At 43.5% G+C, this 72,089-nt stretch overlaps 2 protein-coding genes across 5 annotated transcripts; both read right to left on the reverse strand.

Moving 5' to 3' along the window:
- Positions 1 to 11,709: 11,709 nt before the first annotated feature.
- Positions 11,710 to 33,749, reverse strand: LOC124009620 (5'-3' exoribonuclease 1-like). Of its 3 annotated transcripts, none has more exons than XM_046321606.1 (37): positions 33,350 to 33,749; positions 32,360 to 32,592; positions 32,137 to 32,234; positions 31,877 to 31,986; positions 31,637 to 31,747; positions 30,953 to 31,038; positions 30,775 to 30,862; positions 30,409 to 30,577; positions 30,228 to 30,295; positions 29,908 to 30,045; positions 29,536 to 29,693; positions 29,254 to 29,343; positions 28,982 to 29,138; positions 28,194 to 28,313; positions 27,930 to 28,099; positions 27,689 to 27,806; positions 26,464 to 26,556; positions 26,252 to 26,355; positions 25,909 to 26,040; positions 25,579 to 25,741; positions 25,143 to 25,256; positions 24,711 to 24,809; positions 24,488 to 24,603; positions 24,234 to 24,380; positions 24,027 to 24,116; positions 23,455 to 23,590; positions 21,815 to 21,871; positions 21,531 to 21,663; positions 18,490 to 18,559; positions 18,113 to 18,305; positions 17,826 to 17,912; positions 15,254 to 15,343; positions 15,044 to 15,151; positions 14,193 to 14,273; positions 13,935 to 14,063; positions 13,652 to 13,764; positions 11,710 to 11,870 (listed from the first exon to the last, which is right to left on the reverse strand). In XM_046321606.1, exons 1-37 carry the CDS (start codon positions 33,422 to 33,424, stop codon positions 11,855 to 11,857), a joined length of 4,260 nt encoding a protein of 1,419 aa, XP_046177562.1. In that variant the 5' UTR covers positions 33,425 to 33,749; the 3' UTR covers positions 11,710 to 11,854. The 3 variants fall into 3 exon arrangements, with proteins under 3 accessions (XP_046177562.1, XP_046177561.1, XP_046177560.1); XM_046321605.1 differs by having other exon boundaries at positions 13,935 to 14,060; positions 17,826 to 17,915; XM_046321604.1 differs by having other exon boundaries at positions 17,826 to 17,915.
- Positions 33,750 to 37,346: 3,597 nt separating this feature from the next.
- LOC124010124 lies at positions 37,347 to 50,807 on the reverse strand. Of its 2 annotated transcripts, none has more exons than XM_046322487.1 (6): positions 50,537 to 50,807; positions 50,196 to 50,390; positions 45,784 to 45,936; positions 45,399 to 45,491; positions 43,532 to 43,558; positions 37,347 to 37,547 (listed from the first exon to the last, which is right to left on the reverse strand). In XM_046322487.1, exons 1-6 carry the CDS (start codon positions 50,592 to 50,594, stop codon positions 37,471 to 37,473), a joined length of 603 nt encoding a protein of 200 aa, XP_046178443.1. In that variant the 5' UTR covers positions 50,595 to 50,807; the 3' UTR covers positions 37,347 to 37,470. The 2 variants fall into 2 exon arrangements, with proteins under 2 accessions (XP_046178443.1, XP_046178442.1); XM_046322486.1 differs by having other exon boundaries at positions 45,784 to 46,059; positions 50,537 to 50,806.
- Positions 50,808 to 72,089: the final 21,282 nt, after the last annotated feature.

The following is a 72,089-nucleotide window of genomic DNA, read 5'->3' on the forward strand; positions in this document are numbered from 1 at the left end:
AAATAAAACTGGCCTTGACAGCAGCCTGGCCTTGTGATTTGGCTTTTTTGAACAGAGCCTGTCGAGATTTGAGGCCTCGTTTTAATTCCTCTGCCTTTTGTAGCCTTTGTTCCATGTCCATATTCTTGTTTTTGTCCGCGTGTTTCGTTTCATAATGTCGTCTCAGATTATACTCTTTCAGTACCGCCACACTTTCTCCACACAGAAGACACACAGGTTTTCCAGCTACCTCCGTGAACAAATACTCCGACTCCCACCTTGTTTGAAACCCCCGGTTCTCAGTGTCCACCTTCCGTTTTGCCATTTTTGATGGGTATCTGAAAGTTAATTTTACTGTGATGCTGACAACTGCTGTGCCAATAAATATTGAAATGAAGCAGCCTACTGCTCGGTGCGTCACCGTTGCATTGTGGGAAATGTAGTATTGGTGCGTGTAAAAGATCTGCGGGCTGCCGGCTTGCTGCGGTCTGCGGGCCGGTTCTAATAACAAATCAAGATCATCCCAGGGGCCGTAAAAAACCTTCTCGCGGGCCGGATGTGGCCCGCGGGCCTTGACTCTGACATATGTGCCCTACAAGGTCCGGGGCCTGCTAGTTTTCTGTTCTGCCTGATAATTATTTGCACACACCTGTTGTCCCAGGTCTAAATCTGTCCCTGATTAGAAGGGAATATTTTTTAAAAGGCAGTGGAACTGGCTTCGAGTTCCAGAGTTGAGTTGAAGGGATATAATACATTACATATCCATTTCTGGGGGTCGTGGTATTGGTGGGGGTGAGACTGGCCTGATCCGTGAAACAGGAGACTTGGGCCCTACCATGGAGGCCCTGGGACTTTTTGACCTCACCTGGGAGCATCGTTGTAACTCTGGAGGAAGAGAGAGGTTGATCAAAGAAAATGAACAAAAAATAAAGTATAGAATAAATAACACCAGTACTGAGCTATATTGTGATTTTCCAACATGGGAAATATATTTTACTTGATTAATTACCCAATGGAATCAACCAAAAAGAATGAAATAAAAAAATTCTGAAAAAAATGTTCAAAAAACAATATAATTTTTGGCACCCCTGTTTTTAATACCCACCCCTTGTGAGGATAATGTTACTGAGCCATTTCTATCATGTTTAATGAGATAGGAGAACAATATCATATTGGAGAACATTGGGAGGGATCTTAGATAATTTCTCCATACAGAATATTTCCAGATCCTTAACATCCTTTTGTCTGCTCCTATCGACTGCCCTCTTCAATTCAAACCACGGGTTTTCAATGGGGTTCAAGTCCGGATACTGAGAAGGCAATTCCAAAATGTAGATTTGATGGTCAATTATCAATTTCTTGTTTATTTTGATGTGTGCTTGGCATCATTGTCTTGCTGGAAGATCCACTTATGGCCAAGTTTCAGCCTCCTGGCATAAGCAACCAGGTCTTTGGCTAAAATGTCCTGGTACTCGGTAGAGTCCATGATGCCGTAGGACTTTATCAAGGGCCACAGGACCAGTGGAAGAAAAACAACCCTATAATACATAACGATCCACCACCTTTTCTTACAGCAGGTATGAGGTTCTTTTCTGCTTATGCATCCTTCTTTCGGCGTCAAACCCACTGGTGGTGTGTGGCCAAAGAGCTCTATTGTCATCTCATCTGACCATAGCACCTGGTGTCAATGCCATTTAGAAAACTCCAGCCGTTTCAGTTGTTGGTTGCTCTCAATAAAGTTTTTTTTCTGGCAACCCTTGCAAAGAGTTTATTGGCATTAAAGTGGTGTCAAATTGTAGATTTGGAGACCTGGGGCCTGATTCTGAATTAGGAAATGACGCCTTTCTTACTCACGCCTTTCCTACGCACTTCTCAGTATTTGGTATTCAGACTTACCTTATGAAGTTGCGTAACGGACTTTGCAGGCGTGGTTCCTTTGCGTGTGCTGAATAAATGTAATTAAACTGTTGAAAACCCTTCCACTTTTCCACTTTTTCAGTACGTTTATCTTAAGCTATGCCTTTAAATAGAGTATACCTGTCATTCAAACTTGTCGATGGATCTGGCAGTGTGGTGCCAGGACAACAACCTCTCCCTCAACGTGAGCAAGGCAAAGGAGATACCTGTGGACTACGGGAAAAGGAGGACCGAGCACGCCCCTATTCACAACGGCGGGGCTGTAGTGGAGCGGGTCGAGAGTTTTAAGTTCCTAGGTGACAACATCACCAACAAACTAGCATGGTCCAAACACACCAAGAAAATCATGAAGAGGGTACAACAACGCCTTTTTCCCCTCAGGAGACTGAAAAGATTTGGCATGGGCCCCCAGATCCTCAAAAATGTCTACAGCTGCACCATCGAGAGCATCCTGACCAGTTGTTTCACCGTCTTGTATGACAACTGCTCGGTATCCGACCGTAAAGGCGCTACGGAGGGTAGTGCGTACAGCCCAGTACATCACTGGGGCCAAGCTTCCCACCATCCAGGACCTATATACTATATACTACAGAAGGTAACAAAACATTGTCAAAGACTCCAGTCACCCAAGTCATAGACTGTTCTCTATTTTTATTTTTTTGCTTTTTACTTTGTCCGCTTTTCCACCCCAATTTCGTGGTGTCCAATTGGTAGTTACAGTCTTGTCCTCATAGCTGCAGCTCCCGTACAGACTCGGGAGAGGTGAAGGTTGAGAGCCGCGCGTCCTCCGAAACACAACCCAACCAATCCGCACTGCTTCTTGACACAATGCCCACTTAACCCTGAAGCCAGCCGCATCAATGTGTCGGAGGAAACACCGTGGACGTGGTGACCGTGCCAGCGTGCACTGCGCTGGGACAAGAACATCGCTGCCAGCCAAATCCTCCACCAACCCGGACAACACTGGGCCAATTGTGCGCCACCCCATGGGTCTCTAGGTCTGCGACAGAGCCTGGACTCAAACTCAGAATCTCTAATGGCACAGCAAGCACTGCGATGTAGTGCCTCAGACCACTTCTCCACTCGGGAGGCCCCAGACTGTTCTCTCTGTTACCGCACGGCAAGCGGTACCGGAGCGCCAAGTCCAGGTCCAAAAGGCTTAACAGTTTCTACCCCCAAACCATAAGACTGCTGAACAATTAATAAAATGTCCACCCAGACAATTTGCATTGTTACTTCCGGCACCGACATACAGTGGGACAAAAAAGTATTTAGTCAGCCTACAATTGTGCAAGTTCTCCCACTTAAAAAGATGAGAGAGGCCTGTAAGTTTCATCATAGGTACACTTCAACTATGACAGACAAAATGGGAGAAAAAAAATCCAGAAAATTACATTGTAGGATTTTTTATGAATTTATTTGCAAATTTTGGTGGAAAATAAGTATTTGTTCAATAACAAAAGTTTATCTCAATACTTTGTTATATACCCTTTGTTGGCAATGACAGAGGTCAAACGTTTTCTGTAAGTCTTCACAAGGAAGAACACACTGTTGCTGGTATTTTGGCCCATTCCTCCATGCAGATCTCCTCTAGAGCAGTGATGTTTTGGGGCTGTTGCTGGGCAACACAGACTTTCAACTCCCTCCAAAGATTTTCTATGGGGTTGAGATCTGGAGACTGGCTAGGCCACTCCAGGACCTTGAAATGCTTCTTACGAAGCCACTCCTTCGTTGCCCGGGCGGTGTGTTTGGGATCATTGTCATGCTGAAAGATCCAGCCAAGTTTCATCTTCAATGCCATTGCTAATGGAAGGAGGTTTTCACTCAAAATCTCACGATACATGGCCCATTCATTCTTTCCTTTACACGGATCAGCCATCCTGGTCCCTTTGCAGAAAAACAGCCCCAAAGCATGATGTTTCCACCCCCATGCTTCACAGTAGGTATGGTGTTCTTTGGATGCAACTCAGTATTCTTTGTCCTCCAAACACGACAAGTTTTTACCAAAAAGTTCTATTTTGGTTTCATCTGACCATATGACATTCTCCCAATCTTCTTCTGGATCATCCAAATGCTCTCTAGCAAACTTCAGACGGGCCTGGACATGTACTGGCTTAAGCAGGGGGAAACACGTCTGGCACTGCAGGATTTGAGTGCCTGGCAGCGTAGTGTGTTACTGATGGTAGGCTTTGTTACTTTGGTCCCAGCTCTCTGCAGGTCATTCACTAGGTCCCCCTGTGTGGTTCTGGGATTTTTGCTCACCGTTCTTGTGATAATTTTGACCCCACGTGGTGAGATCTTGCATGGAGCCCCAGATTGAGGGAGTTTATCAGTAGTCTTGTATGTCGTCCATTTCCTAATAATTGCTCCCACAGTTGATTTCTTCAAACCAAGCTGCTTACCTATTGCAGATTCAGTCTTCCCAGCCTGGTGCAGGTCTACAATTTTGTTTCTGGTGTCCTTTGACAGCTCTTTGGTCTTGGCCATAGTGGAGTTTGGAGTTTGACTGTTTGAGGTTGTGGACAGGTGTCTTTTATTTTGATAACAAGTTCAAACAGGTGCCATTAATACAGGTAACGAGTGGAGGACAGAGGAGCCTCTTAAAGAAGAAGTTACAGGTCTGTGAGAGCCAGAAATCTTGCTTGTTTGTAGGTGACGAAATACTTATTTTCCACCATAATTTGCAAATTAATTAATTAAAAATCCTACAATGTGATTTTCTGGATTTTTTCTTCTCATTTTGTCTGTCATAGTTGAAGTGTACCTATGAGGAAAATTACAGGCCTCTCTCATCTTTTTAGGTGGGAGAACTTGCACGATTGGTGGCTGACCAAATACATTTTTGCCCCACAGTAGATGGCCGCCTCACTTTGCGTTCCTAGGAAACTATGCAGTATTTTGTTTTTTTAGGTGTTATTTCTTACATTCGTAAACCAGGTAATATTAGGGTTTATTACATACAGTCGGGAGGAACTACTGGATATAAGAGCAGGGGGTATGCCTTATGATTAATGAGATATGGTGTGCTCACAACAACATACAGGAACTCAAGTCCTTCTGTTCACCTGACTTAGAATTCCTCACAATCAAATGTTGACCGCATTATCTACCAAGAGAATTATCATCGATTATAATCACAGCCGCATATATTCCCCCCCCCAAGCAGACACACCGATGGCCCTGAACAAACTTGATTTGACTCTATCTAAACTGGAAACCACTTATCCTGAGGCTGTATTTATTGTAGCTGGGGATTTTAACAATGCTAATCTGAAAACAAGACTCCCTAAATTCTATCAGCATATCGATTGTGTTACCAGGGCTGGTAAAACCCTGTATCTTTGTTATTCTAACTTCCATGACGCATATAAGGCCCTCCCCCGCCCTCCTTTTGGAAAAGCTGACCACGACTCCATTTTGTTGCTCCCTGCCTATCGACAGAGACTAAAACAGGAAGCTCCCGCACTCAGGTCTGTTCAACACTGGTCCGACAAATCTGATTCCACGCTTCAAGATTGCTTCGATCACATGGATTGGGATATGTTCCGCATTGCGTCAAACAACAACATTGACAAATACGCTGATTCGGTGAACGAGTTTATTAGCAAGTGCATCGGTGATGTCGTACCCACAGCAACTATCAAAACATTCCCAAACCAGAAACCGTGGATTGATGGCAGCATTCGCGCAAAACTGAATGCGCGAACCACTGCGTTTAACCAGGGCAAGGTGACTGGAAACATGACCGAATACAAACAGTGTAGCTATTCCCTCCGCAAGGCAATCAAACAAGCTAAGCGTCAGTATAGAGACAAAGTAGAGTCGCAATTCAATGGCTTAGACACAAGAGGTATGTGGCAGGGTCTACAGTCAATCACGGATTACAAAAAGAAAACCAGCCCCGTAACTGACCAGGATGTCTTGCTCCCAGACAGACTAAACAACTTCTTTGCTCGCTTTGAGGACAATACAGTGCCACTGACACGGCCCACTAACAAAACCTGCGGACTCTCCTTCACTGCAGCCGACATGAGTAAAACATTTAAACATGTTAACCCTCACAAGGCTGCAGGCCCAGACGGCATCCCCAGCCGCGTCCTCAGAGCATGCGCAGACCAGCTGGCTGGTGTGTTTACGGACATATTCAATCAATCCTTATCCCAGTCTGCTGTTGCCACATGCTTCAAGAGGGCCACCATTGTTCCTGTTCCCAAGAAAGCTAAGATAACAAAGCTAAACGACTACCGCCCCGTAGCACTCACTTCCATCATCTTGAAGTGCTTTGAGAGACTAGTCAAGGACCATATCACCTCCACCCTAAATAACCTCACACTCAACGTCAACAAAACAAAGGAGATGATTGTGGACTTCAGGAAACAGCAGAGGGAGCACCCCCCTATCCACATTGACAGGACAGTGGTGGAGAGGGTAGTAAGTTTTAAGTTCCTCGGCATACACATCACGGACAAACTGAATTGGTCCACCCACACAGGCAACGTGGTGAAGAAGGCGCAGCAGCGCCTCTTCAACCTCAGGAGGCTGAAGAAATTTGGCTTGTCATCAAAAGCACTCACTAACTTTTACAGTTGTAAAATCGAGAGCATCCTGTCGGGCTGTATCATCTCACTGCCTGGTACGGCAACTGCTCAGCCCACAACCGTAAGGCTCTCCAGAGGGTAGTGAGGTCTGTACAACGCATCACCGGGGGCAAACTACCTGCCCTTCAGGACACCTACACCACCCGATGTCACAGGAAGGCCATAAAGATCATCAAGGACAACAACTACCCGAGCCACTGCCTGTTCACCCCGCTATCATCCAGAAGGCGAGGTCAGTACAGGTGCATCAAAGCAGGGATCGAGAGACTGAAAAACAGCTTCTATCCCAAGGCCATCAGACTGTTAAACAGCCACCACTAACATTGAGTGGCTGCTGCCAACACACTGACTCAACTTCAGCCACTTTAATAATGGAAAAATGGATGTAAAAAATGTATCACTAGCCACTTTAAACAATGCAACTTAATATAATGTTTACATACCCTACATTACTTACCCTACATTACTTACTTACATCTTGCCATCTTTATGTAATACATGTGTCACTAGCCACTTTAAACAATGCCACTTTTATATGTTTACATACCCTACATTACTCATCTCATATGTACAGTATATACTGTACTCGATACCATCTACTGCATTTTGCCTATGCCGTTCTGTACCATCACTCATTCATATATTTTTATGTACATATTCTTCATCCCTTTACACTTGTGTGTATAAGGTAGATGTTGTGAAATTTTGACACCCTCTTGTTTTTACACTGCATATTCACTTTATCCCTATCTACATGTACAAATGACCTTGACTGACCTGTACCTGTACCCCTGTATATAGCCTCATTGTTGTTATTTTATTGTGTTACTTATTTTTTAATTTTATTTTTTTACTTTAGTTTATTTAGTAAATATTTTCTTAACTGTATTTTCTTAAATCTGTGTTGTTGGTTAAAGGCTTGTAAGTAAGCATTTCACGGTAAGGTCTACCTGTTGTATTCAGCGCATGTGACAAATACAATGTGATTTGATTTGATTTGATACATCGAGAGAACAGGCTCAGAAAATAGGGATCAGAGAATGCCATCTATGCATCCTCATCTCCATTTCAGCACCAACTGGTAGATTTAAAAATACTCTGATCTTGTAGAATATTCAGGAAGATTTTATTGAAAAAAAAACAGGTTGGGAGAGCCTTTGGAGCGCCTTTACACATCCTGAATGTTCATCCTGGGGGGGGGGGTGTACAACAGGATGGAACAATAAACTCAACCATATTGTACAAGTTACACGGACGTGACAGCGGAAATAATTGTAAATGGAATGATGCAAAATGGAAGAAAACTAACACTAATGTGAGAGTTAAAAATGTATGTGGGTATTACTGAAAGTGGCTCTCAATAGTGGCTCATATTTAACATGATACAAACTGTAAGATAAAACCGAGAAAAGCCCGGACATAGTCTATAATTAAAACATGAGAAAACGCATACATCAACTCCGCAGGTTCAGCCCTACAGAAGCCTATAGCTCGGGTGTCCAAATTTCATCCAAGCAAATAATGAGGGCTCACAATTAAAATTCTGAACAGCGGCACAACTATTTATAGCCTATTTCACTGTGGTGAAGGGGCGGCAATACTTGTCATGTTGATATGATTTTCAGTTTGCTTCCATATGAGTGGTTTCACATTCGTCTCCAGGGATCATAAGGAAAGATCATATAAAACAATTGCTGTGTATTTACAATCCCCTTCTCCAAGCAGGATGCACATTTACCAAGCTCTTATCAATAGCTCCTATCATTTATAAAATACCGTGTGTGGCGAATGTGGTCTCTATCGAAAAAAAGATTATTTTCCCACTTTGAACAGGCAGGTTTGCTCGACTTTATTCATGGATTCCCAGAGTTTAAAAATGGTGGAATTATGGTGGAATATTGAAGGAATTCAAGGTCAGAATATGGTTAATCTGCAGACATACCGCCACACCTTCATTTTTTAGTACTTCATTTCAAGGTCCTGGAGTGGCCTAGCCAGTCTCCAGATAGCAACCCCATAGAAAATCTTTGGAGGGAGTTGAAAGTCCGTGTTGCCCAGCAACAGCCCCAAAACATCACTGCTCTAGGGAGATCTGCATGGAGGAATGGGCCAAAATACCAGCAACAGTGTGTGAAAACCTTGTGACGACTTACAGAAAACATTTGACCTCCGTCATTGCCAAAGGTTATATAACAAAGTATTGAGATAAACTTTTGTTATTGACCAAATACTTATTTTCCACAATCATTTGCAAATAAATTCATTAAAAATCATATTTTCTGGATTTTTGTAATTTTGTCTGTCATAATTGAAGTGTACCTATGATGAAAATTACAGGCCTCTCATCTTTAAGTGGGAGAACTTGTGGCTGACTAAATACTTTTTTGCACCACTGTATATATTCTTAATTCCATTCCTTTACTTAGATGTGTGTATTTGGTATGTTGTGAAATTGTTAGATATTACTGCAGTCGGAGCTCAAAACAAGCATTTCGCTAAACCCGCAATAACATCTGCTAAAACACGTGTATGTGACCAATACAATTTGATTTGTAGCCGTTTGGTCATGTTCACTTTATACTCAGACATCATGCCTAATGGAAAGCATTATGAGTTATACATCTCTACCACTCACACAAATTCCAAATCCCATGACAAAATAATCAAATAAGCTGACAAATACATAAATGTATCGATGGTAACAAAAGATGTCTTTATTCATTGGATACGTACAGCACCTTTCCTGCATCAAAAGAGCAAGCTACATTTCCTTAGTTATGGTTTTTGAAAGTTTTTTTTTGGGGGGGGTAGAGGTTTTTCTTGTTAAAACTCTCAAATTAATTTAGAAAAAAAAACAATAGGACATACAACAGGTGTGCTTTGGTTCAGATGTTTAAAATACCCACAGAGCCAGAACCCAGTAGCTCAGACCACGTGTTGAAAGAGGCAAAAGGTACAAATTCAAAAACAAAGCGAGACCCAAAAATATGCTTGTAAAACTCGAGACTGTACATGTGGGTTAAAAGTTAATGAATAATGACTCAGCCATGGTACTGTCAGCAACAAAAAACAATGTGTGTCATATTTAAAAAGGTACCAAGGCATAAAATCCATAGACTGAAATATGGTGGACAAAAAAATATATATATAAAAAATAAACAGAAACATCCCTCTATTAAGGCTTGGATCAACCAGCTAACAGAGGTCCTGGTGATGTCCCAAAGGAGATGATTGGAATTCGATTTCAAAATGATTTTCTACTGGAAGAAATGTGTTGTTATTCCAGAATTTAGTCATAGTGATGTGTTTGTATGCTGTCCGTCAGTATACTGTATTTGAGACCTAATTGCTGGTAAACACGTGTGAAGTTAATTTCACATGACTATTTTGGAGGTTGATTTAGTATTAGCAATTACAAACGACTGACATTAAAACACAGAATTGTGACAAAATACTTGGATCAGAATAAAAATACATTTGGTAAAATAGAGACTTGAAACAAACAAAGGGAAAGTTTAAAAGGGATTAAGCCCTTGATTACTGGCTCCAATCATAAACCGACCAACTAGAAGGACACCATGTACCACAAGGTCTGGCGAGATTAGTGAGAATAGAAATCCATCTCACAAACATGATGCAAACGCAACATAAAAACAACGGCATTCTGATTTATCAAACCTTATTGCCTCCCATTATCTTGAACAATGTCTACATCTCAAATGGCACACTTATGACACCCTATTCCTATGTAGGACAACTACATAGGGCTCTGGTTAAAAGTAGTGCACCACAGGGAATAGGGTGCTATTGAGACCCAACCGATTAGAACACCATCCTAAAAACCAACACCTGAGAGGAAGGGGAGGGGATTATTCTTGGACTTTGGCTGCCTCGAAGTTCACCGCCAGTTTCCTGTGTTTCCTCTTGGAGGCGGAGGTGGGGGTGTGGCCTTGGCCCGAGGGGTTCTGGCGTGGCGCTTGGGGCGTGGATGGGGTCCCCGCTGCCTGGGTGGTCTTTGGGGGTGTGGAGGGGGTCGGGGATAGGGAGGGTTGGGAGTGAGACGGGAATTCGCCGCCCAGGGCTTGGTTCCTCGCCTTGTGAGCCGCGTTGCAGAACTCCTGGGGCTTCTTGACCGAGGACACGCGCTTCTTAGTGACCTGACAATAAACGTAGGTTAGTCAGAGGCTAAGATGGTGTGTTACCATGGGAGCACACAAACAAACACAAGAGTTAATCATGGTCATTTCTCTGTGGTGAAATCCCAAAATACTATTAATATGCATCTTTTGGCCATATAAATGCACGCATAACTCTTTTGTTGTGGTGATTTAATGTGAACTATAGAAAAAGGTCCTGGAGTTCCTACCTGCAGGGGGACAAACTGGTTGTGTGAGCCGATGGGGACGGAGGGTGCCTGGGGCCTGGTGCCAGGGAAGGTGCCCCCATAGAAGGGCTGGCCCTGGTGAGGCGGGAGGGGCATGCCCCAGTGTAGGGGACCATACCCCTGAGGAGGCATCAACAGACCACCTGGAGGGAGGGAGCGAGAGAGAGAGAAAGAGAGTGAAACAGTGAAAGCGTTTGGTTCACATCCAGAATTAGTGTCTAAAACCTATCAAGGTGAATGGGCATTACTGCACCCAGAGGTCATACAGTATCAATATAGACACCCCCCACATGACACCAGGGCTCACCCGATTGACCGAATATGTTAGGGATGGGTCCCATGGGCGGCCCCCTTATCTGTCCGACCCCAGAGAACAGAGGCGGTGGCAGGGGGAACCCAGAACCCACTGAATTCTGAAGGAGACAGCGAGAGAGGGGTTAGAAAACCTACAAATATGGAGACACTGGTCAAATATAGACGTAACAAAAGAAAAAGAAAAGGGGGAAACACACAGAGATACAGGAAGGACACACACACCACACTCACAAGGCGCTGCAGGGCGAAAAGAGCTGCTTTCTCTTTGGCTTCGTTTTCAGACTGACACTGGGGACCTTGGACCACCAGACCACTGGAGAGCTTCACCTGATACACCAGCAGACCCTGGGAGAGAGTGGGATTGTGCTTGAATACCTGCGTGTGTGTCTTGTATGCAAGATTGTGTGTGTGTGTGTGTGTGTGTGTGTGTGTGTGTGTGTGTGTGTGTGTGTGTGTGTGTGTGTGTGTGTGTGTGTGTGTGTGTGTGTGTGTGTGTGTGTGTCTCACCTGTCTGCTGCGCATGAAGGTGAAGTCAGGCGGGGCCATACCCAGGCCCATACAGATCCTGGTCAGCTCTGAGGCCACACTGGGAACCATGGCGGAGGGCTGGAGGGACGGCAGGTGAGGGACTGCTGCTGCTGGGGACGCGGGTAACACAGAGTCACCCATCGTCGCCGCTGATGGGGAAGGGAGAAAAGGGGAGGTTTAAGGGTGTAAGGAGGAGAAAGGGAATGAAGAACGACTGGTTTAATATCTGTTGTACAGTAACTCCACTAAGTGCCACAATAGCTCCACCTGCAGATAAAACAGAGCATGACCGATACATCGGTTCACCGACATTATCAGCAGATATTGGATAACAAATACTTAATGAATAGGTGAAAAACGGAAATGTCATGCTGATCTGAACACTTGCAGACATTCTCCTGATTTCATTATATTATATTATTATATATTATTAACGTCACGTATGAAATCCTGCTTCAGAGCGCTCAGGACCACAGACTGGGGGGGCGAAGGTTCACCTTCCAACAGGACAACAACCCTAAGCACACTGCCAAGACAACCATGGAATGGCTTCAGGACAGATCTCAATGTCCTTGAGTGGCCCAGCCAGAGCCTGGACTTGAACCCGATCGAACATCTCTGGAGACCTGAAAAAAGCTGTGCAGCGACACTCCCCATCAAACCTAACAGAGCTTGAGACAATCTGCAGAGAAGAATGGGAGAAAATCCCAAATACAGGTGTGCCAAGCTTGTAGCGCCATACCCAAGACGGCTCGAGGCTGTAATCGCTGCAAAAGGTGCTTCAACAAAGTACTAAGTAAAGGGTTTGAATACTTAAGTAAATGTGATGAAATGTTTTTTAATTTGAATACATTTGCAAAAAATTCTAAAAGTGTAATTTGCTTTGTCATTATGGAGTCTTGTGTGTAGATTGATGAGGGGGAAAAACAAGGGGTTGAATACTTTCCGAAAGCACTGTATAATACAAAAGAATGTGGACACCCCTTCAAATGAGTGGATTCGGCTATTTCAGCCACACCCGTTCACGACAGGTGTATAAAATAAAGCACACTGCCATGCAATCTCCATAGACAAACATTGGCAATAGAATGGCCTTACTGATGAGCTCAGTGACTTTCAACATGGTCTCATCATAGGATGCCACCTTTCCAACAAGCCCTGCTAGAGCTGCCCCGGTCAGCTGTAAGTGCTGTTATTGTGAAGAAGAAACGTCTAGGAGTAACAACAGTGGTGGTAGGCCACACAAGCTCACAGAACGGGACCGCCAAGTGCTGAAGTGTGTAGCATGTAAAAATACACAACAACAAACCCCCCCCCCCCCCTGTGTGAACTCGGGAGAGTTGACGGTCGAGAGCCATGCGTCCTCCAAAACACGACCCGGCCAAGCCGCACTGCTTCTGAATACGCTAACGCTACAGAATACGACATACTAGACGATTCTGTGCTTCCAACTTTGTGGAAGGCCCTTTCCTGTTTCAGCATGAAAATGCCCCAGTGCACAAAGCAAGATCCATATAGAAATGGTTTGTCGAGATTGGTGTGGAAGAACTTGACTGGCCTGCACAGAGCCCCAACCTCAACCCCATCAAACACCTTTGAGATGAATTGGAACACCGAATGCGAGCCAGACTTAATCGTCCAACATCAGTGCCCGACCTCACTAATGCTCTTGTGGCTGAATGGAAGCCAGTTCCCGCAGCAATGTTCCAACATCTGGTTGGAAGCCTTCCCAGAAGAGTGGAGGCTGTTATCGAGGCAAAGCGGGACCAACTCCATATTAATGTCCCTGATTTTGGAAGGAGACGTTTGACGAGCAGGACATACATTTGGTCATGTAGTGTAAATCTGTATCCGTAAGTGTCCCCCCCCCCAAAAAAACATATCAGTCAGGCTCTACTAAACATGTAGCATTGCACATAGTTGAACTCACCCAGTTTCTTGGTGGGTCGTCTCTTGTTCTGCTGCTGTGTGTTGGAGGCGGGACCAGTGGAGTCCGGGGGCGGCGCCAATGTTCAGCATCTCCTTCAGGGCCAGAGTTCCCTTCTACGCACAGGAGAACCAACCAATCACAATTAACCAACTGACCATATCTAACCAAATCACAACAGGACTACTACAACCAACCACAAGGGAAGGAGCAGATCATTCTAATTGAAAAGAGTTTGAAGTGGGCCACTATAGCGTAACACCAACCAGTGAGTACTAGTACCCACCATAGCAAACGACTGCGGAGAAAGCGGCTCCTCCGTTTGGCTCGTGGGCTCTTTGGCTGGAGGGGGTGGAGCTGACTCGTTGCCCTTGGTGATCTTCAGGTTGGCAATCAACTCCTCGAACTCTGTCTGCTGGAGACAAGTGGGTAAGAAAATATATATATATTCACACACCCACATGTGTATGTGTGTGTGTGGTATATATACACATACACACGTGTGTGTGTGTGTGGTGTGGTGTGCGCGTCTGTCTGTGTGTACCTTCTTTGTAGCATTCTGAGCCGGAAACAGAGAATCTACATCTTCGTTTCTCTTGAGAAGTCTGATACTTCCTGCAGGACCCTATAAAACATGACGTTTAACACACCTCATTCTCCCACACAGAAGTCATACTTGCACATTGAGATCTTACAACAAAAAGAAGAATTCATTATACATCTTCACTGACTTGAATTACACTCACAGCCTTCCACTGGTGATAACCAACCCTACACTGAAAGCTGCTTTTGCAGAATGCATTTTATTGACTCGTTTCAATTAATTTGTAGTCCTGATTCCTGGCTATGCTGTTGGCTGAGGATGAGGCCTCTTGCCTGCCATTGGTCTACAGCTTTGGGTGACGATTGGAGTTGTAGTTCTCCACTTCCTGAGCTGCTGGGATCTGTAGTCTCCTGATGGTGGCCTGACAGGGTAACAGCCTCAGAGGTGTCACATGCTTGAAAGAACAGATGTGTAAGGTAGTTTATGTAATGACTGTTGCGCTAAAAAACTTTTACTGAAGACTTTTGACTTGGACCACTAGGTTTACACAAGCCACTATACTGCAACTACTTTGGTAATACAGTCTGCAAAACTGCATTCTTCTCAAGAAAGACTGGATGCAGATACTGAGTGGCCTAGTTAAAGAGATAAGGGTACCTTTGCATGGCAGGTTAGAGATAAAATATTGTAGTCTGCTGTCCAGACCAATACTGATCTGAGGTCAGACTCTAAAGTCAGCATCAAAAGAGCTGTGACTCAATGTTTAGGGGTGTAAAGTTCAATGGTTAGGGATGAAGGGACAGAGGTTTTTCAAGTTCAAAAGGTTAGGGTTAGATAAAGTGGGGACTCACAGGTTTGGGAGGTTGCGGTTGTTGACTCTGGGGTTGGTTCCTGCCTTGTTGCCCTTGGAACTGCCCTTCTTGTCCGGGAGACCCTGTACCCCAGGCAGACTTACCCGGCTGGGGACGGACACACACAGAGATGGTCAAGTGACACAGCCAGGAACGAGGTTGATCGCAATGCGAGTATGGTGACTGGTACAACATTATGAATGGACTCACATTGTCTTGTTGCCAGTGAGCTGGTGGTTTCTGGGGCATTCCAGAGCTCTGCAGAGACTGCCACACGTTGCTGAACTCCTCATCTTTACCCTGCAGTCGTCACACAGACCGAGAGAGACAAAATGTCAAAAATAGAAAACAATTAGTGTCATTTCCCCAAATTGGAAACCCTTAAAAGGTTTCAAAAACTTCTGATGAGAACAGGCTACCCGTCCTGTTGGTGGAGGATGCAGAGAGCTGTGGGTTGGCAGCGCACTACATTGGAGAGAAAGGTAGCCTAGTGGTTAGAGCGTTGGACTAGTAACCGAAAGGTTGCAAGATCGAATCCCCGAGCTGACAAGATACAAATCTGTCTTTCTGCCCCTGAACAAGGCAGTTAAGCCACTGTTCCTAGACCAGTTAAGCCACTGTTCCTAGACCAGTTAAGCCACTGTTCCTAGACCAGTTAAGCCACTGTTCCTAGACCAGTTAAGCCACTGTTCCTAGGCCATCATTGTAAATAACAATTAGTTCTTAACTGATTTGCCTAGTTAAATAAAGGTTAAATAAAACATTTCTGTCTACCATAAGATGAGTATCTGACAGACCAACCAGTCAGTGTCTTCTGTTATTGTTCAATGTCATTTTACCCTTGATTACTTTTGTTGCTGTGTCAATATTGATTATTAATAGTACTGTAGTATAGTAAATCTCCAAAGTAACCGTTGGCAATACGTACATTGTTACGTCAAGCCAATAAAGCAAATTGAATTCAGAGAGAGCGAGAAAGCCACACAAAGAGCGAGAGCGAGAAAGCCACACAAAGAGCGAGAGCGAGAAAGCCACACAAAGAGCGAGAGCGAGAAAGCCACACAAAGAGCGAGAGCGAGAAAGCCACACAAAGAGCGAGAGCGAGAAAGCCACACAAAGAGCGAGAGCGAGAAAGCCACACAAAGAGCGAGAGCGAGAAAGCCACACAAAGAGCGAGCGAGAAAGCCACACAAAGAGCGAGCGAGAAAGCCACACAAAGAGCGAGCGAGAAAGCCACACAAAGAGCGAGAGCGAGAAAGCCACACAAAGAGCGAGCGAGAAAGCCACACAAAGAGCGAGCGAGAAAGCCACACAAAGAGCGAGCGAGAAAGCCACACAAAGAGCGAGCGAGAGAGCCACACAAAGAGCGAGCGAGAGAGCCACACAAAGAGCGAGCGAGAGAGCCACACAAAGAGCGAGCGAGAGAGCCACACAAAGAGCGAGCGAGAGAGCCACACAAAGAGCGAGCGAGAGAGCCACACAAAGAGCGAGCGAGAGAGCCACACAAAGAGCGAGCGAGAGCCACACAAAGAGCGAGCGAGAGCCACACAAAGAGCGAGCGAGAGCCACAAAAGAGCGAGCCACACGAGAGCCACACAAAGAGCGAGCGAGAGCCACACAAAGAGCGAGCGAGAGCCACACAAAAAGAGCGAGCGAGAGCCACACAAAGAGCGAGCGAGAGCCACACAAAGAGCGAGCGAGAGCCACACAAAGAGCGAGCGAGAGCCACACAAAGAGCGAGCGAGAGCCACACAAAGAGCGAGCGAGAGCCACACAAAGAGCGAGCGAGAGCCACACAAAGAGCGAGCGAGAGCCACACAAAGAGCGAGCGAGAGCCACACAAAGAGCGAGCGAGAGCCACACAAGCCACACAAAGAGCGAGAGAGCGAGAGCCACACAAAGAGCGAGCGAGAGCCACACAAAGAGCGAGCGAGAGCCACACAAAGAGCGAGCGAGAGCCACACAAAGAGCGAGCGAGAGCCACACAAAGAGCGAGCGAGAGCCACACAAAGAGCGAGCGAGAGCCACACAAAGAGAGAGCGAGAGCCACACACAGAGAGAGAGCCACACAAAGAGAGAGAGAGAGCCACAGAAAGAAAGAGAGAGAGAGCCACAGAAAGAAAGAGAGAGAGCCACAGAAAGAAAAGAGAGAGCCACAGAAAGAAAGAGAGAGCCACAGAAAGAAAGAGAGAGCCACAGAAAGAAAGAGAGAGAGCCACAGAAAGAAAGAGAGAGCCACAGAAAGAGAGAGAGAGAGCCACAGAAAGAAAGAGAGAGAGCCACAGAAAGAAAGAGAGAGAGCCACAGAAAGAAAGAGAGAGAGCCACAGAAAGAAAGAGAGAGAGCCACAGAAAGAGAGAGACACAGAAAGAGAGAGACACAGAAAGAGAGAGACACAGAAAGAGAGAGACACAGAAAGAGAGAGACACAGAAAGAGAGAGACACAGAAAGAGAAAGAGAGAGACACAGAAAGAGAGAGACACAGAAAGAGAGAGACACAGAAAGAGAGACACAGAAAGAGAGAGACACAGAAAGAGAGAGACACAGAAAGAGAGAGACACAGAAAGAGAGAGACACAGAAAGAGAGAGACACAGAAAGAGAGAGACACAGAAAGAGAGAGACACAGAAAGAGAGAGACACAGAAAGAGAGAGACACAGAAAGAGAGAGACACAGAAAGAGAGAGACACAGAAAGAGAGAGACACAGAAAGAGAGAGACACAGAAAGAGAGAGACACAGAAAGAGAGAGACACAGAAAGAGAGAGACACAGAAAGAGCTTACCTTAGGTTTCAGTTTCTGGCTTGCTTTGTGTGCAGAGTTTTTGTTGCCCTGAGTGTCTGCCCTGAGAATGTTCTGTCTGCCGTTCTGCTGCTGAGAGACACAGAGGGAAAGAGAGAGAGGGAAAGGTTGACATCAAGACATACAGAGGAAGGGACAGAGAGAAAAGGTAGGCAAATGTGAGGAACAGAGGTAAAAAGTTAGAGGCTATTCATCTTGATCTATGCTGGTGACTCAGAGAGAGGTTAGGCTAGTTGTTTTATGAGGACATGCTCTACTCCAGTCCCAACCTGTGTGGATATGAAGGGTGATCGCGGTGAATGGTTCAGCCCGACCAGCTGTTCTTTTCTGTGCTGGTGGGAGGAGGCGGGCTGGGGCTTGACGACGGCGGTCAGTTTATGGAAGCCCTGCTCTACACGGCCCCCGTGGCTCAGGTTGATTAAGGCACAGGGAGGCAGCCTGTAGCCACGGCCCGCCGCACACCTAGAGTAGGAAACACACCAGAGTCAGGCGGGCGACAGTCACCCAGATATAGGGTCACAACCACACAATAGCCCGTCACAAAAACTCGTAAAAAATAAATAAACGATGTAATAGGAAATGCGATTGATCAAGGCTTGAAACACTTGACATAGGCCTATATGAAAACACAGACACGAGGCTGTACCTGATCGTAAGTCCACCAGCAAACTCTTCATCGAAAACAACCTCATACAACACCTCGGCCTCCCGATCAGCTGCCACGGGAGAGAGGTTAAACATCAGTTTAGAGACTGTTCAAAGATGAGGCTGACCGCATGTGTGTTACACAGTGCATTCGGAAAGTATTCCACCCCTTGACTTTTTCCACATTTTGTTACAGCCCTAATCTAATATGGATTACACTACACATAATACCCCATAATGACAAAGCAAAAACAGGTTCAGAATGATTTGCAAATGTAATAAAACTTAATAACATTTACATAACTATTCAGACCCTTTACTCAGTACTTTGTTGAAGCGCCTTTGGCAGCTCCGTTCATCTTACCCTCGATCCTGACTAGACTCCCAGCCCCTGAAAAACATCCTCACAGCATACTACTGCCGTCACCATGCTTCACCATAGGGATGGTGCCAGGTTTCCTCCAGAAGTGACGCTTGGCTTTCAGGCCAAAGAGCTCAATCTTGGTTTCATCAGACCAGTGAATCTTGTTTATCATGGTCTGGTAGTCCATTAGGTGCCTTTTGGTAAACTCCAAGCAGGCTGAAGAGGCTTAAACCAAGGCCTTATACCTTTTAAAGGGTTAATAAATTGTTACGATAAACTGTAAGGTCTCCTCTTCAGGAGACCTCCGTGTGTGTTAAAACCGGTTTTAAAATGGATGGCCCCAACAGTCTCCTGTGACAAACCAGGCGTGGTTCCCACTGCAGAATAATCAACAATAGGGATGACCTGACCCCCTTTTCCAGTGTCACCAGTACATTTTTCCGGATGGTACCAAAGAACCAATCATTACTCAGAAGGTCAACGATCAAGAGTTACCATTTTTAATAGACACTGGAGCTCACACCTCCAGCATTGGATCTACAGGCCAACACCTCGGTTGTTCAAAATCTTTTAAGCTGTTACTGCCCAGGCGTAGCCTGGCATTAGACTACATCCTAAATAAAGAGGGGGTTATTGAAGGGCCCTAAATTCTATTACCCCCACGGAATGTGTTAGGCTTCTCCCTGACTCTGATATGACAGAGATTTTGAAATAATTAACACAGTTGGCTGACACCTACACCCCCACAGGAGAAGAATCCTGGTTCCCGTTTGGGTGGTTGAAAGATAAACTAGGCCAGTTTGGATTTAAGTTGTTTTCCATTTTAGTCCCATTATTGGCCCCTGTGCTTGTTCTGCTGATTTTCATTTGTGCATTCTGTGCAGCTGGCAAATGGCTATGCCAGGCATGTTTATGCTTTATGTTCCTCATCCCTCAGACCCGTATTTCTATCCTCAATCTCCTGAGGATTTGCTTGAAATCTAATGCACCGTTTATGGGTGATTATTATAATTACTATGCTTGAGTTGCTTTGCTTTCGTTGAGGCCAGATGGCCTCAAAGGGGTGGAATGAAGAGGGTTAAACTACGGCCTTAAACCCTTTAAAGGGTTAATAAGTGATGCTGTGATAAGCTGTAAGGTCTCCTCGTGTGTGTGTTAACTTTTTATGGCTGGGGGGCAGTATTGAGTAGCTTGGATGAATAAGGTGCCTAAAGTAAAACGGCCAGTCTCAGTTTCTAATATATGCATTTTATTAGTAGTATTGGATAGAAAACACTCAAGTTTCTAAAACTGTTTGAATGATGTCTGTGAGTATAACAGAACTCATATTGGCAGGCAAAATCCTGAGTTGAAATCAAAACAGGAAGTCAGAAATCTGAGCTTTGTCTGTATTCACCAGAGTCCCCAATGAGAACTCCTTGAGATATTAATGATGTTGCACTGCCTAGGGGTTCCACTAGATGTCAACCATCAATAGAAATTATAATGACACTTTTATGATGTTGGGGGAGTGAATGATAGCAGAATCAGTCAGGTGTCTGGCAGTCAGCCATTTTCTGATCACGCACATTCCTCATGGTATCCACTTGCGTTCCGTTGCTCATCAAGACACAAAGGAATACTCCGGTTGGAACTTTGAAGCGATATGTTAAAAACATCCTAATGATTGATTCTGTACTTAGTTTGAAATGTTTCTTCGACCTGTAATATAACTTTTTGAAGTTTTTGTCTGAAGTCATGCTGGACCTGCACAAGCGTTTGCATATGTGTACCTAACGCTCTAACATAAGTACCTACTTGGACATAAATAATGGACATTATCGAACAAATCAAACATTTATTGTGGAACTTGGATTCCTGGGAGTGCATGCTGATGAAGATCATCAAAGCGTAAGGGAATATTTATAATGTGATTTCTGGTTTCTGTTGACTCCAACATGGCGGATAATTTTATTTATTTTCTGAGCACCGTCTCAGATTATTGCATGGTTTGCTTTTTCCGTAAAGTTTTTAAAAAATCTGACATAATGGTTGCATTAAGGAGAGTGTCTAGTTTGAGAAACAGACGCATCAAGTCCTCAACTGGCAGCTTCATTAAATATTACCCACAAAACACCAGTCTCAATGTCAACAGTGAAGAGGTGACTCCGGGATGCTGGCCTTCTAAGCAGTGTTCCTCTGTCCAGTGTCTGTGTTTTTTGCCCATCTTAATCTTTTCTTTTTATTGGCTAGTCTGAGATATGGCTTTTTCTTTGCAACTCTGCCTAGAAGGCCAGCATCCCGGGGTCGCTTCTTCACTGTTGCCGTTGAGACTGGTGCTTTGCGGGTACTACTTAATGAAGCTGCCAGTTAAGGACTTGTGAGGCGTCTGTTTCTCAAACTAGACACTAATGTACTTGTCCTCTTGCTCAATGCTTTTCATTCAAAAACAATGACATTTCTAAGTGACCTCATACTTTTAATAAGGTAGCTTTTTAAAATTTGTAATAAATTAGCAAACATTTTAAAAATAAAATATTTTCGCTATGTCATCATGGGGTATTGTGTGTAGAATAATCAGGGGGGGAGGATAATTTAATCCATTTTAGAATAAGGCTGTAACATAACAAAATGTGGAAAAAGTCAAGGGGTCTGAATACTTTCCGAGTGTACGTTTGGGTGCGCGTGCGACCACTCACCTGCCTTGATGCCGATGATGGTTCCCCTGAGGCCGAGGGGGACAGAGAAGCTCTCTCTGACGTTGACCACTCGGTCAAACAGGTGGTACTCTGCATCCGGGTCAGGGACCACACCGTGCTGCTGCTCTAAGGGCTGGAGGGAGGGACACACACACAGGTTAAAGAGGTGTGGAGTTGGAATTGTTGAAACTCTGAACCCTTGCGCTGTTTGGAGCCAATGCCATTTTCACTCACTCTCTAGAAAAATACACGCAACAACAAAAACCGGAAAGTGACGAACTCACCCTGAAGAGCAAACGTGGCTTCACAGTAACACGTACTTTCTCGCTGCTCTTCTTCACCTGAGAAACAGACAGAGGTAAGAGTCACTACATGAACATTAAAAAAGGAAAGTAGATTAGTCACTGACAGTAAAGGAAGGGCTTGTTGAGTAGTAGTCTGCATATGCATCCATCTATATTATTGATTGACATAAAAACGAGATTAGAGGGGATTTCCTGATAGAAAAGAAAGCGAGTAGGAGTAAATAAATGATCGACAGAGATGATTGACGGACAGAACAGCTAAATGATAAATGATGACACTGGGGCAGATATGTTTTACAAATGGGACAGAAAATCTATAAAGACCATTACAGACAACCCTTTAATCATACATTCTGTCCTGGCATGGTGCAAACTGCATGAGCTGTTCGGACGAGGGGGATTCCTTTCCCCTAAAACCCCTTTATGGAACAATAGATTGATCCCTATGTTTTTCCAGAATATGGTCTGGTAAGGGGATCACTCTTCTGGAACATTGTTACGAGGAGGGAGTTCTTATGTCTTTTGATCAGCTGAAACAGAAATACCACTTGCCTAACAGGGACTTCTTTAGCTACCTACAACTACGAAACTTTATTAGGGTGACTCTCAAGGGACAATGGAACCTACCTAAGATGTCACCTATTGAACAACTCTGCCACGCAGACCAACCACTGTTCAAGACCATTTCCCGTGTTTACAATGCTCTTATGTCAGGACTAACACTGCCTGGGCTAGATAAACCCCGACTTAGATGAGAGAACGATCTGGGTATTGATCTTGATGAGGATCTATGGAGTGACCTATGCAGGGATGGGGTTACATCCACATTGAACTCCAGATACAGACTGATCCAGTTTAATTTCCTCCATCAGCTCTATATCACCCCATCTAGACTGCACAAGTTCAGTGGAACATTCCTTCATTCCACTTGGCAGTGTTCAAAACTACACGGTTTCTGGCAGGGGGTATGCGACACCATATCCTCAATTCAAGGGGTTGCATTCCCTTTCGACCCAGAGGTCTGTCTACTGGGTAATTTTACTAACACCAATCTTAGGCAAAGCCATACTATAAAGCTAACAGAAATATTGCTAGCGATTGCCAAGAAATGTATTGCCTTGAAATGGAAATTGGATTCCTCCCTGCCAGTTGCAACGTGGCTTTCAGAAGTTAATAGTTGTATCCCTTTGGAGAAAATCACTTACTGCTTGAGGAATAAGTTAAAGACATTTTACAGAATTTGGCAACCTTTTGACTATATGGAGAATCTCCCCCCACATCTCATTGATTGAATCTATATAAAAAATCCTCACATAATGTTTCACACATAATGTATAATATGTAGCCTACTGCAGGTGATCCAATGTCTCGTTATTTTATTTTTTTAAATGTTTTATTATTTTTTATTATTGTATGTTTGTTTATATAACTATAATTATCATTTATTTTTGTTACGTTCGTCTGTTACTGTCACTTTGTCCTATCGTTGTCTAATATCTTTTCACTTTTGGTTTGAATGTTCTTAATTGGAAAATGCAAAAATAAAATATTTAAAAAAACATTTTTTAAAGAACAGCTAAATGATTGACTTGACGACCCCCCCCCCCCCACCGAGTTACCTTAGCCTTCACCACCTCCTCCTCGATCCGCTCCACGATGGCCTTGTCCAGGATCTGCAGGTCACATGACGTGCGGGCGACGTCGGCGACTGGGTGGGTCTTCAACCAGGAAGTGATCTCCTTCACCTTCTCCGCGCTGCCCGTAAAACCATCCCCATCACAACTACCATCACCACCATCTTCAGTATTCCTACAACTGTTATGATCTACCTCTGCCTTGTTACATATATTAAAACGTCCTCCAAGTGTTTTACATGAGCGTTTAAAGGCCCAATGCAGCAGTTTTCATCTCAATATCAAACCATTTCTAGGTAACATTTCAGTACCTTATGGTAATAGATTTCCATTTTTTTTTTTAAATGGTCAAAAAGAAACAAACATTTCTCAAGCAAGTATTTTGGTAGGACAGTCGGAGTGGTCAGACAGGGGAAAAAAAGAAGTCCTTGTGACTGCACTGGGCCTTCGAGAACTTGAGTAAGTGTTACAAGCATACAGGTTTAACTGTTATGAGTGTATGAATGTAAATTATGATTGTCGAGTGCAAATCTTAAATGTGAGTGCATGAATGTTACCCGTTCTCGTACTCCGCAGGCCAGATGTCGTCCTCGTAGAAGACATCGTCGTGACTGTTCCTGGACACCAGGCCAAACACTTCGGAGAACCTACAGGAGGAGACAATGCAGGTTACACACGCACACATGCACACGTTCGCAGTTTCACACATACAGACAACACAGTTTCATAAATGCAGAAAAAAACACACAAGGACACACACACACCTATCCAGGTACTCAGACATCAGCTCCTCCACAGCGTCAGAGTAGAGCCACTCCTTCTCGGTTCTCTTGGTGTAACCTGGCACCTCCTCATTCTTCTTATTGAACTTCAGGTTCAGACCAACGTTAGCCTTCTGCTCCCCATGGGGACTGAGAGAGGGAGAGCGCGTCACATGGTTTATTCAACCTACACGGCTCTGGTCAAAAGTAGTACACTAAATGGGAAATAGACATCCATTCGAAAGGTGTTCACTCACTTCTTCTTGGATCCTCTGCCGACGAAGATGCTGCCGGAGAATCTGGAGACGAGGTAGCTGGTGATGCCGAGGCGAGAGGCCAGAACGTAGCCGGGACTGTACTTCACACAGTATTTCTACCAGGGAAGGGAGGGAGTAAGCTTAGCAACGGCGCACACGTTTGGTCATGTGGTGCGGCAGGGCGAGGAGGAGTGTGAGACGTGTCGTTTTGAGATTGACTTACATGCTGGTTCTGTATTAAGGCTTCCATCGGTGGTTCACAGGGCACCGTGAACACTACCCACACTCGTCCCTCTTCGATGACGTCACTAGACTCCTGCACCTGTGTGTCCAAGAGCAAATCATGTTATTGAAAAGGCAAAGATATGCAATTCAAAAGATTAAGCCCCCCAAAAATGTCCAATAAATCACATTAAATATTATTTCTCTATATCACATCTAAAAGTGCATACATTTTACGTTTTGTTTTGACAAATATTTATTTGCAAGACTAGATATTAAAATTCAAGGTCACAAAAAGCAGCAAGCCTAAACCAGTACTCTTCAGCAGCAAGTGTACCAGTACTCTTCAAGAGTCCCCATTACTGATGATTCCAAGTCAATAAGGAAGTGTGTAAGGCTCAAACAGGAAGTAGAGACCGGAAGCGGTACAGACCTCTCCCATGGCTCCGTAGTAGGGGTTCCCCACCATGAACACTGTGGTCGTCGGGGGAAACAGCTCCTCCAGGGTCTGGAAGCGAGTCGACGACGAGTCAAAGGCCTTGATATCCTGAGAGAGAGAGAGAGAGAGAGAGAGAGAGAGAGAGAGAGAGAGAGAGAGAGAGAGAGAGAGAGAGAGAGAGAGAGAGAGAGAGAGAGAGAGAGAGAGAGAGAGAGAGAGAGAGAGAGAGAGAGAGAGCAAAGGAGGAAAGAGCGCAGGAGAGAAGAGGGAGCGAGCGAAGCAGGAGAGAAGAGGGCGAGCGAAGGAGGAGAGAAGAGAGCGAGCGAAGGAGGAGAGAAGAGAGCGAGCGAAGGAGGAGAGAGAGGAATGTGAGGTATGCATGTGTAGTATGTGTCTCTTCCTATGTACATCTCTGTATGCGTGTGCCTACCTTGACAATGGTCTGGTAGGCGAAGGGCATTATCTGCTTGGACCACTGTTTCTCCAGGTGCACCTGTCCGCTCTGCCCAGGTACATACTTCCTGCCTGTCAGCAGCTGGGCATACAACACCACCGCCGTCTCATTCACCACGATGCCCTTGCGCTTACTGAAACTGAGAGGAGAAGAGATTGAGATGTATTTAAGTAAGGAGGAGAGAGGTCTGCCAAAGTCCCCCACGGCCAAGTGGTCTTATCAGCTCTGACCACAATGGGACATCTTGGTTAAATAAATCTTACCCGTTGATAACAAAACGTAGGTTTTTAACAAACTGATCCTTACTGCTCAGTGATGCCCTGGACATCCTTCACCCAGTCCTTCTGCTCCTTGTCACTGAGGTAGGTGACCTTGGTGGGGGGGGGTGAGTCCCGGTCATACAGCTTCTGCACTCCCGCCGGCTCCTCCAGGAAGAACCTGAGCGGGAGGGGTGTGATGTAGAAGAAATAAGGGAAAGGAGTGTTTGAGGTAGACCGATGAATATCAACGACTCGGTGTCCTTCAAAGTAACGGTCAAAAGAGAAGTGAATGAACGGCAGAGCCAGAGGCATAAAGAGTTTTGAGTGACGGTCCAGGTATAATACTGCCATCTACTTTAGGCACGAGTAGAACTCAGCGTGATTCTTACCTTCTCTCCCCGTCAGACACCGCTGTCACCCTGGCCTCCTCTAGGTGGGGCCAGTTGACAAACAGAGAGCAACCCAGGACCAGGGCCGCCACATCGCCACACACCTGAGAGAGAGAAAGAAACAACATCTACCGTTTCTGCTCCAGACATAGACCCAACACAGTCGTCGGCTCTTCATAGAAACAAGACCGTGTGCACCCATCTACACTCACGGGTTCCTCTTTGCTACGTGTGATCTCCAGCATCATGTTCTCTCCTCGGCTGCTCTGCTGGAACACCACCACTCCGTGCTTCTTCTTATAGAACTATATAGACGGGGGGGGAGCAAATCTACATATGAAACACACACAGAAGTATTCCGATGCCAAGACGGCCAATACAGTCAATACTGGGGGGTGTAAATGCAGCCACGTTTAAAAATAAAAAAACGAATCTCCTGGTTTCAATGAGACCTCAGTTCAGAGGGGTTTGTACTACGGCGTGAAATTGAAGAGCGAGCTAAACGTTGGTCGACTCTCGTGGTTCAAATCGAGATAGCCGTTGACAGGACCTGGGCTCACCTTTTTAGCCGTTGACATGACCTGGGCTCACCTTTTTAGCCGTTGACATGACCGGGGCTCACCTTTTTAGCCGTTGACATGACCTATGGCAACGAACCCTTCAGAGCTAACCTGCTCTGTGGCAGGCTATTTATTCTGAATGAAGTGTTTGGGCCGCGAGGCGAGGACCAATCAAATTAGGCTCCCTCTTGCAACGAGTACGTCATTGTTCCGTCATTCTCCGGACCATATCGTTCTACACATTTAGTAACGAATGGGATTCATTTGAAACTCCACGCGATAAGTGTGTTGGAGGGGGGTATAAAAGGCCCGTACATTGATAAACACAGTGAAGACCATAAACAATACCATAAACAATAGCCCATTTCCCAACATAGCCTGCTTAATTTGCAGGGTAACTTCTCTTTCATTGTGATTTTCAGGCAAAATGAAAATGTGACACCGACTCGCCAACGGATTGACGTTCTAGCCTCGTCTCAATAAAGAGTTCATCGTTCGACTAGCCGCGTGCGACATAATGGAACGTGAAGCTAACTGAAGCTGGCTAGCTTTAGAAAATCCTCAAAACAGATCTAGCTTGTATACCTCTCCGGCCACACTTCAAGGGCCTGGATTATTGAGTGACCGTTTACGTAACTAGATCTTGAGCTTGCAGCATCTTTATTGACAAATCATCTTGGGACTGTTGGCCACCTGTGCCTTGTGTGAAGACTGACTGTTGGGTGTGAGTAGTGGCAGAATGCTGTCAGCGTGTTTCTTGAACAGAGACAGCACATGATATTATAGTGTTTATTTTATTATACGTTTTGTGTTGCTCTCAGATCACCTGTTCCGGATTCACACTCCGTCTCATTGTCTGTCGGCCCGTCTATTGTACCTTGTGTCTGATGTGCTGCAGGGTGGGGAAGCCGAGGAAGTAGAGCTGGCTGCTGTTGTCGCTGCGCCCCACGTGGCTCAACGACACGTGCCACGCGTCCATGGGAACCGATGTCACCCTGGAAACCACCAATCACGTTACAGTATCAGCCTCGTGGAAGTAGTGTGTTCAGTGTGTGTGTGTGTGTGTGTGTGTGTGTGTGTGTGTGTGTGTGTGTGTGTACGTTCAGCGTGTGTCTCACCTGACATGGCAGTGCATGATGCTGGGGAACAGGTCAGGCAGGGTGGAGGTGTAAGGGTAGTCTAGCTCAGCGTGGTAGCTGTACACAGCACACTCGGTGTGGCGGTTACGGGCCTTCTCAGCCTTGGTCATGTGATCGTTATAAGGCTCCATCGCAGCGAGCAAACATCTCTGGAAAGGAAAACACGCAAATAAATAAGTAAGGTCAGAATTTTTAAAAGACACACGGAGATGAAGTAGGTCACCGAATGACGTCTGTGTGCACCTCGTCGATGAAGGGGATGAGCACCACAGCCTCCCACTCCTGCTGTTTCCCGTTGAGGTCCGTCTTGAAGTCCAGAGGGTAATACTCAATGATGCTAGAATTCTCTGATGTCATCAGGTGCTGTGGACAGAACAAAACGGAGGTATCGGAATGCGGGTGTGTTATAAGAAAGTGTACATGTCATAGGTCGCCACAATGCTGCTAAGCAGGTCTGCATGTGTGCGTTACCCTGTAGCTCTGGGGAAGCAGGTCTGTATGTGTGCGTTACCCTGTAGCTCTGGGGAAGCAGGTCTGCATGTGTGCGTTACCCTGTAGCTCTGGGGAAGCAGGTCTGTATGTGTGCGTTACCCTGTAGCTCTGGGGAAGCAGGTCTGTATGTGTGCGTTACCCTGTAGCTCTGGGGAAGCAGGTCTGTATGTGTGCGTTACCCTGTAGCTCTGGGGAAGCAGGTCTGCATGTGTGCGTTACCCTGTAGCTCTGGGGAAGCAGGTCTGTATGTGTGCGTTACCCTGTAGCTCTGAGGAAGCAGGTCTGTATGTGTGCGTTACCCTGTAGCTCTGAGGAAGCAGGTCTGTATGTGTGCGTTACCCTGTAGCTCTGAGGAAGCAGGTCTGTATGTGTGCGTTAGCCTGTAGCTCTGAGGAAGCAGGTCTGTATGTGTGCGTTAGCCTGTAGCTCTGAGGAAGCAGGTCTGTATGTGTGCTTTACCCTGTAGCTCTGAGGAAGCAGGTCTGTATGTGTGCGTTACCCTGTAGCTCTGAGGAAGCAGGTCTGTATGTGTGCGTTACCCTGTAGCTCTGGGGAAGCAGGTCTTTGCTGGCAGCGGGCAGGACTCCCAGTAGTTGCTGGAAGGGCATGAAAGGCTTGCCCATGTCAAAGGTCAACTTCAGATGGGCTATGTTCCTCACATCTGACAGGAACGGGGCGTAGTGGTGAGGGTAATACCTAGGACAGAGGGAGGTTTTAGTACACACGTGCACAGAAAGACAGAGGGACATGGAGACAAACAGAGGGACATACATAGGGACAGACAGAGAGAGACAGACAGACAGAGACTCACCAGCTCCAGGACTGGACTCCATGGTAATAGTAATGCAGGATCCACTGGATTCCCTCCACATAGCACAACGCCTGATTTGCTAGAAACTCACTGAAAACAATACAAACAAAAGTTTAAACGAGCATCGTGCTCTACAATGCCATTGTCTTAAGTTATTGAAAAATCATACAAGTTCAGCTCTGTTTGGGGAAACAAACTTTTCTAAGAGCATTTCAGGATCGTTCGAGGTTGTGGGAAAATATTTTGAGTATTTTGGGGGAGACACTGGTGAGGTATACTAACTCTGAGACCACCTCCACTCCCATCTTGGTCATGTAGTAGGTGCGTTTGTACTGTCTGAACTCTGCCTCAAACATGTCCTCTTCTTCACCATCCTCCTCAAAACCGCGACCGGGGACTCGGTCCTTCCCGCCATCCAGAGTAGTCAGACGCAGAGAGTCCTGCACACACACACACACACACACACACACACACACACACACACACACACACACACACACACACACACACACACACACACACACACACACACACACACACACACACACACACACACACACACACACACACACACACACACACTGAATATGGATTTCAAGACACGCATCTGTATTTGAAGGATCTCTGCGTGTGCATTGCAGGCGCATGTCTCACCGGGTCTTTCCTCCCGGCGTCCTTGCTGTGAGCCTCCTCTGCTGCCAGTCCCGCGGCCTCGTTCAGGTACTTGTTGCCCACCTTACTCTCAAACCACTTGAGATCCACAAACACCTCGTTGAAGTGCTCCCTGTCAAACTGGGGCAGAGGAAGAGAGCGGGAAAAGGGGATAAAGAGGAAGGGACGAAGAAAGAGAGAGAGAGAGAGATTGCAAAACAGGTATCAAGAGAGAGAAAGAGAGCAAGACATGCGTCACAATCAGAAATGCATTGTAATTAAATAATTCCACTGATTTGTGGATGTTTACTGGTCTCTCCCACCTCGGACAGTTTCTCCAGGTACTTCTCAAAGTTGCCCAGGTTCAGGTGGCCATTCTCATTCAAGTACCCTGCATGGGTCAAATACAAAGAAGCGAATCAATTTCTCCAGCCGGTACGCAAAAAAAGAACGTTCTATGTGTGGATTGTGTGTTGTCAGAGTACGGTGTGTGAGTGTTCTCACCTCCCAGCGTTGGCAGCACACTGATGTAGGTGCGGTAAAGGAGAGGCAGGGCGTCTTGGTTGATGTGAAGATGAGGAAGGTGAGGGATGAAGTCATTCCCCACCAGGAAGCCCATTAGGATCCAGTCGTCGATGATTCGCTCCAGGTCGTACTCAAACGAGATCTTGTTCTGTTAAACAACCAATCACCAATCATCAGACATCTTACTGTGAGGACCAACCAATCATATGACATTGTTATTCAAACCATTCATAGAGAATTGATACTGTGTGTTAGTCACTTATCAGTAAGCAAGTAGATATGCATCTACTGTATTTGTGACACTGAAGCAGAATTTTGTTCTGTGGGAGTATGCGTTTGTCTTACCTTAACTTCAGAGAACTCGTAGTCTATGTACTCCCTAAATAGTGACAGGTGCAGTAGATGGAAGGTTGTCTCCTCTGGAGCTGTTATTCTGCAGGAGGGGAATACATACATATAACTCTGTCTCTCACACACACACCAGACACAGACACACACACACACCAGACACACACACACACACCTCTTCTGGTTTTTCTTCCCTCCAAAGCGGACCTCTTCTCTGAGTAGGGAGAAGTGTGGCTCGTGGCTGGTCAGACCTAACATCATCTGTAGTAGAGAAAGAGACTGTAGTTAATACAACACACCTTCATTAATACGAATGAAACAACAGTAGAATTATGTCACGGTAATTGACTGATTACAGCAAAGGGCGTCAAACTCATTTTGCCCCAGTGGCCGCATTCTGAATTCAATTTGGTCTTCATTTCTATAAAATTTCTATCTGATTTTAGTCACTTAAAGAATATTAAGTTCATCCCCCTCCCCAAAATATAAAAATATTAGTTTTTTTATTTAAACTCAACCCATCTGCAGGCCGGATTGGACCACGCTTGCGGGCCAGATCTGATTTGCTAGCCAGATCTGATTTGCTAGCCATATGTTGGACACCCCTGGATTACAGACATACATAGACATTCACATCTGCCACCATATACATTCACATCTGCCACCATATACACATGTGCCACCATATACACTCACATGTGCCACCATATACACATGTGCCACCATATACACATGTGCCACCATATACACATGTGCCACCATATACACATGTGGCACCATATACACATCTCCCTAATGTCACACACACACTTCCCGACACACATTGATGCCGTATCTCTCAAACCCGCGGGCCACCCACCAGGTCAGCATCCAGGCCATAGAGACAGTGGCGTGTGTTTGGGTCGTGGCCTGGCTCTGAGTTTTCCCTGCGGATAAACTCCATGATCTTGTGTTCTCCTTCTCCTGGAGTCTGGGAGGGAAACAGAGGGTCACAGTCACAGACAGTTACAACGCATGTACAGTCAATGTCACTCATTCACATGACATCTAATCAAACAAAATGTGCACACTGACACACACGCCGTGTGCCCGTCCTCACCTCATGTCCGGAAAGGTAGACGTTAACTCCTTTCCAGGCATTATCTGTGGATAGTTTGCTGTTGACAAAATACTTGAGCTGCTCCTGTAGCCTGGCCATGAAGTCCGTCCCTACAGGAGAGACATGATGGATCGTATTCAGTAGGCACAAAACTGAAGAACAGACTAAAACAGGAAGGACCTGAACCCCTAGGAATTGGATGAGAGGTATGAGTGGACAGATTGGTGGAGAAGTGATGGATCGTGTAGGAGGCTACATACCAGGTGTGATGCAGTTGGAGTCAAAGCGGGCCTCAGAGGGTAGGACCTCTCCTTTCTCAAGGGCTTTCTTTATCTTGTCCTCTGCTTCTTTGGCCGACCTTCACAAGAAACATGTAAGTGACTGATTGGTTGATTGAGTTATGACATTGCGTGATCCATCGCTATGCCACTCGGTCACAGACACAGCACAAAGTACAAAGGCAGTTGTTATCATGATCTTTACCGGAATCTCCTGCCTCTCTGCTGGTTCATCTTGGCCCGGGGAGCCACTCCGTCCACAGCCATGAAGAACACCTTCCTGGGCTTGATGATCCTGAACAGCACCTCCAGGTAGTGGAAGATGTCCGCAAAGATCTTCTCCTCCGAGATACGGAAGTGGACGTCCTCATCGTTGGGGTGGGAGCACTGGTGGATGATGCCATTCATATCCAGGTAGAGGTTGTCAAACTCTGGGATCTTTAAGAGAGAGGTAAAGGGGTGTGTCAGACAGATGGGGCCGACTGCTCTGTCTACTATCCATATAAGAAGGCAATAGCATCAATAATTTAATAATGGAGGGAGTGTATTTATGAGTTGAGGATAATTTTGATTTTTTTAAGATCTAGTGGGATTGATTGGAAACAGATATGGACTCTTGGTCAATATTCCACTAATGCATCTTGCACACTTGCCAACAAATGTGGGCTAATCTGGCACTGGTGATCTCGGTAGTAAAACTGTTACATCTGGTCGACGACTACAGTATTTGTTATTCAGAATAACGTTCTATTTACTTGACAAACCAAACAAAGCATAAAATCAACTCCGCCTCGATAAAGAGAACATAATTGAGCGTTCCTCAGGCCTGCCTTATTCACTAGGCTATTTGTTATGACATCTAACTGGAGCTGATAGCAAGTAGTAGTAGCACGCAAACTAGCTAACTAATTAGCTACCTAGAAGGTAAATTGAGTCAAACACGTAGCTAAATGAGTTGGTAAATATTAATGTACCGTCAGTTAGGTAACTGCAAGTGTAATTGTAACTACAACACGCTGGTTTATTAATAATAAATCATAGCTATGAGTAGCGCGTAAGGGCAGAGTGGAAACATCGATACGTGAAGGTGAAACTGTTATGGGCCTGCTATATTTAGCTTGATAGCTTGACTAGTTACCTGCAACAGTAATATTCGCTTACAAGGTAGCAAAAAAGTAGGCTACGGATATCATACCTGATGTTCCTTGACAACTTCACTCAGGCAAGGGTATCTTTCAGAAATCCATCGGTAGAATTTCGGCACTCCCATCTTGACCACAAACTCTTAATTTGGGGTTAAATTAATACAAATGCAAGGGTATAAGAGATGCGTAAAGTAACATGAGAAGTTGCTTCGGCTACTGGGGGTTCCGTTCGGTAGAATGGAACTGTACAGCCAGTAAAACAGTCCGGGTGGAATCAATGACGAAATAACCAAAATGCCAGCTCTCAAACAGAAAATAGTAACACAGGCCTAGTCTGTGACTGATTCGCTAGTATTTTAACAACTATTAATAAAACACGCTTTATAAAATTAAATAAAAATTCTAACAAATATGGCCTTTGTTTTTATTTTCGTTTGACGCTTTCATTCCTGTGCAATCATTTAAAAAATTCCGTCGAGACTGGCAGTTAGTATTTATTGGTTCCACGTCAGCACAAGGAAAGAGCCCATCTCCAAACATTTAAATATACACTTGATGTCTAACAGGGGGTGCTGTTTTGAAGTCTTCGCGCCTCCATCTTGGCACTCGCCCACCAATGTAATGTTGTGGGAGCTTTAGAAATGCATTTATTTTTGTCTACATTTGTTAATGTCCACGTTTATTCTAGTACATACACATTTGAAAGTACTCATGTTACTTTCCCCACTACATCAAAAACATACTTAAATGCATATAATTTTGTCCCGTAAACATTTAAATGAAACACTGTAGAATTCCATTCATTCCTTCTGAACGCGATTATGGCTGAGTGTTCGCTTCAAAGCCTGTCATTGACCAATACATAACATTAGCAATCCAGGGTTATATACATAATTGAATAGTGCTCTCTGAATATTATTGAGGGGATTGCGCAGCAAGAGCCCCAGCTTAGATATTTGACATACTTCTTCTTCCACACTCTACTCATCCTACACCGTTCAAATGTCAAAACGTGCAGAATGGTCTCGCTCGAGTATACAACGTTTTGATATATGTTATACTTTTTACGTTATTAAACTTTTCGGCATTTTTTTCCCCAAATACGCTAACATGTTATTTCTCACTGTTCTAAGGCTCCCCGTTGTGTGATCATCACTTCCAACTAACATTTTCTAAGGTATGAAATCTTCATCTACTTCTCCGTTTCGGATTCGGAGTCATGCGTGCCAATGTGTAACTAGAGCCGTTTTAGTAACCCATCGCCTGTCTCTTTCTAGCTGCTGTTATTCATGTCAGAAGCTAGCAGATGTATTATTTTCCAGACAACTACCGTTTTTACCACTAACCCAACAATTAGACAAAAATATTTTGGAATGAAATCTTCCTACACTTCTCTGCTTGTCAAATCCTAAAAACGGTTTAGAAATCGTGTGTACTAATCTCTTGGTAGAGCAATTTTAGAGATTCCATAACGGAACCGTTGCTAGGACACGTGGGCCAAAATGATGAGAGAGAAGTGACCACAACACAACTTTTGACCTCAACCTCACAACTTCTGACCACATCTAGTATCCACAACCATACAATTACATACCACAACCACACAACTGCTTACCATATCTAGTGACCACAACGACCCAATTACATTCCACAACCACACAACTTCTGATCACACATTTAACTATTGACCACAACTACAGAACCACATAACTTCTAACCGCAACCACACAACTTCTTACCACATCTAGTGACCACAACCACACAACTATTGACCACAACCACAACTTCTAAGCGCAACCACACAACTGCTTACCACATCTAGTGACCACAACCACACAACTATTGAGCACAACCACACAACTTCTGACATCTAGGGACCACAAACACAATTTCTGACCAAACAAACTTTTGACCATATCCACACAACTATTGAACCACATAACTACTGACCACAACTTCTGACCAAATCTGACTGTCGATGGGAATTTAAAAGAATTTCATAATTGGAATAATCAATAGTGCAACTTTTTTAAACTTTTCATTACAACAAAAAAATATTTAAGAGCTTTAGCAAGCCCTGCAACTTTACTTGTAAAGTTACCATCTAGTTCACCCTTCCCCATCTCACCCATAGAAGTTGCACAATTTTCACAAAGCAAGCCAACCTACAAAGCTTGCTGACATGACTGAGGAACAATGCAAACATTAAGGCCCTGGCGATCTCTTCCACTGTTACAAAAAAGGATGTTTTAAAATCCATTGTATTTCAGAAAAGGTATTAATGGGATGCTATGTAGAATGCTTCTAGCCAAGTAATGACACCTCAGTATTTCAAGTAGGCTTACCCCAATACCTAGCCTCCTGAGCTTGTCGCAATACTTGTTCTTTTGAGTTGATCGGGGTGTACTATCCATCTATTTGGCATCCAGGTCAATTTTCCATTTAAAGATACTCCAATACAAAAGTTGCATTTAAATAGCTTTAATAAAGTGACAAACATACAAAGTAAAGTGATAAACAAGTGATAAAAATCATTCATACATATCCGGTTCAATGTACAATTCTGTCCCCTCAAATCATAATACAGTAGCTTTATATACACAAAAGTGCACAAAGTGAACACATTTCCTCACTGTACACATTTATTTTACCGTATTGCACCCAGAATGTGTAACTGGATCAAAATAACATTTATTCAAAACAGATGGACCAAATTGAAAACTTTTCACATCGTTTTTTTTAACATTGATAGCTGTTGACTAAATGCAACCGACAGCTCTACACAAATCTAGTTCTAGTTACAGTAGTTGTGTTTTTTAAATTTTACCCCTTTTTCTCCCCAAATTTGTGGTATCCAATTGTTTAATAGGTACTCTCTTGTCTCATCGCTACAACTCCCGTACGGGCTCAACGAAGGTTGAAAGTCATGCGTTCTCCGATACACAACCCAACCAAGCCGCACTGCTTCTTAACACAGCGCCATCCAACCCGGAAGCCAGCCGCACCAATGTGTCGGAGGAAACACTGTGCACCTGGCTAGCCCGCCACAGGAGACGCTGGTGAGCTATGAGACAAGGATTCCCCTACCGGCCAAACTCTCCCTAACCCAGACGACGCTAGGCCAATTGTGCGTCGCCCCAGTTATGACAGAGCCTGGGCGCGAACCCAAGGTCTCTGGTGGCACAGCTAGCGCTGCAGTACAGCACCCTTAACCACTGCGCCACCCGGGAGACCCAGTTACAGTAGTTTTGAGCTATCGAGCGTGAACACACAGAGTGTGTGTTCATGCGTGTTACTGTCTGTTTTGACACAGGCTGAAAAGCAAAGCCTGAAAGGCATAGGCACCGGTAGATAAGTGAGGAAATACAAAGGTGAGGAAATACACAATTATAAAGTGCATAAAACTGTCATATTATTTTCTTGTGGTTAACTAGGAACTACTTCAAGAGTTCAAGTCACACACACAACAGTAAGTTATACAAATTGGAATGTCACAGTTCCTTTCATATTATAAATATTTGGTAGGCTTACAATCCTCCTGGGTCTATAGGAATGGGGACTGTTGGAAGAAGGCCCAGGGAGAAAGGGGGACCAGAGAGTTGGACGGACAAGGGTACAAAAGTTTGGGGCCACTTAAGAAATATCCTTGGTTTTTATAAATTTGCTTTTTCTTTTGTCCCTTAAAATAACATCAAATTGATCAGAAATGCAGTGTAGACATTCTTAATGTTGTAAATGACTATTGGAGCTGGAAATTGATTATTTTTTAATGGAATATCTGCATAGGCGCACAGAGGACCATTATCAGCAACCATCACTCCTGTGTTCCAATGGCACGTTGTGTTAGCTAATCAAAGTTCATCATTTTAAAAGGCTAATTTATCATTAGAAAACCCTTTTGCAATTATGTTAGCACAGCTGAAAACTGTTGTGCTTATTAAAGATGCAATAGAACTGGCCTTCTTTAGACTGGTTGAGTATCTGGAGCGTCAGCATTTTAAATTCGATTACAGGCTCAAAATGGCCAGAAACAAAGACCTTTCTTCTGAAACTCGTCACTTTATTCTTGTTCTGAGAAATGAAGGCTATTCCATGTGAGAAATTGCACAACGCTGTGTACTACTCCCTTCACAGAGCAGTCAGAGGTGGATGAGCGGAGGTGGGTTGAGTTTTAGAGGGCCTGGTAGTCTTTTCCTGATTGTGTTTCTGTGACATTCTGATAGTAGTGGACAATGGAGCCAAGTACACCTGCAGGGAGGAAAAAGAAAACACAATTTAGGAAGATGTAAAACACACCTGAAACTTACACACACACAGCTAACTCCTGATGTTTACCTCAGCAGACACTACGCCAAACACCGTAAAAACAAAAGACAAAACAAAGGAACTAAGGTCAGAATGTGACACAGGTAGGCTAGTTGAGAACACGTTCTCATTTGCAACTGCGATCTGGCCAAAATAAAGCATAGCAATTCGACGCATACAACAAAACATGGCCAATAATACAGTAGAACAAAAGAAAACAAAGTCTATATACAGCGAGTGCAAATGAGGTGAGTTAAGGCAATAAATAGGCCATAGTGGCAAAGTAATTACAATATAGCAATTAAACACTGGAATGGTAGATGTGCAGAAGATGAATGTGCAAGTAGAGATACTGGGGTGCAAAGGAGCAAGATAAATAAATACAGTATGGGGATTGAGGTAGGTCGATAGATGGGCTGTTTACAGATGGGCTATGTACAGGTGCAGTGATCTGTGAGCTGCTCTGACAGCTGGCGCTTAAAGTTAGTGAGGGAGATATGAATCTCCAGCTTCAGAGATTTTTGCAGTTCGTTCCAGTCATTGGCAGCAGAGAACTGGAAGGAAAGACGACCAAAGGAGGAATTGGCTTTGGGGGTGACCAGTGAGATATACCTGCTCGAGCGAGTGCTACGAGTGGGTGCTGCTATGGTGACCAGTGAGCTGAGATACGGTGGGGCTTTACTTAGCAAAGACTTATAAATGACCTGGAGCCAGTGGGTTTGGGTACGGATATGAAGCGAGGGCCAACCAACGAGAGCATACAGGTCGCAATGGTGGGTATTGTATGGGGCTTTGGTGACAAAAGAGATGGCACTGTGATAGACTGCATCCAGTTCGTTGAGCAGAGTGTTGGAGGCTATTTTATAGATGGCATCACCAAAGTCGAGGATCGGTAGGATGGTCAGTTTTACGAGGGTATGTTTGGCAGCATGAGTGAAGGATGCTTTGTTGCAATATAGGAAGCCGATTTTAGATTTAATTTGGATTGGAGATGCTTAATGTGAGTCTGGAAGGAGAGTTTACAGTTTAACCAGACACCTAGGTATTTGTAGTTGTCCACGTATTCTAAGTCAGAGCCGTCCAGAGTAGTGATGCTGGACGGGCGAGCAGTGATCGGTTGAATTGCATGCATTTAGTTTTACTTGCATTTAAGAGCAGTTAACCACGAAAGGAGAGTTGTATGGCATTGAAGCTTGTCTGGAGGTTCGTTAACACAGTGTCCAAAGAGGGGCCAGAAGTATACAGAATGTTGTCGTCTTTGTAGAGGTGTATCAGAGAATCACCAGCAGCAAGAGCAACATCATTGATGTATACAGAGAAGAGAGTCGGCCCAAGGATTGAACCCTGTGGCACCCCCATAGAGACTGCCAGAGGTCTGGACAACAGGCTCTCCGATTTGACACACTGAACTCTGTCTGAGAAGTAGTCGGTAAACCAGGCGAGGCAATCACTTGAGAAACCAAGGCTTTCGCGTCTGCCAATAAGAATGTGGTGATTGACAGAGTCGAAAGCCTTGGCCAGGTCAATGAATACGGCTGCACAGTAATGTCTCTTATCGATGGCGGTTATGATGTCGTTTAGAACCTTGAGCGTGGCTGAGGTGCACCCATGATCAGCTCTGAAAACAGATTGCATAGCGGAGAAGGTACGGTGGGATTCGAAATGGTCGGTAATCTGTTTGTTAACTTGGCTTTCGAAGACCTTAGAAAGACAGGGTAGGCTAGATATAGGTCTGTAGCAGTTAGGGTCTAGAGTGTCAAGCCTTTTGAAGAGGGGGATGACCGCGGCAGCATTCCAATCTTTGGGAATCTAAGACGATACAAAAGAGGTTGAACAGGCTAGTAACAGGGGTTGCAACAATTTCGGCAGATAATATTAGAAAGAGAGGGTCCAGATTGTCTAGCCTGGCTGATTTGTAGGGGTCCAGATTTTGCAGCTCTTTCAGAATATCAGTTATCTGGATTTGGGTGAAGGAGAAATGAAATGGTGGGGGCTTTGGAGGATTGCTGTGGAGGATGCGGGGCAGTTGACCGGGGTAGGGGTAGCCAGGTGGAAAGCATGGCCAGCCATAGAGAAATAATTATTGAAATTCTCAATTATAGTGGATTTATCGGTGGTAACAGTGTTTCCTAGCCTCAGAGCAGTAGGCAGCTGGGAGGAGGTGCTCTTATCCTCCATGGACTTTACAGTATCCCATAACTTTTTTGAGTTAGTACTACAGGATGCAAATTTCTGACTGCCTGTGTATATTTGTTCCTAACTTCCCTGAAAAGTTGCATATCACGGGGGCTATTTGACGCTATAATGCAGAACTTCACAGGATGTTTTTGTGCTGGTCAAGGGCAGACAGGTCTGGAGTGAACCAAGGACTATATCTATTCCCAGTTCTACATTTTTTTGAATGGGGCATGCTTATTTAAGATGGTGAGGAAGGCACTTTTAAAGAATAGCTAGGCATCATCTACTGACAGGATGAGGTCAATGTCATTTCAGGATATCCAGGCCAGGTTCATTAGAAAGGCCTGCTTGCTCAAGTGTTTTAGGGAGCATTTGACAGTGATGAGGGATGGACGTTTGACCGCAGACCCATTACGGATGCAGGCAATGAGGCAGTGATCGCTGAGATCTTGATTGAAAACAGCAGAGGTGTATTTGGAGTGAGAGTTAGTTAGCATGACATCTATGAGGGTGCCCGTGTTTACGGATTTGGAGTTGTACCTGGTAGGATCATTGATATTTTTTGTGAGATTGAAGGCATCAAGCTTGGATTGTTGGATGGCCGAGGTGTTAAGCATGTCCCAGTTTAGGTCACCAAGTAGCACAAGCTCAGAAGATAGATGTGGGGCAATTAATTCACAAAGAGTATCGAGGGCACAGCTCGGGGCACAGGGGGGTCTATAGCAAGCGGCAACAGTGAGAGACTTGTTTTTTGGAAAGGTGAATTTTTAGAAGTAGAAGCTTGAATTGTTTGGGTACAGACTTGGATAGTAATACAGAACTCTGCAGGCTATCTTTGCAGTAGATTGCAACACAGCACCCTTTGGCAGTTCTATCGTGGCGGAAAATGTTATAGTTCGCAATGGAGATTTCAGGGTTTTTGGTGGTTTTCCTAAGCCAGGATTCAGACACGGCTAAGACATCCGGGTTGGCAGAGTGTGCTAAAGCAGTGAGTAAAACAAACTTAGGGAGTAGGCTTCTAATGTTAACATGCATGAAACCAAAGCTTTCACAGTTACAGAAGTCAACAAATGAGAGCACCTGGGGAGTGGGAGTGAGTACATTGGAGGTAAACCTAGGCATTAAGTAATGATGAGAGAGATATGGTCTCTAGAGATGTTTAACCTCTTGATGTTAGGGGGCAGTATTTTCATTTTTGGAGAGAAAAAAAAGTTCCCATTTTAAACGGGATAGTTTGTCAGGAAAAGATGCTAGAATATGCATATAATTGACAGCTTTGGATAGAAAACACTAACGTTTCCAAAACTGTAAAGATATTGTCTGAGTATAACAGAACTGATGTTGCAGGCGAAAGCCTGAGAAAAATCCAATCCGGAAGTGTCCCAGGTTTTGAAAGCGCTGCGTTCCAATGACTGGCTGTGAATTTACCATCAACGAGCTTACGCTTTCTACGTATTCCCCAAGGGGTCTACAGCATTGTGACATAGTTTTACGCATTTCTGTTGTAGAATAGCCGTATATGGGGGCACATTGCGTAAGTGGTCACATGGTGGCTCCGAGATTGATTCTCGCGGAAAGTGCAGAGGTAGCCATTACTCCAATTGGTCCTAGAGAAAAAGTAATTGTCCCGACGGATATATTATCGAATAGATATGAGAAAAACACCTTGAAGATGGATTCTAAACAACGTTTGCCATGTTTGTCGATATTATGGAGCTAATATGGAATATTTTTCGGGGTTGTGGTGACCGCAATTTCCGGGCAATTTCTTAGCCAAAACGTGAAGAACAAACGGCACTATTTCGCCTTCAAAAATAATATTTTGGGAAAAAATGAACTTTGGCTGTCTACCTGGGAATCTTGTGAGTGAAAACATCCGAAGTTCATCAAAGGTAAACGATTTAATTTGATTGCTTTTCTGATTTCCGTGACAAGTTTGCCTGCTGCTAGCAAGGCATAATGCTATGCTAGGCTATGATAAACTTACAAAAATGCTTGTCAAGCGTTGGCTGTAAAGCATATTTTGAAAATCTGAGATGCAGAGTGATTAACAAAAGGCTAAGCTGTGTTCCAATATATTTCACTTGTGATTTTCATGAATAGGAAGATTTATGTCCGTTGCGTTATGCTAATTAGTGCCAGATGATGATAACTGTCCCGTTCACGGGCTGGGCGTCACTACAGGTTAAACCAGGTGATGTCATCGCATATGTAGGAGGTGGAACAACATGGTTGGTTAAGGCATATTGAGCAGGGCTAGAGGCTCTACAGTGAAATAAGACAGTAATCACTAACCAGGACAGTAATGAACGAGGCATATTGATATTAGAGAGAGGCATGCGTAGCCAAGTGAACATATGGGTCCAATGAGTGGTTGGGCTGGCTGGGGACACGGCGACTCAGACAGTTAGCAGGCCGATGCTAACACGCTAACAGTTAGTAGGCCGGGGCTAAACAAGCTATCAGTTAGCAGACCAGGTTAGCAAGCAAGCAGTTAGCAGACAGGGGGTTCCAAGTAGCTCTAGGTAGCTAGCAGGCCTAGCAGAATGGTCCTTCAGCGGACATCGCGCCTGAGGAGCCAGTTGAAATCCTCGGGCAGATTATGTCGGTATTCCAATCCTTGAGGATAGGTGGGGTTCGGTGCCCCGTACCGGTAGTAGAAGGAGTCCGGATATTGTAGCCCAGGAGTGAGCCGGAAGATGGGTCTAGCATGGGCTAGCCCCAGGCTAGTTGGTGCTAGCTCCAGGACAGAAACATTAGCCAGGAGTAGTAAAACCGGGTTGCGGTTAGCTAGCTGTGATGATCCAGATGAAAAGGTTCAGAGTTTATGGTTGTAAGTCGCTCTGGATAAGAGCGTCTGCTAAATGACTTAAATGTAAATGTAAATGAATTCAGGGATATGGAGAGAAAAATAGGTCTGATATGCTCTGGTTTGAAACGCGTAGTACGAACTGGCGAGAGCTTTCTGAGCTAAAGGTTAGCTGATGACCGCTAGTAGTGGTTAGCTGACTGATAGCTTGTAGCTAGCTTCCAGTTTGGGAGTAAATAGAAATACTTTAGGGAAAAATAAAAACAGATCCACACCACATTGGGTGCCTCACGAGAGTATTTTGAAGTTGAGGTTTAGGAAAAATATTAAAAAGAACATGAAGAAAAATATATATACACATGGGACGAGACAAGACAAAGACGTCTGACTGCTACGCCATCTTGGAAGTCAGGAGGACTTAGAGTTGTGTCAATCAGACTAAGTCTGTTGTGCAATGTACATAGAGTACATGCAAATATACATCACTCGTGTTAAAGGCACAAGTGACAGACCTACAACTGGGACACAATCAGTATTTACCAAAACAACTGTTCACAATGTTGTTCAACATGTTTGAACAGCAGCTTTCTAAATGTAGGAATGTCCAGGAAGCATGGAATCTATATAAATCACAGTCAACATAAGCTTTGACACCAAACCCTGTGATCCTGAAAACTACCCTTGGCCCTAGGAGTCACACATTTGACAAAAAGGGAACTACCTGTGAAAGACAAACATACACACCACTGAGAGAAGCACACAGAAAGCCAGTAGCATCAGAAGATAAGGACAATGTGCCCAGTCCTGTTTACAAGGTGTGGTTTAGGAGACAGCAGTTCCCAGTCAACATACTGAACCATCTGTTAATATTGAATGTTCTATACTCCTGTTAACCAAGAAACCGATGGGGGACAATGAGATGGAAGTAAAAATGTTTTACCTCCAGGGTGTCTGGAAACTCTGGGATCTGAAGCAAGAGAAACAAAACATTCTGTTGGCTCTGTTGTAGACTAGCTACATATGGTCATTGGGAATATAACGTTCAGAATTACACAATGACATCAGGAATCAAGACGCAAAAGGAAAATATAGAATTGTATATAGAGCTTCTAAAGATGTCATTGCATGCAGTAAACGTTCTACATAGCTGACACACTGATTTAAATGTGTCATTTAAATAGAGATCATGAAAGCCAATTAAGTAAATATCCCAGACTGGGCAGCAAGAGAACAACCAGTACGACATAAACTCAGCAAAAAAAGAAATGTCCCCTCACTGTCAACTGCGTTTATTTTCAGCAAACTTAACATATGGCCATACAAATATTTACTGAGACATAAACTGAACAAGTTCCACAGACATGTGACTAACATAAATGGAATAACGTGTCCCTGAAAAAAGGGAGAGGGTCCAAATCAAAAGTAACAGTCAGTATCTGGTGTGGCCACCAGCTGCATTAAGTACTGCCGTGCATCTCCTCCTCATGGACTGCACCAGATTTGCCAGTTCTTCCTGGGAGATGTTACCCCACTCTTCCACCAAGGCACCTGCAAGTTCCCTAACATTTCTGGGGGGAAATGGCCCTAGCCCTCACCCATCAATCCAACAGGTCCCAGATATGCTCAGTGGGATTGAGATCCGGGCTCTTTGCTGGCCATGGCAGAACACTGACATTCCTGTCTTGCAGGAAATCAGGCACAGAACGAGCAGTATGGCTGGTGGCATTGTCATGCTGGAGGGTCCTGTCAGGGTAAGCCTGCAGGAAGGGTACCACATGAGGGAGGAGGATGTCTTCCCTGTAACGCACAGCGTTGAGATTGAGCTTGTCGTCATTGCAGGCAGTCCGCTGACGCTGTGACACACCGCCCCAGACCAAGACGGACTCTCCACCGAATCGATCCCGCTCCAGAGTACAGGCCTCGGTGTAACGCTCATTCCTTCGACGATAAACGCGAATCCGACAATCACCCCTGGTGAGACAAAACTGTGACTCATCAGTGAAGAGCACTTTTTGCTAGTCCTGTCTGGTCCAGCTACGGTAGGTTTGTGCTCATAGGCAACATCGTTGCCGGCGATGTCTAGTGAGGATCTGCCTTATAACAGGCCTACAAGCCCTCAGTCCAGCCTCTCTCAGCCTATTGCAGACAGTCTAAGGGATTGTGCATTCCTGGAGTAACTCGGGCAGTTGTTGATGCCATCCTGTACCTGTCCCGCAGGTGTGATGTTCGGATGTACCGATCCTGTGCAGGTGTTGTTACACATGGTCTGCCACTGCGAGGACGATCAGCTGTCCGTTCTGTCTCCCTGTAGCGCTGTTTTAGGCGTCTCACAGTACGGACATTGCAATTTATTGCCCTGGTCACATCTGCAGTCCTCATGCCTCTTTGCAGCATGCCTAAAGCACATTCACGCAGATGGGCAGGGGCCCTGGGCATCTTTATTTTGGTGTTTTTCAGAGTAAGTAGAAAGGCCTCTATAGTGTCCTAAGTTTTCATAACTGTGACCTTACTTGCCTACCGTCTGTAAGCTGTTAGTGTCTTAACGACCGTTCCACAGGTGCATGTTCATTAATTGTTTATAGTTCATTGAACAAGCATGGGAAACAGTGTTTAAACCATTTACAATGAAGATCTGTGAAGTTATTTGGATGTTTACTAATTATCTTTAACAGAAAGCGTCCTGAAAAAGGGACGTTTCTTTTTTTTGCTGAGTTTAGAACAGGATGAAGTTTAATATCCAAGAGGGGGAAAATGTATTCGACATACAGTACTGGTGCATACAAAATATGCTTTATAATGTCACTCACCTTGTTGTTTAGAGAGGAGGAAGCTTGCAATAACCATGACAACAAAGGTCAGGCATGCAAACAGTGGAGCCAGGACAGTCAGCAGGGACGTTCCTGTTGAAACATACAACAGGAATTCACTGGATTCACCTGCATGACCTACTGTACTTCATAACTAGTTAAAACATGTGTGACCAAAGAATGGGAACATTCTGTTGATCTTGTGGCGTGTAGTCTGACAGTGTTGTTACACCTTTTATTAAACCCAACACAAGCTTGACATACACACACGCTGTACATAAAACAGATGCACGCATGCATACACACTTGCTTTCTAATCTATACAATGCTCTTTCAGTGTACACTAAAGCAGTGGCACCAAGTAGGCCTCCCCCCGTACACTTACCTCTATTGGTGGTGGGCTCGGATTGTCTGAGCTCCTTCATCAGTTCGGTACAGATCTCATGGAGTTGCATCTTCTCCCTCCTCGTGAACTCAGTGTCCCAGTCCCAAAGCTGTTTGAGTGAGAGGGCCTGTGGTACCTCAGCTGTCCAGGTGTCTGTGGATTGGTCCAAAGTCAGGAAGTCATTCCCGTTGACAAGGAGCTGGTCGGTCGAATGCACCACTCGAAATCCATTCAGTTTGCATTCACGCACACGCAGGTACTGGTAAGTAGGATTTTCTGGTCATTGAAGGAAAAGGAATGGTTAAGGATGAATGTATCCTTTATACAGAATATATATCTGATTGTATTCCTTGTCAGTTAAAGAGGTAGATTTGTCCTGCCCTATCTCAGGTAACTGCTATTGTGCCCTTGAGCAAGGCACCTGTACAGAGGTAAATTTTGTTTTATACTGGATATTCAGTGAATATTTAGAAACCTCGTCAATAGTTATTGAACCAAGCAAGCCATGACTATGAAGATGGTATTTTCTTAAAATTCAGGGGTGGATGGAGAACAATCCACACTTAAAAACAGATTTAGGATTTCAAATCGCTCTTACATGACTATAACAATTACATATTCTGAGTCGGGGGAGGACGGACAAAAATCCACTGTTGATCTATTTATTTTTAATTGAGATATTTCTTCCTTTCAATCTTCAATAGCTCTTACACCCCAACAACAAAAAAGCTGTGTATTTGTCCATCCTCCCTCGATTCAGAATATATAATAGTCATAGTTAGTTGATTCAATATTGACGCGAGAATTTCAGAATATTTTGTAATTGATCAAACCATTGAATTATATTTGACGATTTCCAACGAACAAGCTAGCCATCGAAAAGTTTCAGCGTGTGTAGTTTAGTTAGCCTGCTAACGTCTTCATAGCTAGTAGCGTGGAATTAGAACATGACCAAACTGTTGCTGAGACAATGGATGTTGAAACTGCCATGGAGAACAGAGGCATTGTTGAAACTCACTCATATGCTTGCAATGTAAACAATAGGGGGCGAATGTGATTCATACCCGAATACTCCAACCAAGGAGCAACTTCCAAAGAAGCTGAGAAGTGAACCATCAATGAGCCAGCTACAGGAGAACATCGTCCGCAGCCTCACAGCTAAAAATCAAAGAGAGCGCAGATGGATTTGGTAAAAAAGAACACCATCAGTATCGTTAACCTGAAGAAAGCGATTGATTTCAATGCTGAGGAAGTAAAAACTCGGAAGCAGCAGAACGCAACATTGAAAATTCAGGTTGCAAAGCAGAAGAAACTCCAGAGAATGACCGGTATCGTCGGACAATGGAATCTTTGAATTTATGGAATAGCATTAAAATCTGACGATAACATCAAAAGCAAGAGTGAAGGACATTTGCAGGGGCAATAGTCCCAGAGGAAGAGCGACATGTTGCAGGGGTTCTCTGGATGTAGTGCACCGCCTAGGTAGGCTGAGAGATAGGGAAAACAATCAGCCACCACGACCAGTGTTCATGAGATTCATCAACCAGGACAACGAGGGAAAGGACATGGAAAAGTGCAAAGGAAAATGACTATTTAATGATGAACAACCTGCGTATATTTTAAAAGGCAACTTTAAGGGTCATATATTGAGTCATAAGGCAGATAATACAGGGAGATGGATTATACTATTGGTAGATGTCAACCACATTCAATTCATTGTTGTAAATACTTATGCTTCCAATAACAAGTCAAGTAACTATTTTATTTTGTATTTATTTATTTTATTTACATACTACATTTCCATTGGGGTGTAGATTTTAATAGAGTATTACATGATAATCTAGATAGATTGCCTAAGGATAGCAATTCTGTTTGTGAAATAAGGAATATATATGTCTAAGGTTAGGTGTCCCAGATATTTGGAGACATAAGAAACCCAGATAAGATTATGTTTACATGGAGTACCAAATATTTATCTATACAATCCTGTATTGATTTCTGGCTGATATCTGAAGATATGGCTGACAAGGTTGATAGTCTCGATTGAACCATCCATTTTAACAGACCACAAAGGGATCTCAATAAAGATAAATATGCATGGTTTGTCAACAACAAAACAGTAAAAATAAACAAGACTTTACTAGAGAATTAAGTATTTAAGAAGGAAGTAACAGGAATTATTGATAAATACTAGAATTGTGCCTGTGTTATGAATACATTTGGAAGTTACTGGGAGCTAATGAAATTTGATTTAAGGCATTTGGCCATTTCAATGGGGAAAGAAATTGCTCGTGCCAAGAGAGAAAGAATGACATCTTAAAGGGAATAATGGATTATACTAAAAAAAAATAACTACCTAATCAGGAATTACTGGAGCTATCATCATTGCAAATGCAGTTAGACTGTATCTATGAGGAGAAGGCCCGGGGAGCGTTTGTAAGATAAAGACAAAAATGGATGAGAAAGTTAAAAAATATTTCTTTAATTTAGAAAAAAGGGCAGGCGACTCCCATATGTAAATTAATGATTAATAATACTCCCAATGAAAATCCAAAAGAAATCACTCAGCATGTTGCCCAGTTTTATCAGAATCTGTATACATCAGCACTGGCAACTTCCAATATGGATATTTTCTTAGACAATATACCAAACATTGCTAAGATGATAGATAATGATTTCAGGGATTTTTGTGATGAGTTATCTGAAATTGAGATAAGGCTTTTAATACAAATACAGTCTTGAGAACAATAGGTCCCCTGGAAATGATGGTTTAATCAGCTTTTTATTTTTAAAAAAATAGTTTAAAGCATTCAATGATAAATTGAGTCCTTTCATTCTTGCTATGTTCCAAGAATCAATAGAAAAAGGAGAGTTACCGGCTTCCTTAAATCAAGGTGTAATTACTTTGATTCCCAAAACTAATAAGGATAATCTTTATATAGACAACGGTAGACACATTAGCCTGTTGAATAATGAGAAATTATTTGTATTTCTTTTAAATTCCTCTGAGGTTGATGTAAGTAACATAGATTTACATAAATATATTCATTGGCAATATTAACATCAAAGATAAATGTAGTAATAAACAGATTAGGAATATCATTTGTGATACTACAATTCCCTCAGCAAGATTATATTGGTCAGATATCTATGGCGAGGTCAGTACAGGTGCATCAAAGCTGGGACCGAGAGACTGAAAAACAGCTTCTATCTCAAGGCCATCAGACTGTTAAACAGCCACCACTAACACTGAGTGGCTGCTGCCAACACACTGTCATTGACACTGACCCAACTCCAGCCATTTTAATAATGGGAATTGATGGGAAATGATGTAAATATATCACTAGCCACTTTAAACAATGCTACCTTATATAATGTTACTTACCCTACATTATCAATCTCATATGCATATGTATATACTGTACTCTACATCATCGACTGCATCCTTATGTAACACATGTATCACTAGCCACTTTAACTATGCCACTTTGTTTACTTTGTCTACACACTCATCTCATATGTATATACTGTACTCGATACCATCTACTGTATGCTGCCCTGTACCATCACTCATTCATATATCCTTATGTACATGTTCCTTATCCCCTTACACTGTGTATAAGACAGTAGTTTTGGAATTGTTAGTTAGATTACTTGTTGGTTATCACTGCATTGTCGGAACTAGAAGCACAAGCATTTCGCTACACTCGCATTAACATCTGCTAACCATGTGTATGTGACAAATAAAATTTGATTTGATATACAATGGGGAAAATGCTAACAAATATTGTAACGAGGTAAAGGATGTTTCATTTAAAATGTTACATAGTATTTATCCTGTGAAACATGTTTTGGAAAGATTCAAGCTGAATATTGACTATAAATGCAATTTCTGTGGAATGGAGAAGGAGACCATTTTGCATTTGTTTTTTGCCTGTATTTATAGTCGAATTTTTGGAATTGACATACAGGATTTTGTTAAGAAAAAAAAGGGACCGGTTGTAGTATTTAATGGTTTTGATATAATGGTTTATTTCAGAAATTCTGACATAGATAAAGATGTAGTATATTGAATATAACTGCTAATAATACTAGGTAAATGTCACATTCACAAATGCAAATGGTCTAATTCAAAACCTAACTTTTTTCACTTTATAAATTAACTTGAACTAAAATGAAAAACAAAAAGGCAATTCAAACTTGTGGTATTATTCATGAATATGATTTGTTTGTTTAGGATTCCTGGCAATGTAAATAGTTTGTATGTATGCTTCTTTGCATGTGACTATTCCTCTTTTGTTTGTTCATATTATCCACCGAATATCCAATATAGAACACATTTTACGGTGGCAACTGTGTGTTTGTGTACTTATTAGTGTGTTGCAGTAAGTTCAGGCATGCATTAGGCCTACTTGTCATGGTGTTGGTGACATTTTCTTCGATCTCGAACGCCTGCTGAAAAGACTCGTAGTTGCCCATCAATACAGCTCGGAGAATTCCACTGACGTACTTCCCGCCGCTGGAGGGAGGTGCTCCGTTGACCAAGACCTGCTCGACGGTCTCCATCTCGCCGACCACTCCCGAGCGCTGGAACAGAATGACCGTGTCTGCAACAAAACACATCAACAAATCTAATTTTGTTTGTTATTAGTAGCCAAAGATTCATAACACAATGGTGTAGAATTTTGTGCGTAAAATGAACAGATTGTACATGGCAATGGGAATGAAAAAAATAAGCAATGGAAAAACATACCAATTGGAAGACCCCAACTTAAATTGAAAAACAGAATGAATATAAGTGGAAGTAGCATCTTTGCTCTATGCGAGGACTGGCTTTGGAAATTATGTACTGTAGTCTAAAATAACCTCCAGGACTCGCTCGTGTTCTCCTTTCCAATATCAAACAAGTAGAATGATGAAGGGCAGAGCTCTTATCAACCAAACGTCCATAGCTAAGTGCGTAGCCTCTAGATTTGTGGCTATGAGTAGTCCGTCCTTATGTTGTCTTTTAAATGCGTAGCTAGCCTACTAAGAGTTTCAGTAGTGTTGATGTGATTGGCTGGTGGTAGCTGGTTCCGTTAGGGGAGGAGCTTCAAGGCGTGCAACTGCAACAACCTGTACTGCCCTGCCAAGCAAAAAAGCAGTAACAGCATTTGGTCCCCCAAAAAATGAAGTTACTTTTTTTATCATACATTAAATACATGCTTTATCATTTGGACAAATATCCCGCCTCCATTGTGTTGTGGTGTGGAGAAAATGGGGGGGGGGGGGGGGGGGGGGGGGGGGGTCATGTTTAAGGTGTTAAGTTAAGGTGAAACCCAGGAAAAAGGCAGTAACTGCCATCACACGTCAGTTACTGCCTTTTACCATGATGTCACTGAGCTTTGTGCTGCAGTGTCTACGGTTGACCTTGGTATTAGTTATTGTTCTTCGCTGATACAAGTGTCAAACTATATGACACTGACAGCCGCATACAAATAAACATATTAACACCAGTTTGTGTCAAAAACAATCGTCATGGAAATGTATTCCAGTGAGTGTACCAAGCAAGAAGGCAGTAACTGCCGTTCAGGGACAAAGGTCATGTCAGAGGTCAGGGCCAATATGAATAAAAAATGACCTCATAGTAAGACAAGAGATAACCATATCTCCCATGATCTGCCTACAATTCATTTGTCTGGACAATAAAAGAACTTTGAAGTCATTTTTCTCAGTTTCACTTCATGAACAGTTACTGCTCTTCTGCTTTGTAGGGCAGTGTAGGTGTTACATAACACAATCTCATCAGATTAAAAGGACGGCTACCTCATAGGAGTGAGGGAATTGTGTTCCTCTTGTTTTCAGTTAGTTTTGAGATATTCTAGATACTGTAGGTTATAGAAAGTACATTTTGACATCCAGTTGGTGTCTAAAAGTGGAATAGTGGAATATTTTCTAACAAATGTCTCTAATTTGAATGATGAGAAATGTGCATATTTATGAAGTAACCATAGCTCCTCTTAGGCTACTAACAGTACAGAATAGTTTGTTTCCGGATGTTCTTGTCATTGTTACCAGATATTAGACATACGACAGCAAAGGACTATGAATGCTATGTTCATATATGTATCTTTCTCTGTTACAGAGGTGGATGTTTTCAAACATCCGGACTCTATGAGTGCAAACAACATTAGAGAAGAGAGGAGATGTGTCGAGTTCAGTCTATCTGTGTCTGACTCAGATGAATACAACAAGGAAGATAGAGGAAGTCACAGACACTATGAAACCACCACAGTAGCTACAGTTTGTGTGTGTGTGTGTGTGGATGTTATTGTGGTTGTTCCAGATATTAGTCAGATATTGTTACCAGATAGGCATTTGGCAGGACAGGAGTATGAATGCTAAGTCCATATACTGTACATGATGTACCTTTGTCTGTTCCAGAGGTGGATGTTTCGAAACAACATGACTCTATGGGTACAAACAGAACTAGAGCACATTGGGTCAACAAGAATGAAAAAGGAGGACACACATTATTTTTTATTTTATATATACACTGCTCAAAAAAATAAAGGGAATACTTAAACAACACAATGTAACTCCAAGTCAATCACACTTCTGTGAAATCAAACTGTCCACTTAGGAAGCAACACTGAATGACAATAAATATCACATGCTGTTGTGCAAATGGAATAGACAACAGGTGGAAATTTTAGGCAATTAGCAAGACACCCCCAATAAAGGAGTGGTTCTGCAGTGGTGACCACAGACCACTTCTCAGTTCCTATGCTTCCTGGCTGATGTTTTGGTCACTTTTGAATGCTGGTGGTGCTTTCACTCTAGTGGTAGCATGAGACGGAGTCTACAACTCACACAAGTGGCTCAGGTAGTGCAGCTCATCCAGGATGGCACATCAATGCGAGCTGTGGCAAGAAGGTTTGCTGTGTCTGTCAGCGTAGTGTCCAGAGCATGGAGGCGCTACCAGGAGACAGGCCAGTACATCAGGAGACATGGAGGAGGCCATAGGAGGGCAACAGCCCAGCAGCAGGACCGCTACCTCCGCCTTTGTGCAAGGAGGAGCAGGACGAGCTGTTATGCAGGTGAATGAGGACCCAAAAGCGACTTGGCGAAAACAGAGTCTTTAATCCAGTAAAGGAAATATGCAATACTCCTAGACAAATCGGAGCGGTAAATAAAGCATAAAAAACAATTCCACTCGTAATGACGAGAACAGACTGGAGACTCGATCATAAACTGTAGGTTGCCTCGGGAAGGCACTTGACCGTAGCAGACTCAGACACCTGCTCACCACGCAGCATCTGAGGGAAACACGACACGACAGGGCGATACAGACACAGCACGGTGAACAATATACAAGGATCCGACAGGACAGAAACGGAAAACAAGGGGAGAAATAGGGACTCTAATCAGGGGAAAAGATAGGGAACAGGAGTGGAAAGACTAAATGATTGATTAGGGGAATAGGAACAGCTGGGAGCATGAACGGAACGATAGAGAGAAGAGAGAGAGGGAGGGAGAGAGAAAAAAGGGAACGAACCTAAAAAGACCAGCAGGGGGAAAACGAACAGAAGGAAAAGCAAAATGACAAGACAATATAAGACAAAACATGACACGAGCACTGCCAAAGCCCTGCAAAATGACCTCCAGCAGGCCACAAATGTGCATGTGTCTGCTCAAACGGTCAGAAACAGACTCCATGAGGGTGTAATGAGGGCCCGACATCCACAGGTGGGGGTTGTGCTTACAGCCCAACACATTGTGCAGGACATTTGGCATTTGCCAGAGAACACCAAGATTGGCAAATTCGCCACTGGCGCCCTGTGCTCTTCACAGATGAAAGCAGGTTCACACTGAGCACATGTGACAGACCTGACAGAGTCTGGAGACGCCGTGGAGAACATTATGCTGCCTGCAACATCCTCCAGCATGACCGGTTTGGTGGTGGGTCAGTCATGGTGTGGGGTGGCATTTCGTTGGGGGGCCGCACAGCCTTCCATGTGCTCGCCAGAGGTAGCCTGACTGCCATTAGGTACCGAGATGAGATCCTCAGACCCCTTGTGAGACCACATGCTGGTGCGGTTGGCCCTGGGTTCCTCCTAATGCAAGACAATGCTAGACTTCATGTGGCTGGAGTGTGTCAGCAGTTCCTGCAAGAGGAAGGCATTGATGCTATGGACTGGCCCGCCCGTTCCCCAGACCTGAATCCAATTGAGCACATCTGGGACCTCATGTCTCGCTCCATCCACCAACGCCACGTTGCACCACAGACTGTCCAGGAGTTGGCGTATGCTTTAGTCCAGGTCTGGGAGGAGATCCTCAGGAGACCATCCGCCACCTCATCAGGAGAATGCCCAGGCGTTGTAGGGAGGTCATACAGGCACGTGGAGGCCACACAAACTACTGAGCCTCATTTTGACTTGTTTTAAGGACATTACATCAAAGTTGAATCAGCCTGTAGTGTGGTTTTCCACTTTAATTTTGAGTGTGACTCCAAATCCAGACCTCCACGGGTTGATAAATTTGATTTCCATTGATAATTTTTGTGTGATTTTGTTGTCAGCACATTCAACTATGTAAAGAAAAAAGTATTTAATAAGAATATTTCATTCATTCAGATCTAGGATGTGTTATTTTAGTGTTTCCTTTATTTTTTTGAGCAGTGTATATATCTTTTAAATTGAACCTTTATTTAACTAGGCAAATTAGTTTAGAACAAATTCTTATTTACAATAACGGCTACCCCGGCCAAACACAGATGGCGCTAGGCCAATTGCGCGCTGCCCTATGGGACTCCCAGTCATAGCCGGATGTGATGCAGCCTGGATTCAAACCTGGTGCTGCAGTGACAACTCTTGCAATGAGATCCAGTGTCTTAGACCACTGCGCAACTCCGGAGCCAGATGAGACAGTTACTGAGTTTACTGACTTAAAATGCTAATTAAGTGTCCCAAACATAACGGGGTGAAAAGACATATGGAAGAGAAGTCAGCAACACATCTGACTGTAAGGACATGAAGCAGATGATGCAGCTGTAGGTCTTCCCTACATGACTGCATAGTGCCCTAGTCTTTACCCCTCTGATGCACAGAATGTCTCTGTCTTTTCTCCAGTGAGGAAAAACTACTTAAAGAAGTGTAAACGCACGTTGTAACCCTTGAGGGGATAGTGTCCTTTTCTATCACTCTATGTCTTTCAAATAAGAGGACATTTTGTAATCATTTTGTAATTATTTACAAAATGTCCTCTTATTTGAAAGACATCGAGTGGCACAGAGTTTAAAACACGCCCCTTGTGATTGGTTGCCAGTATGTGTAGGCCTATATCCTTTGTGAATGGTAGCCAGTGACTCATGTGCCTCAGGTTTTGTTGACTGTGAAGTACAGCCTCCGAAGCACTGTTTGGATGATTGACTATAGATTAGGCGGGGCTTTGACCAAAGTTCACAGTGGCGTAGTCAGCAAAAGAAGTGTCCTCTTTAGCGATGGCGGCGGTGGCTTCGGTGGGGCAGACGGGGTTCTTCTGGAAGTTGACACTGGCGTAATGGAGAGAGTCAGAGGCGTAGATGGTGGTCGCCGGACCTGAGTCTGGCTGAAGGCCTTTATATCTTCAGAGTCAACAATACCATGACCAACCTGGAGAGGAGGAGGAGGAGGAGAGACTAGGATGAAGAGGAGGAGGGAGAGGAGAGGGAGGACGACAACAGAGGGAGTGTGAGAGAAAGAAAAGTAGGGAGAGGAAGAGGAAAAAAAGAGGAGGACGTCGTGAAGGGGAGGAACGAATTGTTTGACACACACTTACGTAAACACACATACACTCACACACACACACACACTGACCTTTCCATTATACCCTGCATCTGCGCTCATCCTTTGTGTTGAGGAGGCAGCTCCAGTGGTACACAAAGCACACATCACTCATATGGAGAGTTACACTGGAAGGACTTGAAGCAGACCAGAGGAGCTGATTGGATGTGGTCTGCTCTGTGTGTGTGTTTGTGTGTAATGTCTGGAATGGTAGGGTATCAAACATATCAAAACCATGTGTTTGATCAATTCTATTGACTATTCGGACTATTCTGGCCATTATTATGAGCCGTCCTCCCCTCAGCAGCTTCCACTGGAGTGTGTGTGTGTGTGTTTAAAAAAAACGAACCTTTCTGTTTGTTGCGTTTACAACTGTAGACAATGACCAGGATGACAGCAAACACCAACCCACCCAGACTCACAGATACAATGATGACCACAGAGATACCTTGAAGACACACACCCACACACAGAGAGAGTAGACCACAAGCAATAAGCTCTTCTTTGCTGCTTACATATAGTCCTTCCAGTGCGTCATTGCTTTGCAGAGGAAATTGCAGTGCGTTTTGTGTGGTGCATAAGTTGGATGTATCCTACATAATGGGAAAAGTTGGTGTAAAAAAGGCTGTCCTGCTCCTTTCCTCTCTATCTAACTTCCCCTCACGGTTTTTCCTCACCCATCAAAGCCCTGCCATGCCCAACCAATCAGAGTGCTTGGAAATGCGCATCGAAGCTACTGCACCCGCCCACTCAGGTCAGAGTGTTATTGTCGTCAGAAGGGAGAAGACGCATGTTTCTGAGGACTTTTTGTTGTTGACAGTAACACGAATGTCTGAGTGTTGTGCATGTATTGAAATAACCCCAACATTAAGATTCCAAGTTATTCGGATCACCAAAATCACAGTGGTGGAAAAAGTACCCAATTGTCATACTTGAGTAAAAGTAAAGATACCTTAACAGGAAATTACTCAAGTAAAAGTCACCCAGTAAAACACTACTTGAGTAAAAGTCTAAAAGTATTTGGTTTTACATACATTTATTTTGATACTTAAGTATAATTGCTCAAATATAAAATGAAAAGTAAAAGTATAAATCATTTCAAAGTGCTTATATTAAGCAAACCAGACAGCACCATTTTCTTATTTTTATTTTTTTAAAGATATCAAGGGGCACACACCAATACAGACATAATTGACAAAAAAAGGCATTTGTGTTTAGTGAGTCCACCAGGACAGATGCAGTAGGGATGACCAGGGATGTTCTCTTGATAAGTGCATGAATTTGACAATTTTCCTGTCCTGCTAGCCATTCAAAATGTATCGAGTACTTGTGGTTGTCAGGGAAAATGTATGGAGTAAAAAGTACATTCTTTTCTTTAGGAATTTAGTGAAGAAAATATAAATCGGAAAGTAAAGTACCCCCCCCCCAAAAAAAAACTACTTAAATAGTACTTTAAAGCATTTTTACTTAAGTACTTTACACCACTGCAAAATCATATAAACATCTTCAAAGGAAACAGCTGTGTCTGTGTGTGTGGTGGTGACTATCTAGAGTACAGGGATGGGACACAACATCATGTTATAACCGGACACCACTATAGAGGACAGAACCAAACCAAACAGTTATACAGTGCATTCGGAAAGTATTCAGACCCCTTGACCTTTTCTACATTTTTCTATATTACAGCCTTATTCTAAAATTGATTAAATAGTTTTACCCCCTCAACAAACTACACAAAATACCCCATAATAGTAAAGCTAAAACAGGATTGCAAATGTATTGAACATATCACATTGTCATAAGTATTCATACCCTTATCTCAGGAAGGACATGCTTTCTGTCTCCTAGAGATTAACATACTTTGGTGCGAAAAGTGCAAATCCACCCCAGAACAGACCCCAGACCTTGTGAAGATGCTGGAGGAAACAGGTACAAAAGTATCTATATCCACAGTAAAACAAGTCCTATATCGACATAACCTGAAAAGGTTAACCAGAAAAAGACAGACTACGGTTTGCAACTGCACATGGGGAAAAAGACTGAACCTTTGGGAGAAATGTCTTCTGGTCTGATGAAACGAAAATAGAACTGTTTGGCCATATTGACCATCGTTATGTTTGGAGGAAAAAGGGGGAGGCTTGCAAGCCGAAGAACACCATCCCAACCGTGAAGCACGGGGCTGGCAGCATCATGTTGTGGGGGTGCTTTGCTGCAGGAGGGACTGGTGCACTTCACAAAATAGATGGCATCACGAGGCAGGAAAATTATATGGATATATTGAAGCAACATCTCAAGACATCAGTCAGGAAGTTAAAGCTTGGTCGCAAATGGGTCTTCAAAATGGACATTGACCCCAAGCATGCTTCCAAAGGTGTGGCAAAATGGCTTAAGGAAAACAAAGTCAAGGTATTGGAGTGGCCATCACAAAGCCCTGACCTCAATCCCATAGAACATTTGTGGGCAGAACTGACAAAGTGTGTGCGAGCAAGGAGGTCAATAAACCTGACTCAGTTACCCCAGCTCTGTCAGGAGGAATGGGCCGAAATTCACCCAACTTATTGTGGGAAGCCTGTGGAAGGCTACCCGAAATGTTTGACCCAAGTTAAACAATTTTAAAGGCAATGCTACCAAATACTAATTGAGTGCATGTAAAATTCTGACCCACTGGGAATGTGATGAAAGAAATAAAAGCTGAAATAACTCATTCTCTCTACTATTATTCTGATATTTCACATTCTCAAAATAAAAGTGGTGATCCTAACTGACCTAGACAGGGAATTTTTACTAGGATTAAATGTCAGGAATTGTGAAAAACTGAGTTTAAATGTATTTGGCTAAGGTGTATGTAAACTTCTAAATTCAACTGTAAATACACAGGGGATAATGAGGGGAGATGGGAGACACCTGGTGAGTGGTGGAGACAAGCACAAAGACAAGTGAAACAGATTAGTGTGTGACACTCCAGACCAAAGGACATATTACCACCGGTCTAATGTCCATTGCTCGTGTGTCTTGGCCCAAGCAAGTCTGTTCTTATTTGTGTCTTTAGTAGTGGTTTCTTTGCAGCAATTCGACCATGAAGGCCTGATTCACACAGTCTCCTCTAAACAGTTGATTTTGAGATGTGTCTGTTACTTGAACTCATTGAAGCATTTATTTGAGCTGCAATTTCTGAGGCTGGTAATGAACTTATCCTCTGCAGCAGAAATAACTTTGGGTCTTCCATTCCTATGGCGGTCTTCATGAGAGCCAGTTTCATCATAGCGCTTTATGGTTTTTGCGACTGCACTCAAAACTTTTCCATATTGATTGATCTTCATGTCTTAAAGTAATGATGGACTGTTGTTTATCTTTGCTTATTTAAGCTGTTCTTGCCATAATATGGACTTGGTCTGTTACCAAATAGGGCTATCTACTGTATACCACCCCTACCTTGTCACAACACAACTGATTGGCTCAAATGCATTAATTAACTTTTAAGAAGGCACACCTGCTAATTGAAATGCATTCCAGGTGATTAGATCATGAAGCTGGTTGAGAGAATCCCAAGAGTGTGCAAAGCTGTCATCAAGGCAAAGGGTGGCTATTTGAAGAATCTCAAATATAAAATATATTTTGATTTGTTTTACACTGTTTTGGTTACTGCATGATTCCATATGTGCTATTTCACAGTTTTGATTTCTTCACTATTATTCTACATTGTAGAAAATAGTCAAAATAAAGAAACTGAACGAGTAGGTGTTCTAAACCGGTAGTGTATGTAAATGTGATATTTATTTTTAATACATAATATTAAATATTAAAAACCTGTTTTTGCTTTGTCATCATGGGGTGAAGATTGAGAAATGAAAAAACGATTTAATCAATTTTAGAGTAAGGCTGTAATGTAACAAAATGTGGGAAAAGTCAAGGTGTCTGAATACTTTCCGAATGCCCGAAATAAATATATATGGGGGATTGGAAATTATGCAGGCAATTACATTGATAGACACCACAATCTATCTGCAATATTACATCTGATCTACCCCCTTAAAAAAGACAATCGAAAATAACCCAATTTTCATATCAAGGTTTGATTTCGCATTTAGTGGTGATGGTGGTGATCTGGATGAAGATGCAGGAGACATGGTGGTCACCGTGGTGGTCGTGGGTGGTGCTAATGGTTAGAGACACAAAAAGGGGAAATGTTTTCACTGCTAGCCACAATTACAGCCTCACAAATATTTCGTTTTTAAGGATCCCCATTGCCCTGCTCTTCCTGGTGTTCACACAAAACATAGAAAAATAAATGACAGAGTACAGAACAGTTGTAGACAAGAACAGCCTAAGATAATAGTACATTTATTTTCAAATAAGAGAGTCATATATTGTCAAGAGACTACACCAAAAAACACAAATCCTTTGTATACACTATTCATATAGACATATTTACATATACAGTCAAATTCACAATTAAATTAGATTGTTTTTTGTCTGTTTGTTTTTTTTAGCTAGACCTGTGGCGAAATCCTGCACGGAGCCTTCACCGTGCGCTGCCACTTTAAGAGCGCATCAGCCGTCAGGAAGGAGGAAATAAAGACAGCTCTTTGGGGAGGAGCTCTTGGTTGGCGCGACAGTTTGATTGTGTGTGCTGTGCTGCAGAAGTTTGGTTTATTTTCAGCCTGTGTAGTTTATGAAGTATTTAACTCAATCATCGGTGTGAAAGTTCTAGGTCGTGGTTGTTATTGTTTGGAACCGCACCGGTAATGGATCGCATGGATTAGTAGCAACATTGTTGCGAGAAGCTTTGACATACAAACCAAGAAACCATCGAACGGCCAGACAGTACACCGGCACGCCTGAAGACCACAGCTAAGATCTCTCTTGTTCTCTTTCTCTTCCCGCTATTGTTCCAGTGCTTTACCCTGCAACCAGACTTAATATTTTTCAAATGCACTTCCCATTGAAGTTCATTAGAGCTGGATTATTCTTGCCCTGCCAGAAGTATTTGGGTGGACATTTTAGTTAAAAGTGAGGTTGCTTGTAAGTTGTGTATTGGTATTTGAACTGTATTGAGTTGGGGTGTACTAATGACATGTTGGCCGAGAAGATTGTGGACATATTGAAGGCCTTTGTCTATGAACCCCCCCCCACATTCATACCCTCTGCTCTCCTCCCCTGCAAGATAATAATAATAATATATGCCATTTAGCAGACGCTTTTATCCACATTCAGTCATGTGTGCATACATTGTACGTATGGGTGGTCCCGGGGATTGAACCCACTAACCTGGCGTTACAAGCGCCATGCTCTACCAACTGAGCTACAGAAGATAATACATATTATTGCAAATCCTCTGTTGATGACTGGGTTCTTTCTTGTATGAAGTGGCTGTTCAATTTCTCCTATTATTATAATGAGGTATTCATGGTGGGGTTACCCCTGTGCTGTGATGTGGTTTTTATAGGATGTGTATTCTCTTTTTCTCTACACTGGTAAACAGGCTACACTCTGGGCAGTCTTTTCTGCTGGTAGTGGTACTCTCTCTATTCTACTCTTTTCTCTACACTGGCTATCTGGTAAACAGGCTACACTCTGGGCAGTCTTTTCTGCTGGTAGTGGTACTTTCTCTATTCTACTATTTTCCTTTTGGTATGGTTAAAACCTGCCTGGCGCCCGAACAAAATCTTTATCTTTACCCCTCTAATAAATACCGCTTCAAACTTGCTGTTTGCCTCAGTAACCTACAGTGGGCCTAACATCCAATGGTGGAATATTATAGGTGCAATACATAACATCCTCATATGCAAATAGTACTTGATTTCGTTTTCATATTTGTAGTGCGCACAAACTTGAGTGTTTATTTGAGTCTATTTTATTTTTACAGGGACAGTGCACATTAATCAACGTTTCAGTAAAAGTGCTGGTTTTAGCCAGCCAGCTAAATTTCAACCGCAGTCCCTGGGCAGATTATTAAAAACAATTACACTATAGACAATCATTGAGCAGTGAGCACATTCAGAGCAACACAGGACAAGCAAGACATAGCATACAGACAGAGAGCAACATAGAACAAAAAGCAGCAAGACGAAATTCATAAAAGCAACAGTGTTTCCACACCTCACAAGCTACAGACAACAGACATCATGGAAAGCGGCAATACACAGCTAGGGATTATGATCACAAATCTGATTGACCTTTAGCCATGTCTTCATGCATTTTGTGTAAGTGTGATATGTGGTGCAGTTATGTGTGTCTGATGGCAGTGTATTCCAGACATGGGAAGCTCTCAGTGAGTTTACTAAAGGTGCTTTTCCTTAATGGAACTATACAGCCACCTCTCATGGCAGACCTTGTGGATCTGCTGCCATATGTTTGGGTTTTCTGTTTAACAAAAATACTGAGTGGAGGGGGTGCCAGGCCATTTTAGGATCTTGAATACAAGACATGCGTCGGTGTATTGCACAAGATTTTCCCAACTCAGGAGCTCATGCTTTCTGAGGATGTTACGACAGTAATGATGGTTATTGGGCTTCCTATCAAGCACTTTGAGAGCCTGTTTGTAGACAGACTGAATAGGTTTTAATGTTGTACAGCAAACATTATTTGTTCATGACGTCTCCTATGGGAACAAACTATAAACAGTGGAGTAATAGGCCCACAGTTCCCTTCACTCTTAGAAAAAATGGTGCTATCTAGAACCAATAAAGGTTCTTAGGTTGTCCCCATAGGAGAACCCTTTGAAGAACCCTTTTTTGTTCCAGGTAGAACCCTTCTGGGTTCCATGTAGAACAGTTTCTATAGAGGGTTCTGCCTGGAACCAAAAACGGGTTATCCTATGGGGACAGCCGAAGAACCCTTTTGTAACCCTTTTTTGTAACTGTACTATTGTAAGACAGTTCATTAATTGAAATGACCAGTAGGCTAAGTAGCTGGAAGTGTGTGCTTTGATAGTAAGTTGTTGGCATCATAGAGCAAAGACTACAAGCTAATTGTAAAGTGGACTGTCAAAATCACCAAATCCTTCACAGACCACTATCTCATGACTAAGCATGCCCAGATCTCACAGCTAGCTCACCACATAGAAACACAACACAGGAAGTGGCAAAAGGAAGGGCTCTTTCCCAATGGGTCTTTCCTTGATTCCTTGCATTCTGTGTACAAGATGCTAGTAGGCCTTGCTATATAAACTGGATGGTATTACTATTTCTCTTTTGTCTAAAAATAAAATAATTTGGGGAAAAACTGTTCTTGGGAGTAGATATGAATAACAATGCTTACACTCACCATTAACTGTGAGTTCTACTTCAGTGATCAGGGTGGTGTAGACATTAGTTTTCCCACCACACCTGTATACACCTGTATCCTCCACAGTCAGGTTGAAGTCACAGTGAAGACTGTCGACCTTCTGTTATCAGACACATATAATCAACCATGTTTGTTTGTTAGTTTTTCAGATTCTACAGTGATGGTGTCTTTGCAGATGAAGCGATCTTCTAGTTTGCAGAAATACTTGGTGCGATTCTCATGGTCATCTGGAAACTGGCAGGTGATTGTAGTGTTTCCCCCCAGATAGGCTTTCTCTTTGACTGATTTCTTACAGCAGTCATCAAGAGAAACACAACCTCAGCCTTTATTTCCTGTCTCTCCTTACACCCTCACTTGATGACCACCATGACTAGCCAAATTTAACTGGATTAAAGGGCAATTCCACTACTTTTAAACTAAACTTTCATCTCCAGCATAATACCAGTGTCTACATATGTGAAAAAGGCACATTTAAAAAAGTTGCCATCATTCTGATGACATCATCAAAAGTGGTAGCATTTTATAAACAGGGATTTTCTGTGAGATTAACAGTGACGTGGGGAGAAGGAAAATACGCTCCCTCTGGCTTGAAACTCGTTGCAGGTCTTAAAAAGTCTGGGGCTGCAGATCCAACTTCTCTGTGACCTTTTTTCCTGGACTAAAGGTCTCGAAGCTTCTGCGAATGTGAGGCTCAAGTTCTGTGCGTTAGCCTTTTTACCTCTACTTTGCACACGTTTAGATCTCGAGTTATGCAGTGTTTGAAGTACTCTACAGTGTTGTTTTGAAGGATGTACAGTGCACTAATTGTAGAGCAGATGGTGTTAAACTGTAGCATAGCCAACCTGTGTGTTCTGCGTAGTGGTGCGCGCGGTTGAGTTTTGGCCAAATGTAGGAGAGAAATGCGGTTGTGTTTTTGTCTTACAGTAACTATTAAATGCAATTCTATTATGTAGAATGCTATCATTATGTAATCTTGCAGACATGGATTCAGCTTTGATCTGACCTTATTCTAAAACCATTCGCCAGAGTAACCTGTTCTTTACGAGTAGAGAATATAATAGAGATAATTAGAGCATAAACATGCGCAGAACGTGATCTGCACATGCAGAAGCGTCAATCTTTTAATTCAGGAGAAAAAGGTCTGGGGAAAGTTGGATCAACAGCCACTCCTTTTTTCAAAAAGTTTAAATCCTACCTTGTGATGTCACAGAGAAGCATTTAAGACCTTTCTTGTTATCTTTCTAACCACAGCTCATAGAAATGTGCCGTTTTCCCATATCTAAACACTGGTATGGTGCTGAAGATAATGACTACGAGGTTGAAAAGTAGCGGAATTGCCCTTTAAGTTCTATTCGGTTTTTGCTAAATGAAAATGTCTTTCACCTTCCTTTTACTTTCAGCTCCACGTTAGTAACATGGCCACTTGATGGGTCTGATGTGGCCACTTCACATTTGTAGTTCCCTTCATCGCTTTTTTTTCCAGTTTCCTGATGGTCATTGCAAAGAGTTCCCTGTCAGTGTCACACAGAGAGAATCTATCCTTGTTCTCCCAGGTGTTCTTCATCCCACGTTTTATTTATCTCCTCACAACTTTGAGTTGACTCCTTGCAGAAATAGTTATTGTTGCTTTGCTATTTGTCTGGGTATTTACAGGTGAAGATGACACTTCCCCCTGAGCATCCTTCCACTTCAAGCCAGCTCACACAACCTGAGATGACATTAGAAAACAGTGGTGACATCATATTATCCATCCACACTGGTATTCTAGACTTTAATGTAGAAGTATTTTAAAGAATACTTACTGGGTGTTATTACATTGCTATAGTGTTATAACAAGTGTATTACCTGTCATAAAGGTCAGGATGATTAATATCAGTAGATTCCTCATCTTGTGGGTTCTGGGGCTCTCAGTCAGTGTTGGACACTACTGTCTGGTTCGTCCAGCTGTCTCAAGATGAAGTTCCTGATATAATGCTTTGTCGATGTCTTGATCCTGTGCTTTCTCTACTACTCCAAACTTAAGTGCAAACTTGATGTACTTTCCCCCTCTCTGCCTCTTCACACTCGGTACATTCAAACAAACTATTTACTTCCCTTTTTCTCCCTCTCTCTCTATTTCGCTGCATGTTGTGTTTTATATTTTGGTTCAGTGTTGCAACTTTTCAACTACTTAGCATGTTAATTAACACTTCCCCTAACCTTAATGCCTAACCCTAACTCTTTACACTAACTTCAAACTTAACTGTTAACACTAACCTTAACCACTAACTAACGTTAGCCACCTTGCTAACATTAGCCACAACAAATTGGAATTTGTAACATATATGATGCAATATTTGTAACAGATTGTACAAATTATAATTTGTAATATATTATACAAATTGTAATTCATAACATATCACACGAACTGGAAAATGGATGTCTATAAATGAATACACCATACGAAATGTAATATATAAAACTAAATGGGGGAGACAGATTATTTACATTTACTATGTTACGTCTACCCCTGAGTCCAGGTTGTAGCTACCATCTTCCTCCTTACAAGACATGAAGCAGCTTTGGCTGTTGAACTTGGAGATTGGATATGGTGAGATCACTGGAGACTTCAGTTGAAATCAATCCTATACCATTGTTTCAACTTTTCAATTTCTCAGCAAGGTATCCTTGGTTAACTGTGTGTGGTTTGAAGAGCAATTTAATTTTTTTTTTTTTGTCATGTGTCATTTCTTTGCCTCAAGCGCAAGAACAGAGGCCTGTTTACTGTACAATGTCACTTTCATTTGTTTTAATAATCACACTATAGTAGCCTACACACTACTGCCAAAGTTACATCGTATTCCATCATTTTCGACCAGTTACAGAGCATAGGCCTACTTTTATATATGAAAGCAGTTAGTGCCCTTATGGACCATCTGGAGGAAGTGCAGAATGGTCACACTCTACCAATCCAAGCAACCGGAGCCCTGTACTCACAGGAGTAAATACAATAGGTTTCAGACCTTGCCTCACTCATGTGTCCCTCAGTCTTCTCCTCTTGGCCATTTGGCACTGAGTAATATTGCGCCTCTTGGCCAACAACCACAAGGCTTGGCTTCTCCTCTTGGCCTTTCGGCCCCAATCTCTCCACAGGATGAAGCCAACCCTTTCAGCGGAATAACTTGACAAACTCATCCAATTTCCCCACCTCTGGTCAGCCAAACGATACTGAGACGTTCCTGGCCGACAGAGGATGCATTGGATGGCTACCCGAAGGCTACTGGTTCTGACAGGGTTTACCTGTTGAAGCGAACAACAAATAGACACGTGACAAGGTTACTTCGTCTACAACAGCAACACGTGCTCAATGACTACGCTAAACTTGCCACAGTTTTGAAATTAGAATTCAGTGGTTCTGCGACTCGTAAACATGATAGCTCACTAGCTAACACCGTCAAACAAGCTCGGAACGAACACCCACAAGCTTACTACCATAGGCTTCGTTCAGCTTACTTTGGCCTACTCACTGAAACAGTCATGGAAGACCTGTTACCTTTTAAACAAATGTACCTGTCGAACATGTATCCTACCGTCATTACCTACTTGGGCCCTGCCGCCCACGTTGGCTTGCCTATCTTACAACTCAGAGAGCTTGCAAGCACAGCTTTTGAGGCATCAAACATTCACAACGATGAGAGCCCTGACCACTCGATTGTGAAGTTTGACCAGGAGCACTCACTCCAGTTGGAGGAGCATTATCAGGTATTGGAGCGTTGAGAGATGACGCACAACAGTTTCTACCACGAAACCATGATTCCAATAACCTCCGCGGTCGAAATAACTGTAAAGTACGTCGCCATTAACATGACTACTGCTACAATCGACCTGTTCGCTACGTCCCTGCACCCATCCCACACAGTGTCGGAGCACAAGGGTAACAAAGGTTTGAAGGACGATCAAAACGTAGACCAATGTTCTCCAGAAGTTCCACTACCGGAAGAACTAAAGCGAGAACAATTTGAGAAAAGGGTCAAAGATGAGTCACAAGGACTAGACAGGGCATTGGTGGTGGTGGGGGGTGGTCCGGAGATACAAGGGGGGGGGTAGTAGCCCAGACCCATGATGAGCCTCATTGAGGCTGGTGGGGGGGTCGAGACGACGGACGACACCGTACAAGGCCGCCAAAGCATAAATTAAATCTAGCTAACTCCCCTATGAGAGCAGTGAGGAGCAGACAGGCCCCTAGACGGAGATTCTTAGAATACATCTAAGATGGTACTGAGGTGTACCACACTGGTCGTAAAGGAAGTCCAGTGGACTTGTCGACCTCCAAAACAAATGGCAACAATAATCATTCCTTGCCATGTGTAAGTTCAACTACAATACAAACAACTAGTAAAATGCTCCAATCATGTGTTCCAGTAGTATAATATTTCAGAATTAATCGGTAGGATAACTGGTCCCTTTGAGCACCAGTACCAATACCAGCGACAGTCAGCCTAGCTACAATCAGTAAGGTTAGAGATACCCAATCAAATTACCCTTGACAATAGCGACATAGGAGTTGCTCAGAGTGCAACACGTGGAAGGGAATCTCCAGTGCACTCTTCCAATGGGCGGCGGGGTAGCCTAGTGGTTAGAGCGTTGGACTAGTAACCGGAAGGTTGCAAGTTCAAACCCCCGAGCTGTCACAAATAAATAGAATCCTCCATTCAGGAGAGAAATTTAGAATCATTAACCACGATCACACCACGTACGACTGGTCTAATACTTAGAGTACTTCCGGCGTGAGGTTAGCTCCTCCGTGGATAACATAGGTATGAAGTCTATTTCATAGCTATCACCGCTAAAATAGTGGAAGACAGTGACTTAATAGTAAAAAAACTACTGCAGACTCCCTCGACACCAATTCTGACTGACCTCCAGGCATTGACCTGAAAATTGTCAGACTCATTCTGAACAAGTTGTAATCTGCCAGGATACTTGGTTTTCTTTCCTTGACATGGGCGCTTGTGTAAGCATAAACACACATGCACAACGGAACATCCAATTAGGATTTGTGCTAGGATCACTTAAGGGTCCAAGCAAAATACCAGCCTTAGTAAAGTTGAATATTTACTTGTAGGCCTTTGACTCTACAGCACTCACCAGTTTCTTCCCGGAAGTCCATAGGTCATCCCTGTAGACTGCCCTAAACTAGTGCCTTACAGCTGTAAATTTATCATATCGTTATCAACTTGGGATAGTGCCTAAGCAGCACACTAAGTAGGAAAACCACAGATATGGCATTAGAGGCAATGCCATGATAGTCATTTTGCCAGAACATTGGACGTATATAGAATACAGTCCAATTAGATTATTTTTGTGTGAGAACTATATTTTGTATCTTTTATTTATGCTTTCATTCCTTTTCGGTTCAGTTCCTTTGACACTTAGGAAGTGATAGAGCCATTAACAAAGACCCCATACAACCATCACTTAGTGCCACAGCGCTGCTCATTGGGGAATGAATGTAATTATATATATTTCATGAGTGTGTGTGCGTTGTTAACATCTGCCTAAGTTACTGCCCAGATCATCCAGTCTGGACGATGACCAGATGACCGGTCCGGAACGGCGACGCCAAATCCGGACACCCACGGTCCATCCTTGTGGCGGCATGCCCTGCTGTCAGAGGGCCTACCAAGGTAAACCACCAGGGGGGGCGCGCAATGGCGGTCACCAACCAGGACATCCCCTGGCCCTCCCTGGGGTACTTTGCAGCTTCCAGGGAACCTACCAAGGTACATCACTAGAAGGGACCGCAACATCAACTGCCATCCACAAGTTCAACCACCAGAGGGGACTGCAACGATGATCTACAAACAGGACATCACGTGTTCATGATTTTATGTTGATTTATAACTTGCAGGACAAACAAGACCCCCCCCCCCCTGGTGGTTTGGATATGTCATGATGTTGGCATCTTTGGGTATAGCAATCCCCATCCCCCTCTCCCTGCCTCCTCCTTCAACTAGGTTGCTGTGGTCAGAGAGACGTCGTAAATTCCTGAGGATCTCCTCATAGATACACAGTATAGAGAGAGTACATTTTCATAGAGGACGAAGGAAATCCTTTCACCTCACAGAACTTGAGGTACGAACAAATTTCATGTTCCGGAGAAAGTATAAAAGATCGGTGAAGAATCCAGCTACGAACTGGTCCGTTTGTCACAACTTGGGGAAGCTCGTGGGAGACGGTGTGGCCACATTACCATAACGCTGTTTATATAATCGCCTCAGATATGAGGTTTACATCTAATTGTTGTATAAGATGAATGAGTGAGTATGATACCGTTTGTATAATTGTGTAATATGACTTTGGACTGTTTACTGAAGAAAACTACAATTCTCTTTTGATTTGAACTAAATCAGAGGACCGCCCCTGAGCCCAGTTAGGGTAAGGCCTCCTGGGACAGCCCTTTTTCGGCCCTTCCAAATAAGACCCCCACCTGGGTTTTCGATCAGCAGACCGAGCTTACCTCAATTACGAGATTGGCTAAAGGTTGCAGACCATGATTTTCTCTATTAGGAGGAGACAAAGGTTGTAGACCATTGGTGAATCTTTTAACCATACGACGTGGTTAAACTCTTAGATTATCGATACCGACAGAATAAGAACAAGTCTTTATCAATTAATAGTCTGAAGCTAGGAATTCGGTATCATTGAATGCAAAGAACGACAACCGCCGAAACATCCACTCCAGTGGTTCTTAACCTGGGTTCGATTGAACCCCAGGGGTTCGGTGAGTCAGTCTCAGGGGTTCGGCAGAGGTCAAGACACGCATCAGACTCATATGATTCGTGATGACACGTCCTGCTTGGCCATCATTGGCTGCAGGTGATCACGCTACATCGCTTGGCCTATCTGTGCTGCAGGGAATTTGGTGCGCTCAGTAGTCGACTTGTGACTGTCGTGATGGTACGTCTTGTGATTTTTTTCTTAATATTTTAATCCCTTCATACTTACTATGTCGAGCAAAAAAAGAGTGGTCGGACGAATATGTACAATATGGATTCACATGTATAACGGAACGTGATGGGAGTCAGCGTCCTAACTGCATGATTTGCAATGCCAAGTTGAGAAATTCTAGTCTAGCACCGGCAAAACTAAGAGAACACTTCCTTAAGCTGCATGGAGATGGAAAATACAAGAACACAACGCTCGCTGAATTCGAGGTGAAGAGAGCCAGATTCAATGAAAAGGCTACTCTGCCTGTTCTCAGCTTTGTACCCATCAACAAACCGATCCTCACAGCATCGTATGAAGTTGCTTACCTGATCGCAAAGCAGGGCAAACCACACACCATTGGTGAAACACTCATAAAACCAGCTGTGTTGAAGATGGCAAATATCATGCTGGGAAAAGAGGCTGAAGTTAAGTTATCCCAAATTCCTCTTTCAAATGACACCATCAGCGGCAGAATAGAGGACATGAGCAAAGACATCTTGGCTCAAGTAGTTGCAGATCTGATTTCAAGCCCGGCAAAATTCAGCCTTCAACTCGAGGAGACCACAGACGTTTCCAATCTAAGCCAGCTTGCTGTATTGGTGCGCTATGTAAAAGACAACGTGATAAAGGAAGATTTTTTATTTATTTTGTAAGCCTCTTACAACAACTAAGGCAGCCGATGTGAAGAAACTTGTGGATGATTTCTTCAAAGATAACAATCTTTCGTGGGATATGGTTTCTGCAGTTTGTTCGGACGGAGCTCCAGTCATGCTGGAAAGAAAGTCTGGTTTTGATGCGCTAGTGAAAGCCGATGCACCACACATCATTGTTACGCATTGTATTCTGCACAGGCATGCGTTGGCAACAAAAAGCTTGCCTCCAAAACTGGCAGAAGTATTAAAAATGGTAGTGGAATGTGTGAACTATGTGCGAACTAGTGCTCTGAGGCACCACATCTTCAGTGAGCTGTGTAAAGAAATGCGCTCTGAATTCGAAGTACTTCTGTACCATATCCCGGGGACAGGTGCTGAATCGTGTCTTTGCCGTGCGGGTGGAATTAGCCCTGTTTTTGCAAGAGCACCAAATGAGTTCATTCTCATTTTAGTGTACATGTCTATCTTCACAGCTCTCAATCATCTCAATCAAAAGATGCAGGGCGGTGGAGTCAACATCATGAAGCGAAGGAAAACATGAATGCTTTTCAAAAAAAGCTACCGTTATGGAAACGACGAACAGAGAACGATAACGTCCAGCAGGGGAAAGTTTGCGACGACTGTAAGTAAGATCAACGATGTATCTGGAATCTGAGACATTTCTGTACCCGCGGAACTGAAGCAAGTAATTGCAACGCACTTAGATGAGCTTGCAAAGTCTCTCGACAGATACTTCCCTACAAGAGAGTCATATCCAGCAAGGGTGAGACAGCTGTTCACGTTTAGTGTTGAGACAACAGATGTCAATGATGAATACCTCGATGAAATCATTGAAATTTAGCAGAGCCAGGTTCAACGGCAACTCTTCAGAACAACAACGCTTTCAACGTTTTGGTGTCAACAAGTGGTAACGTACCCTGTTATTGCTAAGAAAACTCTGGAGATTTTCATACCGTTTGTTACAACATATCTTTGCGAGCAATCCTTTTCGAGGATGCTGGACATAAAAAAGAAAAGGAACAGACTTGGTTGCGAAAATGACATGAGTGGCACTTGCCAAGGTGAAGCCGTGCATTTCTGAACTGGTCTCTGAAAGGCAACAGCAGAAGTCACACTGATTTTCAGTAAATATTCATTATTATGTTTTTGTGTGAAAATCATTTTGATGATTTTGTTCTTTGAACACAGTGATGTTGATGCACGGTTCATTTTGTGCACCAGTAAAATATATACCTGTTTTGAATTTGAAAAAAATCACATTTTATTTTTCCAATTAAGAAGGGTTCGGTAAATGCGCATATGAAACTGGTGGGGTTCAGTACCTCCAAGGTTAAGAACCACTGATACCACTCCTATAACGAAACAAATGAATGTCACTGAACTATCCACTATAACCACGAGAGGGAGAGACGGACAATTCTACAAAATAAACTTTTCACCAGCGGTCAAGACGATACATTGAGCGTAAATATATATACACTGCTCAAAAAAATAAAGGGAACACTTAAATAACACAATGTAACTCCAAGTCAATCACACAATACATTTCACATGCTGTTGTGCAGATGGAACAGACAACAGGTGGAAATTATAC

Source organism: Oncorhynchus gorbuscha, linkage group LG22, assembly GCF_021184085.1.
Source record: "Oncorhynchus gorbuscha isolate QuinsamMale2020 ecotype Even-year linkage group LG22, OgorEven_v1.0, whole genome shotgun sequence".
Classification (NCBI taxonomy): domain Eukaryota; kingdom Metazoa; phylum Chordata; class Actinopteri; order Salmoniformes; family Salmonidae; genus Oncorhynchus; species Oncorhynchus gorbuscha.

What these genes read in the sequence shown, in the direction of transcription:
- LOC124009620 (XM_046321604.1), bottom strand. Translation starts at nt 33,424, where the DNA reads ATGGGAGTGCCGAAATTCTACCGATGGATTTCTGAAAGATACCCTTGC. An exon ending in ACCTGGAGAAACTGTCCGAG is followed by an intron (nt 30,046 to 30,227) that starts GTGGGAGAGACC and finishes CCTCTGCCCCAG; the next exon opens with TTTGACAGGGAGCACTTCAA. An exon ending in GGAGTCCAGTCCTGGAGCTG is followed by an intron (nt 29,139 to 29,253) that starts GTGAGTCTCTGT and finishes CCTCTGTCCTAG; the next exon opens with GTATTACCCTCACCACTACG.
- LOC124010124 (XM_046322486.1), bottom strand. Translation starts at nt 50,594, where the DNA reads ATGCTACTTCCACTTATATTCATTCTGTTTTTCAATTTAAGTTGGGGT. An exon ending in CGAGCCCACCACCAATAGAG is followed by an intron (nt 45,492 to 45,783) that starts GTAAGTGTACGG and finishes ATGTTTCAACAG; the next exon opens with GAACGTCCCTGCTGACTGTC. An exon ending in CCTCCTCTCTAAACAACAAG is followed by an intron (nt 43,559 to 45,398) that starts GTGAGTGACATT and finishes CTCTTGCTTCAG; the next exon opens with ATCCCAGAGTTTCCAGACAC.